The following is a 69,524-nucleotide window of genomic DNA, read 5'->3' as shown; positions in this document are numbered from 1 at the left end:
ACAACAGAAACACTGGATGTGTAAGAGCTCAGTTTTCCACCCCTCACACAAGTAACTTGCTGTACTATTTTCAGCAGCCTCAGCCAGATCGATTAAAATACTGCTCCAAACAACAACAGAATGAAAATCTTCCACCAAATGGGGAAAAGGAAGAAAAGTGGGCCGCAGCCCTTTCTTCAGAGCTTGTGTTGATTTTGCCAAGTCAGATGCAAACAAGGTTTGCCATATTTCTTTCCTAGAAAAATGCAGCTCTTGAATAGAAATCTATCTCTGAGGCTGCTAAGTTGAGTATGATTTTAGAGCTGGGAGGAGCAAAACAGGTTCCAGAGAAGCTGTGGTTGTGTCACCCTTGGAAGTGTTCAGGGCCAGGTTGGATGGGGCTTGGAGCAACCTTGTTAGCGGAAGGTGTCCTGAGCCTGGTGAGTCCCTGAAAAGAAACTTTTGGTTTTCCTGAAATGCTGCCTTTGCAAGGGGAGGTCACAACTACCCCACGTAATTTGAAATGCCCTGAGCAGAACCCAACTGTGCTTTCTCGCAGGTGAGGAGGGATTTTCACTTGTATTTTATGGAGGATTTTGACAGGGCAGAGCAAGAGCAGCTGAATGTGTTTGACAGGCAAAGAGGGCCAGTGTGGCAGCAGCTTAATTCCATGGAGCTTTTCCTTCTGTGATCCTGTACAACCTGAGGCAGCACTCTGGGGCTCTTGAACCTGGCAGCTGGGCAAGTTAATCATTGGAACAAGTGATAAATTAAGCTGCTCCACTCTCTTGAGCATGGGTGTGATGAGCCTTAAGTAAACCTGTGAGCACTTGTCAGGATGGGAGCTTGTTCTTTGCCAGGGAGGAGGGAGAAAATATTGCTTGGAGTAAATAAAGCAACTCTGCTTCCCCTGGAAGAGGAAAAGAAGGAATTAAACATGTGAATGCTGCATGGAGTCATTTGCACAAGGCTATATCTTGTCTGCTATGCAGGAATGTTCTCAATAAACCAGGCTTCTCCTGATCATTATTTTTCTGGGTTTCCACCACACGATACAAGAGACTCTCACCTGAAAAAAACAAAACACGCTGTAGGGAGGCAATATTTCCTTTCTTCAGGCGTTCCCTTTTTTTGTTCTCTCCAGAGCTCTCCCTTCATTTCTGCTGCTGTTTGGAGCACGTGCTTACCTCTTTGCTGATCCCCTGGGCTTCTTTTGGCTCTGGGTGTCATGGACACTATTAATGGTGGGTTCTTTCCCCTTCATCTTCTTCTGTTTCTTCATGTGGTTTACCTTCATTTACCTGTTGGAGTGATGGATTTTTCTCACCCTTTATTACTTGGTGCTTTTTCTTCATTCTCCAAAACCAACTTCTCACTTGCCCTGTGGCTGTTAGGTGCCAGTTATGGGAGCATGAATTCTTTCTCTAGCCCTTGTCTGAGCTTTCTCGGGGAGCTGAGAGCTCTTTGGGGTTCAACTTGACTCACTTCAGCGCCTTCCTTGCTGCTGCCTGTGTCCTTCGACACTTGAAGGGAATAAAATCTCAGTGTGGAGATGACAGCTGTGAAATGATGGCTCTTTTGGAGAAGACAAGAATGCTGTTGTCAGTCTTTTCAAGGATAAACTGAGCACCTGGTTTTGGGGAGAAACAGGCTCAGCTCAGCACAGAGGTGGCTGTTGCAAGTGCCCAGGTTTGGAGGGAAGGCTGCAGCTCCTGGGGGTGTGTTGGTGTGGGGCTATAAGGTTTGTGCTGGGTCCCTGGAGCAGTGGGAACACCCCACTGCGAGAGGCACATCAGGAAATGGGTGCAGAAAGGGCCTGAAGTGTGACCAGCTATAGTGAAGGGTTCCATAGGAAATCATATTTTTACTGAGATTTTGGACAATTTGAGGCTCCTTCTCGTGTCCTTTGCCCGATGAACATTCCCCCTTTGCAAGAGCTTGGGGAATCCTGAGGTCACACAATGAAAATCCCTGATCATGATATCTTTTTTCTATCCTTTGATGTTGTCATCCCAGCAGGAGTCAGAGGAAGAGAATATGTGTGACCTGCCTGGCTTTAACAATGTGCCAGGAACAATGCCATGGAGAAGCTGGTCAGAGGAGCATCTGAGAAGTGTGTGCTACATCAGTGATGTCCTACTACTGATCTTTGCACAGAGATGAAAAAGTATCCGTTTGCATGGCCTGAATGTCTGGCTCTGGACATTCTGCATTACACAAGATGTGCTGAGCTCATCTGGCTCTGAAAGATCATCTCTGCACCTTAGCCAGGAACAGCATCAGAGTTCTGAACAGATGCATCAAAATCAGTCATAACCCAGAGGCAAACCTTGGCAATACACATGTGTGGCAGGTGAGGAGACCAAATGCTTCCATTCTTCTTTTTGGAGAATGAATTCAGCAGTAAAAGAATCCTCTCTCTTGGCATGAAAATACTTTAGTTTCAGCTCTGCCCTGGACTATCAGTGTCAAGGATTTCTCAGGGTGCTTGGGGGTAGGTTCTCCCCCTGGAGCTCTCTGCAGGTTGGTGCTAATGCCAGATGTTCCCTCAGGTTCAGATGTTTTGCTGCCTGAGCAGAGAGTGCAGAACAGGGATTACAAGCACTGGCATTTGCTGTGCTAGAAAGTGCAAGGGACAAATTTGTGCCAATGAACTTCATACCTTGAACTAGGAGGATCAATTCTTGTTGTGCTCAGCAGAGTCTGGGGACAGAGAGGGTTTCCAAAGGAAATCTTGGTCCATGTGGGGCTGAGGCTCCCTCCAGGCTGGCTCCAGCCCCTCAGGGTGCCCAGGAGCAGGGCTTGCCCACAGCCCAGTGCTCCCTCCTTAGCCCTGGGGCTGCCCAGGGAAGAGCCATGGCTGAGGCTCTGCAGGAGCACACAGGCTCAGCCCTGCTCCAACATGGGATGCATGGGCCAGGGCACGCTGGGCTTTGCCCCTACAGCTCCCAAGTGTGTCCAGAGAAACTGCAAGGAGAGGCTCACCTCTGTCAGTGGGACCCCTCTGTGCACAGGGACCCCCACTCCTGGGGAGGCTGTGCCAGGGACCTCCAGCCCTGGCAACCTGGAGCCAGTGGAAAGCACAACTTTGCAAAATGCTGCCTGTGCCTGAAGCAAATGCAAAGAGAACTGGGGTGTGAAAAGTAAAGTTTGTTTATTACAGAAGAACAGTAGCAAAAATACAGAAGATATTTACATTGTAAGAATATGTGTAACAACAACAACAGTCGATAGAACATATATAGAGAAGAACCTATCTAAAAAAAAAAAAAAAAAGAAAGAAAACATATTTTCAGAAGACAAAAAGCCCTAAAACCTATATCCTAAAGACAACAACAAAGCCTAAAACATATGTACAAAAGGGTGGCATCTCTCTCCATGATGTCCACTGTTCCTGGAAGAAAAGCAAGTGCCATGGTCACTCCAGTCAGGCACAGAGGGTTCTTCCATGTGCCCCCAGGCTGGCAGACACTGGCACAGCAGCAGGACTCTGCTACCAGAACTGAGCCTGGCTGGGTCTGGGGTGGAGCTTGTGCGGAGCAAAGCAGGCACAGGACAGGCTGTGGATGGCCACCAGAATCCAGTGTCCTGGGTACAATGTCCTTGAGAAGGGAGCACCCAGCCCAGCCCCAGCCTGGCAGCAGGAGACCCACTCTGCCTGTCCTGCTGCTGGCATTGCTCTTCAGCCCAAGATCACGGCCTCTTCCTCACCTTTTCAATCAATGTCCATGTCCTCAATGGACTCTTCCATATCCACTTCCATCTCCTCTTCCTCATCCACATCCACGTCCATCTCTTCCTCTCCAGAGTCTTCTCCGTCTCTTTCCATCTCCTCATCCATATCAATCTTTGTATCCACCTCCATCTCCTCCTCTTCATCTGGGACAGCCTGCAGAGGTAGCAAAACCTCAGAGTGGGCTCCCTGTCCCACCCGGGCAGGTGGGGGGTGTCCACCTCCATGGCATGGCACCATACCTCCCTCAGGACAAATGGGAGCATCCTGCAGGGCTGGATGATGAAATCCAGGCACTCAGGAGCTGTCAGGAATGATTGGGGTATCGGGGGGATAAGAAGAGTGAAAGGCGAGGGCAGGAGCAAGGTGCAGAGCGTGTCAACACAGCGGCCAAGGGTTGTGTTGTGCCCTTTGCTGGGCGCTGGACGTTCCAGCTGGAGCGTGGGCTGTGACATCACAGTTCCCAGGCTCCATCTGAAGTGGACAGTGGAGACCATGGAATGATGGAGTCCCTGAATAGTTGGGCTTGGAAGGGAGCCTGAAGAAACATCTTGTTCCAAGCTGAGCAATCTTCCCCCAGAGCAGGCTGCTCAGAGCCCTGTTCCCAAGGATGGGGCATGCACAGCCTCTGTGCACAGCCTGGGCCAGTGCCCCACCACCCCCAGTGGAAAAGAGCAGCTTCCTTAGATGCAGCTTCAATCAACCTGCTGCAGTTGAAAGCCATCCCCCCTTGTACTATCAGCACAGGCCCTGCTGAACACTCTGTCCCCTTCTTTCCTGTGGGAGCCTTCCAGTCCTGCACAGCCACAGGGAGGCCTCCCAGTGTCTCCTCTCTCCAGGCTGAGCATCCCCAGCCCCACTTGCCCAGCAGTCAGTCACATCAGGGCCAGTCAAGGCTGAAGGGTAGCAAATAGCATCAGGAACTGAGAGATGCAAGCTTTAGACCCAGGTTTGTCTCTGAATGTACAAAACTAATAACAGTGGATGGGAAGATGGTGGGACACTGGTTCTGTTCTAACTGGTGATTTATTTTTCTTCTTTTCTGTCATGCTGCCCCAGGTTTTTCTGTTTGAAAGGAAGCTTGGCACAATGTCCATTGTCTTCTCCATTTGTGAAACACCAAGCGGAGTCTGGGCAGGCTGATGATGCAGAGCACAACCTGAAAATATACTAGTGATCCTGAGCCTGGGGGATGCAGCTAAACCCAGCCAAAAGGAATTTCTGAAAAGCTGATCCTGGTTTATATTTTCTTGAGTGTGGCTATGCCAACTTCCCCAGTCATTTCTAAAAAAGCAAACAAAAACTCAAGCCAATTCAGACAAAAACCCAAACAAACAAACAAACAAACAAACCCACGCAAACCAATCCAACAACTAGATAAAAAAACCCAAATAAAACCAAAGGGAATGAGGAATTAGTATTAGTGGTGAGAATAGCACAGCAGGCAAATGGCTGCTTCCCACAGGATCACCATCAAAAGCCACATAGAACAGCTGCTCCAAAATATACCCAAGAGGAGAAAAAGAAAAAGTGATGCATGGCAACTTTGGGGGCAGCTCCACATTCAGGTGAAGGATGAGCACGCAGTGGTACAGATCCAGCATTGCCCACCCTCCAGGCTGCTCTTTGCTCCTGATGAAAGACCCTTGCAGGACTGTGGCCCCTCTCAGTGCAGTGTCAGTCACTGCCAGAGCTCTCAGCTGAGCCACTGGCATTTCCAGAGCGACATCCAGGCACAATCCTGCTGCCTGCTGAGCACCTGTGGAAGATCCTCAGCATCTTCATGCCTAGCAGCACAAAACAGCTCAGGATTTCTCTGAACTGCTTTTCAGGAGAGGTTTCCATATCCCTGTGAGATCTGTTCATCCCTCAACACATCTGACTTGGTGTACAACGATGCATTTGGGTTCCTCCCTTCCTCCTGTGTGCCAGTGAGAAACCATCCATGGGAATGGAGGATGTTGTGTGCAGGGCAATGTATTCCTGGCTTGCCATTTTGCTTCACTGTCACTCAGCTGAACATGATCCCTATCTAAGAAGGACTTCGGAGAAATGGGTAGGAATTTTGGCTCTGAGAGGAGCAGAAAGCATATTTTCTAGACCACATTGCCAGCAGATGCCGTTTCCCTGGCAGAACAGTGATTGCCACTCATCTTCCTGGGAAGAATGTCAAGACCCATTCAGAGATCCCAGGTTCAGCTGGCCTTTGGCTTTGTCTACCTCATTTCACACATCCACTTTCAAGGGCCATTAGAAGAGGCACATGTCTGCCTTGCTCCCCAGAAGTGCTGTAGTTATTCCCAGGAAAAAAAAAAAAAAAAAAAAACAACCAAAAACTGGCGGTCCTGTGGTGTGGTAGAAATCCCATCACAACTGTGACTCTGTGAGCAAAGACAGCCGGTGCTTTTTGGGGCTGTAACAGCTGAGAGTGTGGCAGAGCAGGTTTGATATTGTTTTTAGACTCCTGAAAACATTGTTCCCAAAACAATCTTTCTCTCCTGTCTTTTGTCATCAACTGTGGAACAGAGGAAATGGAAGGGATCAGAGGTTTGTTTAAATTTGCGCTTATTTTTAAGTCTTCAAATAGTGTCAGCTCGATGCGTGATACTTTAGAAATTGGATGAGTAGCACCTATTTCATCCCAGCAGAGGGGTGGGATTGAAGACTTCCAACAACAGAAACACTGGATGTGTAAGAGCTCAGTTTTCCACCCCTCACACAAGTAACTTGCTGTACTATTTTCAGCAGCCTCAGCCAGATCGATTAAAATACTGCTCCAAACAACAACAGAATGAAAATGTTCCGCCAAATGGGGAAAAGGAAGAAAAGTGGGCCGCAGCCCTTTCTTCAGAGCTTGTGTTGATTTTGCCAAGTCAGATGCAAACAAGGTTTGCCATATTTCTTTCCTAGAAAAATGCAGCTATTGAATAGAAATCTACCTCTGAGGCTGCTAAGTTGAGTGCGATTTTAGAGCTGGGAGGAGCAAAACAGGTTCCAGAGAAGCTGTGGTTGTGTTACCCTTGGAAGTGTTCAGGGCCAGGTTGGATGGGGCTTGGAGCAACCTTGTTAGCGGAAGGTGTCCTGAGTCTGGTGAGTCCCTGAAAAGAAACTTTTGGTTTTCCTGAAATGCTGCCTTTGTAAGGGGAGGTCACAACTACCCCACGTAATTTGAAATGCCCTGAGCAGAACCCAACTGTTTTTTCTCACAGGTGAGGAGGGATTTTCACTTGTATTTTATGGAGGATTTTGACAGGGCAGAGCAAGAGCAGCTGAATGGGTTTGACAGGCAAAGAGGGCTAGTGTGGCAGCAGCTTAATTCCATGGAGCTTTTCCTTCTGTGATCCCGTACAACCTGAGGCAGCACTCTGGGGCTCTTGAACCTGGCAGCTGGGCAAGTTAATCATTGGAACAAGTGATAAATTAAGCTGCTCCACTCTCTTGAGCATGGGTGTGATGAGCCTTAAGTAAACCTGTGAGCACTTGTCAGGATGGGAGCTTGTTCTTTGCCAGGGAGGAGGGAGAAAATATTGCTTGGAGTAAATAAAGCAACTCTGCTTCCCCTGGAAGAGGAAAAGAAGGAATTAAATATGTGAATGCTGCATGGAGTCATTTGCACAAGGCTATATCTTGTCTGCTATGCAGGAATGTTCTCAATAAACCAGGCTTCTCCTGACCATTATTTTTCTGGGTTTCCACCACATGATACAAGAGACTCTCAATAGACCCCTGTCTCCCCACCCCCAGCGCCGCGTCCTCCCCCAGAGGGTGTTCCATGAGATCGACCCCAGAGCCTGACACGGGGACGGGGGGCCGAGGCCCTGGGGGGTGGGACAGGGGGACAGGGACCCCCCCGGCAGCGTCCCTGTGTCCCCCAGGGCCAGAGCCTGGGCCAGGGCTCCTTCACCCTGTTACAAACGAGAGCACTGGAAAACTCCCAGGAAAGATATCAGCAAAAAACATATTTAATATTAAGTGACAGCACCACAAAAATTCCTCAGCAAGAGTCACACTGCTCATGACTGGACACTGCAGGCACACCGAGGAAACAATCCAACAACAAAACCAAACCAAACCAAACCCAGGCAATCAAACCAGAAATGAGTAACAAATCCAATGGAAAAGGTGGTTTTCAATCCTGTGGAAAAGAACTGTCCCTCTTGGCCAGGTGATCATTGCCAAAATTGAAGTTTCACCTCAAACATTCCCTGTTGTGACAGACTGGAGGAGATTGTTGGCTGGAAACATCTTGTGTGTGGGGGAGGAAGAAGCAGGTCCACCTTGTCCTGCCCTGAAACCCCAGCGCTGCCCTGCCCTGGAACCCCAATCCCCCCAGAGCCTCTATCCCAGCCCAGCAGTGGCTGCCAGTCCCTGGCACAGCACAGGCAATGCTCCACAGCCACCTCTGGAGCCCCCGCCCAGCTCCTGAGTGACCAAATGAGCCCAAGTCTCACCTGGGGGAAGGGCCCAGCAAGACCAAGGGGTATTGAAGGCTGACCACAAGGCAAGCACACATCTTGACCCTGCAGCCTCTTGGAATTTCTGTCTGAATGCTGCTGGAATCCAGGAGTTGGTATCTCTGTGTGTGCTTCTTAAATCTTATTTTTCTCTCTTTCTATGTCTACTTCTATTTCTCTCCTCTGGCGAATTTTGATGAACTTAAAGTTTATCAGGCTTAGAGTTTGTCAAGTGGAATGGCCAAGTTAATGCTTCAGAAATGTTTTTTTGTTGATTGAATGTCATATTAAACCTTTTGCCATAGTTTCTCTGATTTTCTAGAGTTGCCAATAAAAGCTGCTTTGAGCTCCTCAAAATCTCTTGTACTGGTATTTCTCCAGTGCCTCCAACTCAGAGGACACAAACAATTGTAATTCCTTTTAAATGTCTCCTTGAGACAGTTGTTTGGGGGATGGGAGTCAGGGCTTGTCTGTCTTGCTTGGCACAGCCCAGGCAGGGCTTTCCCAGCCACATTCCACTCTCCATTGCCCAGCTGGAGCCACTGGTGCCTCTGAGTTCTGCTGGCCCAGCCCCAGGGACGCTCTCCTTGTCTGCCCATTCCCCCACGGTCTCTGGGCAGGGATGGCCTCAGTGGGGGCTGCTGACATCCTCAGCAACTTGGAGGCTGCTGCTGGATTTCACTGCTCCAGAGGCTTGTTCAGCCTTCAGCTCTTCAGTGCAGGAATTCAGTGTCCCAGGCCTCATTAACATTCAGAACATCTTAACAAGCCAAGCCTTTGGGAATAATTTGATTTTAGCTTTCAAATCTTGTGTGGTGAATTCAACACATTTCATAAGTGTATTCAAAGTGAATGTATAATTGAATGAATATTTACAAAGAGAGTGAGAAAACATTTTTTAGGTCCTAATTTTTTTTTTTCCTGATGATAAATTGATATGTGCAATCTCCAATTGGCACTAAATCCAAGTACCTCCTCATGCAGTTTGAATAGATATGAATAGATATAGCCAACACCCTTCATGGCTGACAATCAATCAGACTCTGTCCCTACCCCACCCCACCATTTCCCCCATCCAAGCCCTGGCACTCAGAGCAGCCTTGTGCAAATCTGAGCTCCCTCCAGCCCAGGCTGCACCTGCAGCTTTCAGCTGCTTGGCTCCAACTCCCACCTGCTTTCCTTGGAGAAGGATCTGCCTGAGACACCGAGGGATGTTCATTTCTTGTCAGCCAACAAAGCCAAGAGAAGGCACAGCTCCATCAAATGCAGAAGTCATTCTTCTCCCTGGCTCTGCCCTGGCCCTGATCCCCACAGCCTGTCCTGTTTCCTTCATCCCTGTCCTGTTTCCTTCATCCCTGCATTGTCAGGCACTTTCTGGGACAAGGGAGCTCTGCTCTGGCTATGGAGGGAGATCCAAGTGCAGCCACAGGAATGGGAACCACAACTCATCAGGTTTGTGCCCTTTGAGAGACCAGGAACTAGTGAGACTCAGAGGCACAGAAGGGTTTCTCTTGATGGCCAATATAAAAAATGTGAACATGATAAAATTTAAGAAATATCAAACCCCTTCCCTCAGCTCATTGAGACATCCCAGCAACATCTGACATGTCCACCATTCACAAGGGATTGCCATACAGGAAGGATTTTAGACAGAGACTTAAGAAGAGGTGATAGAAAAGATAAAACTACAACTAAGGTGCTGACTAGAGAGGTATTTAAACTTCAGAGAAATTGGGCAAGTCCCTGAAGCTTGAAGCATGAAGCCTGGGATGCACATTGGAATGACCTGAGAACAGCTGCAGGAAATAATCTGGGAGCAAGGGGAAGGACATAGATCCAGCTGCCCTAATGAAGAGATGTCCTTAGACAGGGCCATTGGAACAGGAGAGCTGCAAACACCTGAAGGACGGGGTCATGAAATATTAGACTGAATATTGGTAGCTCATATAGAGGGGAAGATCAAAATTTCTTCTCCTGCCATCAGGAGAAGAATCCATGAGATCCAGGAAATTCCTCTTCCTCCCAGGAAAACTTTGCCATTTTTTCAAAACTCCAATGACCCAGATAAAAAAGATTTGCAAGTATATTATGAAAGTAATAGGTATTAAAACCTGTGCCCCTTTCCAGGCAGACATCAGCTGTGTGCCCATGAACAGGCAGTGCCACTTGTGCCCTGAGGTGCCCAGCTGGGATTGGATCTCTCCGAGAGCACCTGAGGGAGAGCAGAGCACCTTGCAAGCTGCAGGTCCCTGACAGCCCCGCGGGGCTTCTGTCCCATCAACATCTGCCCTGCCCCAGTCTGAAACAGGGCCCAGCATGGTGCCGGGATCATCAGAGAGCTGAGGTGTGTGCTGGAATTCCATGCTCTCCCCATCCTGCAGCAGCCCTGCATTTCCCTGCTCCAGCCTTGGTCTCCAGCACAGCCATGGAGGCTCTTTGGGCTCCTGACTGTTCCTGCAGCCCCCCAGGGCAGCTGAGCTCTGCCTGTGGCACAGTCAGCCCTGGCCAGCGCAGGCCATGCTCAGCAATTGCTTGTGTGTACCTGGCCTTGCTGTCAGCCCCGGCAGTGGCTGCGTGGCCCCTTGGTGGCCCTGTGCTGGCCCAGCCATGGTGGCCCAGCCCCTGTGCAGGCCCAGCCCAGGCCAGGAGCATTGCGGCTGGGAACGGCCCCTGTGCCGTGCTGCCCACAGCAGCCTTGGGGCTCTGTGCCCCATGGCCTCCCTGCTGGGCAGCCTCTGCCAGCTCCTGCACAGCCCCTGGCACCTGTGGGCCTGCACAGACAGCCCTGCCCCGGGCTCTGCCGGCCTCTGGGCCAGCAGAGAGGCCGGCCAGGGCTGGCCATGGCCGGGAACAGGCCCTGAGCTCCGCAGGAGGATGGAGCTGCGCCACAGCCAAACTCAGCCCAGGGCAAAGCTGGGCTCAGCAGCCAGGGCTGCCAAGGCCTGGGGACAGAGGCTGGCAGTGACAAATGTCCTGGGCCCCCTCCCTGCTCTGTCCATGCCCCCAAGGGCACAGAGCAGCCTCCTCTCTGGGACACTTGCCTGTTTGCAATGCCTTGCACAGGCGCTGGCCCTGCCCCACAAGGCCTGGCCTGAGTCCTGCCCCTGCACGCTCAGCCAGGCTGAGATGGACACTGATGGTTTCTGGGGCAGGCTCTCTGAGCCCAGCCCAGCTCCCTGCAAGCTCTGCCAGCTGCCCTGAGCTCTGGGCAGCACCAAGGGCCTCTCCCCAGCCCAGCCCAGCCGGCTCTGGCCCCACAGCTCTGCTAGGCCAGGCTGCTCTGGCCACTGGCCCCACGGCCTCAGCCCCTGCCAAGGGCACAGCAGCAGCTGCAGCTCACACAGGACTCTGCCCCAGCCATGGCGGAAGGTGCTGGCACAAGGCCAAAGGAGGCTCCCTGGCTGCCCTGCTCCCCTCTGGCTCAGGTGCTGAGAGCTCTGCAGCCCCTGCTGCCATCCCATGTGCCCAGGGCAGCACAAAAGCCCCGGCCTTGGGGCCCTCAAGAGCTGCTCCTGCTCCAGGCCCAGGGCCCATCCCAAAGCTGGGGCAGCCACAAAGCTGTGCCCATTGCTGTTCATTGCTGCTCTGATGGGGATGGATCCTCAGCCACTTGGAGGTTGATGATGAATTTTCCTACTCCCAAGGCCTCTTCTTTCTTGAGCTCTTCAGTTCAGGAATTCAGTGAGAAAAGCTCATAAACATTTGTTCAACATGCCCAAAGAAGAAAAGCCATTTGGAATAACAGAAGTTTTCAAGTTTTCTCTAATTAATTCGACAGATATCTGAAGTGTATTCAAAGTGTATATACTGTCTTGAAAACAATGCAGACAGAACAGTTTGTTCTGTTTAATGTTTTTTCCTGTTTATAGATTGATATCAGCAATGTCCAGTTGATATTGACCCCCAGCACCTTCTAATGCAGACTGAATAGCTATGAAAATCAAGACCCTTCATGGCTGAGAGTCAATCAGACTGTGTCTCCTGCCCCCTCCCGACCATTTCCCTCATCCAACCCCTGGCACTCCTATGGACCAGCAATGGTGTCACCAGCAGGACCAGGAGAGCAATTCTTCCCCTGTGCTGGGCGCTGGTTGGGCAGCACTTTGGGTGATGTGTCCAGTTCTGGGGCCTCAAATTTAGCAAGAATTGGAGGGGCTGGAGTGTGTCCAGAGAAGGGCAACAAGGCTGGTGAAGGGTCTGGAGCAAAAATCCTGTGAAGAGAGGCTGAGGGAGGTGGGGTTGTTTATCCTGGAGAAGAGGAGGCCCGGGGGAGACAAGGTGGTGTCAGGGCAGAGGTTGAACTTGATGATCTCCAAGGTCTTTTCCAACCTTGCTGATTCTGGGATTCTCTGAAACCACCCTTGCAGCAGTTGCACGATGAGCCCTGGGCCCCCTCTTCAGAAGCTCCAGCAGCCCAGGTGCCTCAGCTTCTCCTCCCAGGCCCAAAGCCCATCCTGTCAGTCCTGCAGAGCCTCTGCAGCTCCTCCTCATTTCCCAGAACAGGGAGCCCCACACGCAGACACAGCAGCCCAGATGTGTCCCCCTGGCCTGGGCTGCCTCTGGCAAGGGAGCAGCACCAGGCACTGCAGGAGCCTGCAGACAATTCCTGCAGCACTTGGAGGATGATCCTGCTCCCCAAGGGACGTTCCCATGGTGCCAAGTCAGGAACTGCAATGGGGAGTGGGGCCAGAGAGGAAAGGGCAAACAGGGATGGGCTTTTTGCAGGGGAGGGAACAGAAGAAATTTGTACAAAAAAAGGGGGAAAAAAAAAACAAAGGTGAAGCCAAGGAAATGCTCAGGGCAGTTCAGGGATGGCTGTCAGGCAGCCCTGGCTCTGAGCAACAGCGTCTGCAGTGGGACAGGAATCTCCCAGCTAATGGGAACAAACTTTCTGGCTGACTGCAGAGGCCAGGACAAAGCTGAGTGGTTTCCCTGCTGTCCCCCAGCCCTTCCTGGCCCCAGGGGCTGATGGCATTTGTGCTCCCTCAGGTTCATGTCCCCACAGCACCAGCATGGGGGTGCTCCTGCCTGCTCTGTGCAATGCAAACAGGGGCTCCTGAGCCAGTGCTGCTGTGGCTGTGCCTGCAAGGATGCGGCACCTCTGTGAGCTGGGGGAGAGGCCAGGGCTGCAGAGGGGGGATGTTGTTGGCAGCTCCATCAGGACGCTCTAGGACGCTGCCCTGGGCTGTGCAGCACCCTGGGGATGGATCAGCCCCTGCTCTGCTGCTCCTTCCTGTCTCCCCCAGGGCCCTTGCAGAGCCCCAGCCATGCTGTTTGCCCCCAGCCTGCCCACGGCCAGCCTGGGGCTGCTCACCCTGGGGCTTTTCTGTGCTGAGCATTGGCCTGGCCGTGTTCTTGAGAGAGCCTGGGCAAGGAGCCTGGAGCCCCCAGGGCCTGGCCTGAGGCGTCAGCGCTGCCCCAGCAGTGCCCATGGCCTGTCCCTGCTGCAGCCCCGGCACTGCCACCCCCAGGACTGTGCCCGGCCCCGAGAGCACTCAGGCCCTGCAGCAACACCAGGGCCACCAGGGCAGCGGGGCAGGGCCACGGCAGCAGCACTGGCAACACCAAGTGCTGCTGCTGCTGCTGCTGGGCACAGCTGCTGTGCCAGCACTGATCTGCCCCAGCTCTGCACACAGACATTGCTGCTGCAGCTCCAGAGGAGGCAAAAAAAGGGCATCTCTGCAGAAAACTCTGCTGGGAGACGCTTGAGTTCCTTTCAAGCCACCAAGAGATCAGCCCATGATTGACAAAGTGTGTGGTCACAGGGAAGGTGGAGAGAAACAAAGTGAGAAATCACACAGAAAATGACATCTCTTTGAGGACAACATGAGAACACTAAACCAAGGAATAAAAGACCCCACAACCAAACCAAGAAGAAGTATCAAAGGTGACTTTTATTACAAGTGGTTTGCAGAAATTGCCCAAGAGTTTCATGTTCCTGAAATCATCTAGTCATCAGCCTCCTCACAGCAGCCTTGAGCTCCTCGTTCCTCAGGCTATAGATGAGGGAGTTCAGGGCTGGAGGCACCACCGAGTACAGAGCTGACAGGGCCAGATCCAGGGATGTGGAGGAGATGGAAGGGGGCTTCACGTGAGCAAATATACCAGTGCTGATGAACAGTGAGACCACAGCCAGGTGAGGGAGGCAGGTGGAAAAGGCTTTGTGCTGTCCCTGCTCAGAGGGGATCCTCAGCACTGCCCTGAAGATCTGCACATATGAGAAAACAATGAACACAAAACAACTAAATAACAGAAAAGCACTACCCATAAGTAGCCCCAGTTCCCTGAGATAGGATTTGGAGCACGACAGCTTGAGGATTGCAGGGATTTCACAGAAGAACTGGCCTAGGGAATTGCCATGGCACAGGGGCAGAGAAAATGTATTGGCCGTGTGCAGCAGTGAATAGAGAAAGGCACTGGCCCAGGCAGCTGCTGCCATGTGGGCACAAGCTCTGCTGCCCAGGAGGGTCCCGTAGTGCAGGGGTTTGCAGATGGACACGTAGCGGTCGTAGCACATGATGGTCAGGAGGGAAAATTCTGCTGAAATGAAAAAGACAAAGAAAAAGAGCTGTGCAGCACATCCTGTGTAGGAGATGTTCCTGGTGTCCCAGAGGGAATTGTGCATGGCTTTGGGGACAGTGGTGCAGATGGAGCCCAGGTTGCTGAGGGCCAGGTTGAGCAGGAAGAAGAACATGGGCGTGTGCAGGTGGTGGCCGCAGGCTACGGCGCTGATGATGAGGCCGTTGGCCAGGAGGGCAGCCAGGGAGATGCCCAGCAAGAGGCAGAAGTGCAGGAGCTGCAGCTGCCGCCTGTCTGCCAATGCCAGCAGCAGGAAGTGGCTGATGGAGCTGCTGTTGGACATTTGCTGGGGCTGCACATGGGGACCTGTTCATGGAGAAAGGACAGTGAAGAGTTACAGGGGATACCTGTAACCAAAATCAATGCTATTTCCCATACACCCTTCCCTGTAACACACACAGACACCCTTTTTTGTTCATGAGTCCTGGGGTTTTCTCTTTAAGCTCTCCCATATCTGTCCTGGTATTCCTGGATATCAAAAACCCTCAGCATTTCTACAGCCTTCTGGGAGGACAGAGAAAGTTTTGTGATGCAAAGTTATGAGTAGAGAGTGAGGGGAGATGGTCTGGCACTTCATTCTCTTTGGAGTTTCTCTGGGCTTTAAAACTTTCTCAGGTGGAGGATGTTCACACTCCCAAGTTTTCCCTAAACATCACCAGGTACTGCTGAGAGCAGATGGATCCACCACAGCCCAGCTCCACATTTGTAGCCAAGGTCTCACTTTACTCATTTCACCAACCCGACAGCATTTTCAGTGCCAGAACACCTCTGCCTTTCCCCATCAATCTTATAACTCACAGAGGCTTGGCTGGGGGACAGGAGGGAGGGGGCTTGTTCAGAGGGAGGGGCTGCACTGGAGGGGATCCTGTGGACATCTCTAAACTCTCCCTGCCACAGCATTGCTGGGTTTTGTTTCCTCTCTATGCCTGATCTTCTCTCTGCTTCCTGGAGATTTTCCTCCTGCAGGAGTTTCCCTGTGCCTGATCTCTCCCTGCCAGCACTCACAGACCCCAAATCTCTGTGCCCTCTCCTTGGCCTGACAGAACTCTGCCTGTTTGGAGAGCACTGGCTGGGGGCAGGTTCTGTTTGCAGCTTGGAGAAAGGACAGCTCAGACTGAGCCTGACGGGTCCAGCAAAAGTGATGCTGCTGCTATCCATGGGCAGAGTGTCTTAAAGCACATTAGGGATCTACTGTGAACTTAGTGATCACTAAAAGTAACAGTTAAGATGTCTCAGGCACTTGTCAAAATTCATAATTAATAATTCATAATCATCCTTTATTGTTCATTCTCCCTCTATGCCATTCTCCAGTAGTAGCAAACTGAATACAAAGTCTTAGGAAATTTCTGCTTTTTTATCAAAATCCTTGACTTGAAAATATTTTATGACTGATCAGAAACCCTCAGCATGTCAGAGCTTCATGAGCATTTCACCTCCCCTGCACCAGAAATACTCAGACTTGTACTCACAGAGTCTGCAGACATTGGGATATTCCAGCTTTAGGAGATGGCTCCAGGAGCTGCAGCTGCATTGTCCTGCAGCCAGAGGTTCCTGTGCCAAGGCTGGCAGTGATTCTGCCCCAGGCACTTCTCAGCTCCTTCCCAGCCCTGACTGATTGAAGCTCTCTGTGCCTCTGGGCTGTGCCCGGGCTGGCTGCAGGCAGTGCCCCAGCCCTGCTGGGCTGGCAGAAGAGCTGCTCATCAAGAGAAATGTGCTTTTGAAGCTCTTCTTGCTTACCAGGAGCTGCCTCTGTGCCAGGAGCCCAGCCCAGCTCAGCAGCACAGACACAGCACAAGGACTTTAATGAGCCTCTGGGGCTTTGTGCTGAGGCCCTGAACATCAGTCCCTGAGAGGCAGCTGAAGAAACCTCTCCAGAACTCCAAGTCACAATCCAACTCCAAAGTTTCTTGGACTTTTAATGGGTCCCACTGAGGGACACGACTGAGAAAGTGTCCCCAGGCCCCAGGCAGAGCAGAGAACTGGAGGCACTGATGACAGGTGGGAACAAAGAGAAGCCAAGTCTTGGTGGCCTGGGGCACAGCAGCAGAGTCTGTGCCAGCAAGGGCTGGGAGGAGACACCCTGTCCTGAGGCCCTGGGGCCTCCTGGCACAGCCCCAGCCAGGCTGGGCACTGTCAGCCCCTTGTCCTGCCCTCAGCATCCCCCCTAGCCCACATCCCAGTGGCCTCAAGGATCTGCTGGAAGGAGTCCCTGGGGAGCCTTGCTCAGCAATGGCCCTGGGGGCTCCTGAATGCTCCCAGGGACTGCAGGTTTTTCAAAGGACTTTGGCTTTTGATTTTGCCTTGGAGTCTCTGAGAGGTTTTTGCAACCATGGCCTCCAATTTTCTGCTGTAATTAGTCCCTGGAGAGGCTTTGTCAGTAACAACACTCAGTGGGGCTCAGTAATTCTTCAGGGTACTTCAGTTATTTTCAGGTACTTGGTTTCCCTTTTGATACAGACTCTGGGAGAGGTTTGTGCAATCATGGCCCCAATTATCTGCTTTAACGAGACCCCTGAGAGCTTTGTACTGGCACTCAGTGGGGCTCATTAATACTTTGAGATACTCAAGGTTTTTAAAATACTTTGAATGTTCCCTTTCACACTGAGTCTTTGAGAAGTTTTTGTGCAATCATGGCCTCCAATTTTCTCCTTCAAGGAGTCCATGAGGAGCCTGTGTTGGGGATAGACCTTAGTGGGACCCATTCATGCCTTGACACACTTTGGGGTTTTCTTCTGACTTTGACTCCTGGACAGGTTTGTACAATCTCCTCTCAGGCCCTGAGGTTCCAGGGCTCAGCTCCAAATGCACCATGGGGCTTATTAGCATCAAGCAAGTCCTGACAAACCATGGCTCTGCCTTGATTTCCTTCTGCTCTAGTGCTGTTCATCAGGAGGTTTTCCTGCTGGAGAAATATTTGAAAGATTTTCTAGTAAATATGTATTCCTATTTTCAAGGATATATTTTATTTTTTTTTTCTTATTACACAAGAGGTGATTGAAGCATTCAGTGACTGATACTGATCCAGGGACTCTCCTAAGGAGGTCTGGCCTGGTCAGAGAAGCTGTGCCTTGAGCTCTGACCCAGTGTCAACAACCTTGCTCCACATTCCCCATCCCCATCCTGTCTCTCCTCACTCACCTGGCATCTGCTTTGCTTGGAGATCTGACTGCACACAGCCAAAGAGGGGTTTTGTCTTTTTAATTCTTTGAAGCAATCTAAAACTCTTGAGTTTCTCTGTTGAAAACATAGACCATCCTCAAGGCTGTGCCAAGCCCAAGGTGTCACCCAGGTGTCACCAAGGCCACTCCCGGCCTGCCCTGGGCCAGCTGTGAGGGTGGATCATCATCCCAACCTGCACTGGGCCATTGCAAAATGAGAAATTCTGCCTAGTTTGATGTTGATTTCTGTTAGGGACCGGATGCCCCCCTACCCCAGAGACAATATTTTCTAAAATGTCCTTGTTGACCACACCGGAAACATATTTTTGGGCCCTGTAATTGTTGCTGGGGCCCCTTAAAGGGGAATGGCATGGCCACTAGGGCCTCTGCAACTCCTTGCCCAATGGCCTGGGTTTGTACGGCCGCTACGTGTTCTGCTGTCCTGAGGCAATTACAGCCTCAGTCATCTGCAGGAGTGTGGGTTCCATCTCTAGTGGAAGGGCACGCAGCCCTTTCTTACATTCCAGGTTGGCATTGGCTACCCCCAATGACTTTAGTAATTCATTTTGAGTCTTTTCATCCTGGACTTGTTTCTCTAGTGCCTGTTTAAGGCAATCAATCAATTTCATGCAGGGCTCTCCGGGTTCTTGTCTTATGTTTACATAGTCCAAACTGGGGGTGCTACCATCTGGTACCTGGATTAAACCTTTCAAAGCCATCTCTTTTCTATCGTCCAATACTTCTCTGGGGATACCTGCTGCTTGATCATCTGGCAGGCTGTGTTGTCCTTCTCCAGCTAGATGGCTAATTGTCAATTGTGCCCTTGCCTCATTATTAGCATAGTCTGCTATTAATTGATTTAGTAAACACTTCCATCCCCCTTTCCCACAGGGTGCATTCTGTAGGTGATAAAAACATGGTCAAAATATATTTTAAATCATAGGGGGTTACATGTGCTGTAAATATGGCCCTCATTAGGCCATTAAAACAAGGTGAGTCCTGCCTCTAGTCTTTAGCTGCCCTACACAGCTCCTTGTTCCCCGTAAACCAATGGCTGATACCTGGGATTCTGCTCCCTTCTTTCATCATGTCCTGGGGCAATGAGGAGTTTCAAGACTATTTGCCAGTCTCCTTCCTTAACTGCTTCCTTCCAGATCCCTTCCCAGGGATCTTCTAGGCTTGCGGGGAGAGGTGGCTCTGGGGAATCCAAACTGTCTTCTGGGGAGGAAGAATAACTTGGAGCAGAAACACTTGGATTAGAAATAGTGTGACAGTTTGGCTCAGTATCCTTGACCATGGGGTTTCTATTGTTGCCGGAGGGTGAGTAAAGGGCGCTGCCATTTTGTCATTTTCTGGAGCTGTGGCCCAGGGTGGAGGTGGAATGAATGACAGTGGAGGCATGACCTGCAGTCACAGGGGTGGAGTCTGGAGGTTGGTTCAGAGTGGAAGAGAAGGTTGTGGGAGCAGGAAGTGGAGGAGCCAAGATGGAGGGAGGATGGTCAGGCTCCCGAGCCACATTCGGGCTCCTTCCATCTTGGGTCTCCAGGGCACAATGCTCCAAGACAGCATGGCCATTGCCATCTTGGACCATCATGGAGAGTCCAAGAAAGGCAGGTTTCAGGGGAGGTCCCGGGTTAGGAGTGACTGATGGATCAAGTTTTTGACACACAGCTTGCTGGCGAAGGGTCTCGAGGATGGTGTAGAAGAAGGGGAGCATGCGGGGTGCAATGGGGTCCCTTTTGATTGAAAGGTTGCACAATTTAAATCCCACAGAGTCACAAAATTCAGGGGTATGGATTTCGTCAGCATAAGTGTCTGGAAAATTTTTAATGATCATTGATTAATGACAATTGATTTTAATTTATTCTTTGAAAATATTTTGTCATGATCAGTGAGAATTAACTTAAAGTGTCCATATAAGCTCCTTTCTACTTTGGACAACTGACCACCTATTTTTCTCCCTTCTCCGCCTTGGGGGGAACAGCCACCGGAACGCCCCAAATCAATTATGTGATGTGGTGCTGTATTTTAAAAACAGGATGGCAAAATGGATAATAAATGTCCTACATGTTCCCAAACCCACCTGCAATCCTCCACAGGAGGAAACCATCATCCTCCCCACCAATGCTGGCTCAGGTCCCTCGAAATGATGGGAAATCCACTGGGCCCGGCACAATCCACAATCCCGGGGAGCACTGGTCTACCTCTCAGCTAACCTCAGCTGACGTAACTGAATGTCAGGGTCCCTGCTCAGGGGCCAGATGTCACAGTGAGGCTGTCTGAGACAAACCTCTCTGGTTCCCTGAGTTAAGAGTGAAGTTGGCGAAAATGAAAAGGAGCGGGTTCAATGGAGTTGCCCAAAAAAAACTTCAATAACGGGGTGAAAAACAAAAAACATGGAGAAGTTGAGCACAGTATGAAGGGCAGGATCCAAAGACCTGAGATAAAGGGGAAGCAACAACATATACACTTGGGGCTAGAGAACTAGAACAATACGCATATAGGGGAAACAAGTAACCAGTAGGGAAGCAGAACTTGGACAACTTAGCATAACAACACTAAAGACTTATGGGAGAACTCCCAAGCTCATCCTAAGTTAAAGAAATGATTCCCAGGGCTTGAACCTCATATAAATTATTCCCAGGGCTTGAACCTCATGCAGGTTCTTTTGGGGTAAAATCTGGCTGACTCTGATTTACAGCCGGGCTAATTCCCACACTGCTGCTTCACACTGGCCCTTTGGGACCATGGGGCCCAACAGAGGCACAGTGATGTCCTTGGTTCCACGAGGCTCCAGAGTGTCACAATGGTCCCTTGGATCCATGGTGCTCTGCAGTGTCACAATGGCCCCTGCATTTCACAAGACCACAAAGCATCACAATGATCCGATGGTTCCTCAAGACCCTACAGTGTCACAACTATCCCCTTGGTTCAGAGTCTGGATGAGATCGATGTCCCGAGACACCTCGGGATGCTCGGAATGCCCGTGTGGGGCCAGGGCCGGGTCAGGCCTTGGTTTGTGGTGGGACAGAGCCCCGCCCCCAGCCCTGGCAGAGCTGTCAATCACACAGCAGGGGCAGTGCTATCCCAGCTGTGATTGGCAGCAGAACACATGTTGATGGGACAGGAGCCCTGCGGGGCTGGCAGGAACCTGCAGCTTGCAAGGTGCTCTGCTCTCCCTCAGGTGCTCTCGGAGAGATCCAATCCCAGCTGGGCACCTCAGGGCACAAGTGGCACTGCCTGTTCATGGGCACACAACTGATGTCTGCCTGGAAAGGGGCACACATTTTAATACCTGTTACCTTCATAATATACCAGAAAATATTTTTTATCTGGATTACTTGAGTACTTTGAAGAAATGGCATAGTTTTCCCATCAGGAACAGGAGTTTCCTGGATCTCATGGATTCTTCTACTGATGGCAGGAGAAAACAATACAGATCTTCCCCTCTACCTTTGCCACCAACATTCAGTCTAGTATTTCACGACCCTCTTCCTTTAGGTGTTTCCAGCTCTTCTGGTTAAATGGCCGTGTCTAAGGACATCTCTTCATTTAGAGCAGCTGGATCTTTGCCCTTCCCCTTGCTCCCAGATTTCCTCCTGCAGCTGTTCTCTGGTCATTCCAATGTGTCTCCCTTGACTGGCTTCATGCTTTGAGCATCAGGGAGTTGCCCAATTTTTCAAAACTTTAAATACCTTCTTAGTCAGCATCTTAGTTTTGTTTTATCTTTTATATCCCCTCTTCCTATGTCTTTGTCTAAAATCCTTCCCGTATGGCAATACCTTGTGGATGGTGGACATGTCAGATGTTCCTGTCACAAGGAGCTCAGGGAAGGGTTTTAATGTTTATTAAATTTATTCAATTTTATCATGTTCACATTTTTTCTGCTGGCCATGAAGAGAAACCTTTCTGTGCCTCTGAGTCTCACCAGTTCCTGGTCCCTCAAAGGACACAAACCTGATGAGTTGTGGTTCCCATTCCAGTGGCTGCACTTGGACCTCTCTCCATAGGCAGAGCAGAGCTCCCTTGTCCCAGAAAGTGCCTGGCAAAGGAGGGATGAAGGAAACAGGACAGGCTGTGGGGATCAGGGGCAGGGCAGAGCCAGGGAGAAGAATGCATATATCAGTTTATTAAGAGGAAAAAAAACCTAAACAGGACCTGAAAAAATGTTTTTTCACTGTTTTTTAAAATAGAATATATTGAGTTTGAATTGGCTTCTGAAACCTGTGTAATTAGCCAGAAATTATTTCAAATCTAAAATCAGATTAGTCCCAGAGGATTAGCTTGTTAAGATGTTCTCAATGTTAATGAGCCCTGGGACACTGAATTCCTGCACTGAAAGGCTGAAGGCTGAACAAGCCTCTGCAGCAGTGAAATCCAGCAGCAGCCTCCAAGTTGCTGAGGATGTCAGCAGCCCCCACTGAGGCCATCCCTGCCCAGAGACCGTGGGGGAATGGGCAGACAAGGAGAGCGCCCCTGGGGCTGGGCCAGCAGAACTCAGAGGCACCAGCGGCTCCAGCTGGGCAATGGAGTGTGGAATGTGGCTGGGAAAGCCCTGCCTGGGCTGTGCCAAGCAGGACAGACAAGCCCTGACTCCCATCCTCCAAACACCTCTCTCAGTGAGACTTTAAAAGGAATTACAATTGTTTGTGTTCCGTGAGTTGGACTCACTGGAGAAATACTGACAAGAGATTCTCAGGAGCTCAAATTAATAAAATAGCTTTTACTGCGCACTTTATAAAATCAGAGAAACTTTAGTAAAAGGTTTATTATCATGTTATAGTTGTTTGGGTTTGTTAATGTAAGATTTTCTAATTTTGAGATTTCTTAGTTAATGTGTTGATGAGTGTGGTGGGTTTTATTGTCGGTTAATTATTTATGGTGGGTTTTTTTTGTGAAATTGGATTAGGAGAAAGGTAAAGAAGGTTTCAAACTTTAAGTGGATATAAAGAAAATTTTATTATAAGTAAATAAAGGAAAAATGTAGTAAGAATTCAAATAAACTCTTTAGAACACTTTTTTGCTTTAGACCTTTTTTTTTACTGACTGTTTAAAAATGAAACTTAAAATTTCTAGTTAGTTTATTCTTTCTAGAATAGTCTTTTTTAGTTTTCTTAGGGAGAGAATTTTTTCTTGTTAAGGTTTGGTGATTTGGTTTACAAGAGGAAAAACTAGATTTTTTTTGGCTCTTAATGTTGTCATGGATAACAGTTGTCTGGGGAACTTTGTTATTGTGAAGTTGGTTTTATTGCTACAAGTTTTTTTTACAGCTTGTTGATGGGCCATGTTGACGTATGGGGTACTGTTTTAAAGATGAGTTCCTTAAAGGTAAAAGTTTTTATTACTTAGTTTTAAAATTACTTATATGTCTGGGAATAGAGATCTTCTCTTGGGGGTACTGGACTACTTTTTTTTCTGTTTAAACTTTTGATGAAATTACAGTTATTTTAACATTTGTTTATTTGAATATGCAGGTTTTTGTTTGATATTAATTTATTTTTTTATAGTTTTATGTGTTATAAAGAAAAAGAGATTTTTCTCCATAGTTTATTAGATTTTTTTTTTTTTTAAGATTAAGGTATTTTTTCTGTTTTTTTTTTTTTTTTTCCTTTTTTTTGGGGGGGGATTTAAATTCTTCTTTACTGACTTTGATGATTTCATGTTTTTTTTTATATGCTTGTATTTTGTTTTGTTTTTTTTTTACTCGAGGGAGGATTGAAGTATTGAAAGGATTAACACCTGACCTGCTGGTAACTTCTGGTGGGAGTTGTGCTTGGGTTGTGTTAGGACTGGTTTTATGGTTGGTTTTTGTGGTTTTTTGTGTTTAATTTTAGTTGTAGGGTTATTTTATATGGGTTCTAGTTTGTAGGTGTTTGGTTTTAGTTGTGTTGGGGGAGGGCACTTGATGGTAATATTTTAACAAATTCAATTGACCTATCTGGTCAAAGCTGAATTGGACAGCCTGCAAGGGTGATGGGTTTTTCTTAATGGTGTAGTATAGTATACTAAAGTGATTGATCAGCCTTCTGGAATAATGGAGTTGTCAATGCTAATTATTAATTACCCAGCAGGAACCCATGCTATGATAAAGCACAGAGCCTTTCCCAGTGTTTTGGGGACAGGTGAGAGGTGACCCTCATGAAACCACTGCCAGCCAGACTTGACCTGGCAATATTCTTACACGAACAATCCCTAAATATAAGGAAATTTGGAGGTGAAATCCCAATTGTGGCCGTATGTTCCTGGAGGAGGAGAAGAGTTCTTTACCACACAGAGCACCAGTGTTTCAGTAGCAGATAAGATGTGACATGCCAAGGTCAGCTTGACCAGTCAGGCAGTCTACAGGACGCCAAACCAGCCAGAGCTGTTCTGTGTCCCCTTGGTTCTATGGGGTCCCATGGTGTCACAATGACACCTTGGTTACACAAGGCCTTGAAGTGTCACAATGGTGCCTTGAATCCATGGGGTTCAGCAGAGTCACACTGGCCCCTTGGTTCAATGAGGTCACACAATGTCAGAATGGACCCCAGGTTCCAGAAGGCCCCACTGTGTCACAATGGTTCCAATGATTCCATGGGACCTTGCAGTGCACAATGGTCTCCATGGTTCCCCAGGCCCTGCAATGTCATGTTACTCCTCTGTTCCATGAGCCCTGCAATGTCACAGTGGACCTTTGGACCCTGAAGGTTTGCTGTGTCACAATGGTCTCCTTTGTCTCCACAACATCACAATGGACCATTGATGACAGGAAGCCCCTCTGTGTCACCCTGGAGCTTTGGTTCCATGCAGCCCTGCAGTGTCACAAAGGCCTCCTGGTTTCACCAGGCCCCACAGTATCACAATGGTCCTCTTGGTTCTGTGGGGACCCCCAGGGTCACAATGGTCTCACTGGTTCCATGAGGCCTCACAGCTTCACAAAGCTTTGCTTTTTCCATGGGCCCTCATAGTGTCACAATGGTCTCCATGATCCCATGAGTACCCTCAATGTCACAGTGGCCCCCTATTTCCATGAGGCTGTGAAGAGTCTTAATGGTCTCTCCATGGTTCCATGAGGCCTTGCAACATCACAATTATCTCCACAATTTTCCATGATGCCCCACAATATCACAATGGTCCCTTGGTCTCACAGGGCCCCACAGTGTCACCATGGTCCCTTGGTCTCAGAGGGCCCCACCGTGTCACCATGGTCCCTTGCTTCCATGGGCCCTGTGCTGCTGCATTCCCCCCTCCCCTTCTCAGGCCGCCCTGCCATCTCAGAAATGCTCCTTGGGCCTCGGCCTTGGCCAACAGCCCCTGGGCTCAGCTCCTCTGCAGCTCAGCACAAACACTGTCTGCTCCAGGCACTGCTGCTGCCCAACCAGCTCCGGGTTGCTGGAGGAGCAGCCCTGGGAACTGGTTCTGTTCCCTCAGTGGCACAACATCCCTGTTCTCACAGTGCCAAAGAAAGCTGTTGATGCCAAGTGCGGCCAGGATGAACCATTGCTGATTGCAGCCCCTCTCTTGGGGCCCTACAAACAGCGCTGCAAAAGGAGCCCCTTGGAGCTCTCCTGGGCCAGCGATTCCCTCTGAGTGGGGCCTCTCCCAGCCGGGAACTCTCCCGTTTGCTGCACTCGGGGATCTCTGAACAACGAGGGAGCCTGGGCCGATCCCCCCACTCCTCCAGGCTCAACCCTTCACCCGCTGGGGAGATGCCAAAGCATCCACAGGGAGCATTTCCTGCCCTCGGGGGAATTTCTCACAGGTGCCTTGCACTGACTCTTTGTGTCTGTGTGCACACAGGAGTGCCTGTGCTGGGGAAATGTGGCAGAAATGCTGCTCTCTGAGGGGTTGGAGTGCCTTGGATAGCTGAGTCAGTCAGGCCTGTAAGTAAGGTTAAGTCACAAGGTCTAAGTGAAGTTAAATGCTGCTAAGAGTTGTTCTTTTGCTAAGTCGTTAAGTTTAATATAAGTTATAAGCTAATTTAAATGTTCTTAAGTGTTATTCCTCTGTTAAATTTCTAAGTCGTAGGTTAGCAGTTAGGTGAAATACTGCTAAGCTCTGCTCTTTTGCTAAATTGTGAATTTCAACGTAGAAGTTACGGTTAAGTCCTGTTAGGTTTGAGCTGTGTTAAGGTTTTAAGCAGTATTCCTTTTATCCTTGCCCTCACTGTCCTATAGTCGCACACACACAGGGACAGTTCTCGGTTCATTTCTGGTTTGATTGCCTGGATTTTGTTTGGGTTTTGTTGTTGCTTTGTTTCCCTAGTGTGCCTGAAGTATCCAGTCAGGAGCAGAGTGACTCTCACCAAGGAACTTTGTGGTGCTGTTGCTTAATATTAAATCTGGTTGTTGCTGATCCCTTGCTGGGGATTTTTTCAGCGCTCTCAAGCCCCCGATCGTAACAGGGTGAAGGAGCCTTGGCCCAGGCTCTGGCCCTGGGGGACACAGGGACACTGCCGGGGGGTCCCTGTCCCCCTGTCCCACCCCCAGGTCCCCGGCCCCCCGTCCCCGTGTCAGGCTCTGGGGTCGATCTCGTGGAACATCCTCTGGGGGAGGCTGCGGCGCCAGGGGTGGGGGGACCCGGGGGGACAGGGGACCCCACTGTGCACGAGCAGCGTTGGACTGCTCTGGGGAACTGTGAGGGGGGCTGGGGCAGAGTGACCTCCCCAGTGACCTCACACAGCCCCTGTGATGTCACACAGCTCCTGTGATGTCACACAGCATCCTGTGATGTCACACAGCCCCTGTGATGACACAACCCTCATTATGATGTCACAGGCCTCATTATGATGTCACAGTTAATATTGTGATATTATACATCCTACCCTGGGATGTCACACAGCCATTCTGTGATGTCACATGCCCTCTGTGATGTCACACAGATACCCTATGATGGCAGAATCCATTCTATGACGTCACAGCCTATGATGTCACAGGCAACTCAGTGATGACACACTACTGCTCTGTGATGTCACAGCCTGTTATGTAATGTCACAAAGCCCCTTCATGATATCACAGGGACAGTGCTAGGATATCACTCTGTGATACCATAAAGCTGCTCTGTGATGTCACATCTGGCTCTATGATGTTACTCAGTCACGCAGTGATGTCACAACCCACTCTCTGATGTCACAGAGCCACCTTCCATGATGGCAGAGGCTACTCCATGGCCTCACACCCTGCTCTATGACATTGCAGACAGCTCTGTGATGTCACAACCCCCTCAGTGATGTCACAAAACCCTCTCTGTGATACCATATTGCCACTCTGTAGTATCACAGCACACACTGTGACCTTACAGCCTGCTCTATGATGCCATACAGCCATGCCATGATGTCACAGCCTGCTCTGTGATGTCATACAGTTGCCTCTATGATGCTGTAACTGCTCAACGACCTCACACAACAAACTCTGTGATGTCACAGCCCAATCTGTGACCTCACACAGCCCACTCTGTGCTGTCACACAGCCCCTTGCTGACATCACAGCTGCTCTGTGCCTCTAGGACACAGCCACAGAGGTGCCGCTGTGACACAGCCCCTCTGGGACATCCCCCAGCCCCGGCCAGTGCTGAGCCCCTGTCAGCTCTGGCTGTGCCCTGCTGCTGTCCCTGAGCTGCCCTGGCAGTGCCCCAGCCCTGCTGGGCTGTGCACAGGAGCTGCTCCTGGCCAGAGCTGTCTCTCTGCAGCGCTGCCCTTGCCAGGAGCTGCCTCTGGGCCAGGAGCCCGGCCCAGCTCAGCAGCACAGACACAGCACCAGGACTTTAATCACCCTCTGGGGATTGGGTGGTTATTGGATCAGACTCAGTCCCTCAGAGTGTGCTCAGAGAACTTCTCAGGAACTCAAAATCAGATTCAAAGTCCAAACTGTATTTAACTTTAAATGGGTCCCACTCAAGGACACAATTCATGTCAAAGCGTCCCCAGGTTCCAGGCAGAGCAGAACACTGCAGGCAGTGATGACAGCTGGGGACAAACAAGGGAAAGGTGTCTCTGGTGCTGAGCAAACCTTGATGTGTTTCAGGAATGCAAAGGGCCAAGGCCTGAGCCCCAGCCCCTGGCCAGGCAGATCCTGTCCCTCCCTCATTGCTCAGGGCTCTTCCCGGGATGGGCTCTGGCATGTGGGGATGTGCAATGCCAAGGGCAGGACCATGGGGCGGCCCCTGCCAGGCTGCTGAGCAGGGACAAGGAGGCAAGGAGGCCCCAGGGCTGCAAGGGTCACTTGTCCCCTCCTGGCTCAGGCCCAGGGCCAGCAGCCATGGCCAAAGTGCTGCCCAAGGTGGCTCTGTCAGGGCCTTGCAGCTGCTGCCCATCCCTGTGCCCTGTGCAGCCCAGGCTGTCCTACGGTGTCCCTGCCCTGCGCCTCTGTCCCTGCAGGCTGTCGTCATCCCCCGGCTGCCCCACCTGGCTGGCCCCTTCCTTTGCTGAGAGCTCTGCCTCTGCCTGCCCACACAAAGCCTTGGGTTGCTCCAGGCTCTGATTGGGGGATATTGTGCACCACAGCCTTGCCTGGGAGGGAAATTCCTTTCTCCTAGTGTCTAGTCTGGACCTCCCCAGCTGCCCTTGGTGCCATTATCTCTTTCTCTGGCTGTTTTATACAATAAAGAAAAACTCCGAGATGTGTGAAACCACCCTTCAATCCCTCCCCAGCTACTCTTATTCTGTCCTCAGTCTCCACACCACTGAGCCCAGAGTCTGCCTCCTCTCACTGCTGGTTATGGGATAAGGCCTCCAAACCATATCTTGAGAGGTTTGTGGGTCCTCTCCAAGGTCTGTGAAAATGAAAACAGTGGTCAAAGTTATTTTCACCAAAATCTTGCAGTGACAGAACAAAGGCCAATATCTTTGAACTGAATGAGGGTGGATTTACATTTGTTAGAAGGAGGAAATGTTTTACAATGATGATAGTGGCACAAAACTCTAACTGTTTTTCCAAAGAAGGGGATCCCCCATCCCAGGAATTGGGAAATCCCCCAATCCTAGGAACCCAAGAGCAGGAGCTTTGTACAGCCGACCCAGCGAAACCCTCTCATCCCCAAGGACAGAATTCCTCTTGTGGGGGTTCTCTGATGTGCTGGGTGCCCTCACAACGCTTCTGGCCAGAATGTCTGCTGAGGGCAGCCAGGCTGCTGCAGGGGCAGTGACCTCACAGCCATCACCATGGCAGCCCTTTCCCCTGGGCCTGGCTCTCCCCTTTCCTCTGCCCCTGCCTTGTCTCTGCTGGCATGAAGAGTTTTGTCACTCATATCTTGTCCCCAAGGTGCTGGGGCCAATGGCTTCCCAGGCAGGCTCCTGGAGCAGAAGTGGCTTTTCAGAGCCCAGGCAGAAATGAACCCTGAGGCAGCAGCTCTGCAGTGCTGGCCACCAGGCCAGGCTGCCAAGGGAGGCTTCTGGCCATGCCCTGCAAGCAGCTGCTGCTGCCAAGGTGCCTTTGGTGCCTCAGGCTCTGCCTGGCACAGCTCCCAGCACGGCACTCTGCCCTTGTGCCCGAGCCCTTCCCTGTGCTGGGGCTGGCCTGGGGCTTTTCCTGCAGCAGGACCTGCCCTGCTCCTGGCACAGGAAAGGCAGTTCCTGCTGGAGCAGGAGGCTCTGCCTGCAATGGGCTCCAACAACTCCAGCAAGGCCCTGTTGACTGCAAAATTGCTTCCTACAGCACTATATTCTAATCATTGTTATAATTCCGGTACTATGGTGAAATAACTGTGGTTAAGATCTTTCTGACTAGTCATGATCACAATCCATCAGGGCTGTATTTACGTAAATTTATCTGTCATTCCATCATTAATCCTGTGGGACAAATTGCATTAAAATTCCATTCCACCTGTCCAATCTTTACACCTTTGAAAAAGTCTGGGGCTGGGATGGGATCCAACCACTCCCAGTCTCCTGTATTAAAAGGAATTTTAGAAGTCTAGGTGCCCTGCAGGGGTTTGAGGATCCATGGTGGCTGTTGGGGGTCATTTCTCCAACTCATGTCTCAACAGAAATTTCTCCAATAAAGAAATAAAGCTTTTGCCTGAAGCTCCCACTGTGCCCATGACTTGAGCCCCTGTGAGTGTCTGGGACATCCCGGCTCTTTGGCAGCCTGGGGACTCCTGGCATGTCACTGTGGAGCCCCCGTGAGTGCCTGTGACAGATTGGTGCCTTTGCAGCCCAAGGGGCCCTGGGATGTCACCATGGAATGGCCGTGACTGCCTCTGAGCACAGGGCTCTTGACCATCCCCAGAAACCCCTGGGAGGTGTCCATGGAGCCCCTGTCTCTGCCTGTGACCTTCCAGCTCTTGAACAGCCTGGAGACTCTTGGAATGTCCCCATGGAACCCTTCTGAGGGCCTGTGACAAATCTGATCCTTAGTGGGCAACCATCACCAGCCCCCTGTTGCTATGGTCAGTTTTCATGGCAACCATCACCAGGCCCCTGTTCCCCCAGATCCACAGAATTGGCTGAGTTGGGAGGGACCCATCAGGATCCTGGAGTCCAACTGCTGGCCCTGCACAGGACACCCCAACAATGCCAGCCTGGGCCTGGCAGCGCTGCCCAAACGCTGCTGGAGCTCAGAGAGCCCTGGAGCTGGGACCCTTCCCTGGGGAGCCTGGGCAGTGCCCCAGCAGCCTCTGGGGAAAAACCTTTTCCTGAGATCCAACCTGAGCCTGCCCCGACTCAGCTGCAGCCATTCCCTCCAGTCCTGTCCCTGGGCACCAGAGGGAAGAGGTTCCCACAGCCCCAGCCAGGGACCCGCTCCCAAGGCTGTTGCCATGGCCACCAGGGCTGGGACCAGCTGGGATGCTCGATTTCCACAGACTGGGTTTAGGAATGGGATTCCCCAGTTCTGTGCTCTTGCTAAAACCGCTCGTTCCCTTTCCCACCACCCATGGAGAGCAGAAAAGGCAAAGATCCTGGGCGGAGCTAAGAACAGTTTACTGCGAACAGCGGCAAGATAAGGAACAAACAGGAACAGCAACAATAGTGATAGCTGGAATTAACCTACATATTTTGTTATGTAAAATTAAATTAAAATTAAATACGTCAAGTAGGGAGTGTTTCCAGAGTCAAAATTGCCAATGACCCTGAGCTTGCATGGCCTCTTTGTGGGCAGCTGGATCCCGCACCAGAGGCTGGAAGAGATTAAATGGTTCAACCATTCACATACCTGGGAGAAGCTGAAGGACAAACTTCACAGGAACCCTCTTGTTGCCTATGACAAAGTGGTCAAAGCGTTTCAGCCGCAGGGAGCAGCTCAGGTGTTCCAAGATGTGCCACAGCCACTGCAGGAAATCCCAGCTGTGCCACCATGACAGGGGTATGGTGTGGAGGAGGTGCATCCCAACCCTCTTCTAGCCAGGGCTGGAAAAGCCTGTGCCTGTCACAGTTTTGGGACAGACAGGCAACTTGACACTCCATGCAGCAACAGCCAATGTTTATTGAAGGGCAGCCCCTTTTGTAGGGGATTCAAATTTCCCACTCATGCAGAAGTGACGACAAAGGTTTCAACTCCGCCGAGCCCACTGGTTGCATGCCTGGCTCAAAGGAATTGGCTGGGGTCCCCTTGTTTGAGCCTGAATTCAGCCAATCACTTTCATTCTTATGGACTTGTTTACTTCAATGAGCTAATGAGCTAGCTGGTCGAGTGAGTGTCTGTCAAGACCAAATTGTTTGTGCAGCTGTAGACCAGCTATAGCTGTCACAGTTCCCCCTTTCAGTTTTATTAGAGATACAAAGTGTTCTCTGTCATCCTTCTTCAAGGACCCTTTGCAGATAGAATGACAGCGTAGAAAGATGACACATATGATTGTCCCAAACTCAACCAGCCTGACCTCTCTCAGCCAGTGACGCATTCCACTTATCATTGAAGATGATTCATTCATTCCCGGAAGCTATCAGGCAGGATCACCAGCATTTCAGGCTTTCTAATTGGTATGCCACAGGCTTATTACTGAGAAGTTACAAACTGATAACTCTACAAACAGGAAACATTTTAACTTTCAGAACTGTGGGAAAATTCAAATAATCTTGCTTAGACTGCAACCCCTGGTGCGAGGACACGAGGCTTGACTCCATTTTGATCAGAAGGCTGATTTATTATGATATATGTTATACTAAAATACTACATTACAACTATACTAAAAGAACAGAGAGAAAGAGATCAGAAGGCTACAAAGACAAGAATAGAACAGCAATCAATAACAAAAATCCTGTGACTACTCACAGCCTTGGCACAGGTGGCTGTGATTGGTCACTGATTGAAAACAATCCACATGGACCAATGGAAGATTCACCTGTGGCACTCCACAGCAGCAGATAGTTATTGTTTACATTTCTTTCCTGAGGCTCTCAGCTCCTCAGGACAGGAAAAATCCTAGCAGAGGCTTTTTCACTAAAAATCCTGGCAACATCTCACCCTTTTAAATTTATTAAATTAAATAGAAAAAGAAATGTTTGCAATCTCTTCTACTAGGGCTTTGCAGAAGAGAGAACAAGAACCTCTTGAGGTTCATCTGTTGCCAATCAAAATCTCAATCATCTGCTGATGTGGAATGGTCAGGGAAACTCTTCACCTGTAGAACATTCAGGGAAATTCTTCACTTATCAAACATCAAATTCTATCATATCACTAAAACAATCCTAAATATAAGAAAATGCAAAAAACTCATGCAAAGAAAGTTCATTGTTTCAAGTCCAAGCAGCTGAATTTCAGGACAGAGTCCATGGACTGAAGATGCTCTTCTTTGACATCTCTGGAAGTCCCCTTTGGTCCTGAAACAGGCTTGCAGAATCCTGAAACAAAGAACTGCTAAAGAAAACAAGAATTATGAAAAATCCATTGACAGTCATGAAACAATTCAGAGAAAATTTCTGGAATGCCCTGGCCACAGCCCTTCATTGAACCACTTGGGCTGAGGCTAATTTTTGGCTTTTCAATGCTTTTGAGCTGCTAGCTCTTTCCACTTTTCTTTATAAACTTTTTTTTTTTTTTTCAAAAGAAGAAGAACAGCAGCAGAGGGTCTCCAGGACCCTTTGGTGGCCCTGGTCCTGGTGGATGGACCAGAGAACCCAGACCTAGCTCACAGAATGGTGGCCCAGGTCCCTGTGGGGAAAGCAAAGTCCCCAAACCCAACACTGGACAGGGCAGTGGCCCCGGCCCAGGGAAATGAGCCAAACGGCCCAGAACCAGCCTGTGAGGTGGGCTCTGTGTGCTCAGAACCTGGCAGGACCATGCTGCCAGCATCTTGAGAGCAGAAATGACCCAATGCTTCCTCCCCCCAGCAGCACCGGTGCATACCGGTAGCTCGGGAAGAGAAGCATTGTCAGGAATTGTCATCCCAGATCTGAGGATTTCTCGTCCCCAGAGCAAGCGAGCAATGCTTGCTTTGCTCTGTTTCTCTTGCTCCTGCAATGAAAATGCCACTGCTCCTGCATTCTGCCCCTCGGCACCACCCCCATCCCCACTGGGCTGGGGACCAGAGGCAGATGCCACAGGAGCCAACTCCCCCACGCCGCTGGGGCGCTCGGGGGAAGGCAGGCACCCCAACCCCCAGGGAGAAGCCCCCGACCACACACAAAGTGACCCAGAAACCACACTGATTTTGAACACAGCCAGCCGAACTGCTCCTGCAGTCAGCTGGCGGGCCACGCCTCCTCCACGGAAGGACAGGCTCTTTGCAGGGTCTGATGCGAATGACGGAGCTTCGGAAACCGGCGGGACAACTGGGGTGGGTGGTGCGGGCAGCACGGGCGCTGGTGTCGGCTCTTGAGGTGATCCCGTGGGCTCAGCACCATTCTCGACACGTTCTTGCACCGCAATTGGGTCGGCAGGGAGCAGCGGGACAGGCGGGGGCGGCGGGCTCGGAGCGGGGTCGGCCCGCGCAGGCGCCGCCTGCACCGTTGCGAATTCAGGTGCCGGCTGGGATGCAGAGAAAGAAGGCACGGAGGCAGCTCCTGCAGCTCCCGGGAGCAGCAGCACAGCCGGGGAATCACTCTTGTTGATCGCGCTGCCTGGCAACACGGGCGGATCGGCGGGAGGCGGTTCCGGGTGCCGCGGCGCAGGCGCAGTCATCAGAGCCGGCGGAGCTGGCCCGGGCGGCTGCGGGGCCGCGGGCGGAGCCGGCTGAGGCGGAGCCGTGGGGTCCGGCACCTCCCGCGGGGCTGGCTGAGGCGGAGCCGCGGGGTCCGGCGCCTCCCGCGGGGCTGGCTGAGGCGGAGCCGCGGGGTCCGGCGCCTCCCGCGGGGCTGGCTGAGGCGGAGCCGGATCTGCTCCCTCCCGGGGTGGGGGAAGCGGAGAATTTCGCGGCGAAGCGGGCGGGGCCGGCCCGGAGAGCGGCGGGCTCGGTTTTTCATCCCCCCCAAGAGAAGGAGCGGGGGGGGAAGGTAGATCTGTTTGCTCCAAGGGAGCGGAGAAAAACTTTTGCTCAGCTGTGGGCAGTGCGGGGGGAATGCAAACTCGCGGTTCGTCTTCTTTGAGAGGCTTCTCTCATGCCGAAGCTGGCGGGGACAGAACGCGACTGCGCTCCCGAGCCATGATGTCCCCTGCAGCCCGTCCCCATTTCAAGATAACGCCATAAATCAGTACGTGCACTGCATGCATCATTGGGGATGAAACACGCTGGACTATTGTCCACCTAAAAAGAGCGTCCATGAACTCCCAAAAACCTAAATCAAGGGAGTCTATGACATTTGTAATAAATCTATGAAATTTTGCCCATCTGAAGAACTCATAACACCGTCTCTCCAACACACATTGAGGAATTCTGTCCCTGCGTCCCCATCTGCACCAGTGTTTAATAACTTTCTCCTCTGACGTAGTAAACGGAACCTGAGCTTCCGAAGGTACATTTTTCCAACTTTCCTCCCACCTTTTGCGAATGGCAGGATCTTCAGGAAGGGAAAAAATAACAGTACCTTTAGACAGTGTCCTTGTGGATCCAGCTGTGCAGCTCTGCTGCTCTGCGGTCTCTGGACACAATCTCCAGGAAAGTCCAACAGGTTCTCCTGTTTGCCTTGGCTGTGAACTCTGCCCATCTTCAGGGTCTCGTTTCTTCAGCTCCAGGCTAGATTCCATGGTCACTCTTGGGGTGACCATCAGTTTCACACGTCCAGGGGTCACCAGTTCTTGCTTAGACTGAGATCCCTGGTGCGAGGACAGGAGGCTTGACTCCATTTTGATCAGAAGGCTGATTTATTATGTTATATATTATACTAAAATACTACATTACAACTATACTAAAAGAACAGAGAGAAGAAGATCAGAAGGCTACAAAGACAAGAATAGAATAGGAATCAATAACAAAAACCTGTGACTGCTCACAGCCTTGGCACAGGTGGCTGTGATTGGTCACTGATTGAAAACAATCTACATGAACTAATGGAAGATGCACCCGTGGCATTCCACAGCAGCAGATAGCCATTGTTTACATTTCTTTCCTGAGGCCCTCAGCTCTTCAGGACAGGAAAAATCCTAGCAGAGGCTTTTTCCCTAAATTATCATGGCAACAAGACAGATATTGTGGATCTCTACAGAAGCCAGTGTTGTGCTTGGGGGCAGCCAGGCAGCACTTTGGGGCATTCCTTTTGCCTTTGAGGGCAGCTGGGAGTGGGTGGGCTTTGCCTGAGCTTCCCTGTGCAGTGAAGACAAGAGCAGGGATTGTTTTGCAAGCAGCAGAAGGCTGCAACCCAGCCAATGACTCCGTGAAGGTGTGTGTGCTAGTCTGGCCAAACTGATGAGAACACTTGGCTTCCTGGATTCCCTTTAGACTCCTGACCTGTCATTGGAGACAAAATTTTGTCATTGGAGACAAAATACTTCCCAGAACTTGATTGTCTGTGGGGCTGGTTTAATGCTGGTGTTGTTTTTATAACTGTTAGTACTTCTACTGCTCCTTCTTCAGTTTGGGCTTGATAAGAATTCTACATTTTGGTTAGCCTGACCTTCTGGATGAGAACATCAGTTGATAGCACAAATAAGAGAGGAAGAGGTCTTTTCAATGTGCCCTAAAAGCTAAAATTCTTAGAACAATCCCGAGGTATCAGAGAAGAAGAGTTGTTTTCAAAGTGCCCCAAAAGATGAAAACCACCACACTTTTTTTGACAATCCCTGTTTGATATTTTAGTTGTATGCCTAGGAAGATGCATCAAAGAGACACATCCATGTGGCATTTCCAGATAGAACTGCCCTGCAGGCAATTCTCAGGAGGAAGCCTGCAGCCCCTCTGCTGCATGTTCCTCCAGTACCAGGCACTTTGTCACTGCTAATGCCCAGCTGATAAACACTCTTGGAATACTAAGCATTGGCCTCAATCCCTGCACAGATTCCTGCACTCGAGGAAAGCACACCAAGGCCTTGGTGACTCTGCAGTACAGCTGAGTTGCTTCTTACAACTAGTAAGGGCTGCCAGTGCAGTGCTGTCAGAGACTAACGGGTCAGGCACAGAGCAGAGCCCAGTTTACTCAGTGTCTGCCATCAGCTGTTGGGACAAAAGGTGGATTGATTGACTCCTCCGTGGGTCTGAAGAGAAAGACAACCATGTTCTGTCTTGAGTGGGGTCAACAGCTTGTAACAGAGCTGGGTGTGCCTCTGGCTTCTTGACAGTGGCTGTCAGTGGCCGTTCGTGCGCTTTGCCAAGCTTTTTGTCATACCTGCCCTGCCACTGACAGCTGCTGTGCCTGCAGGGGCTGGAGACTTCCTCAGCTGTGGGGTTACAGCTGCCGCCCCGTTGCTGCAGCTTTGCCTGGGCTGGTGAGAGGATCAGCATCTCCTTTGTGCAGGTGTCTGTGTCACGGCAGCGCCTGAGGAGCGGCGCTGTCCTTGTGACCCGTCTGGGCTGTGCCCTTTGGGAAGATGGGGCACGTGGGTGCTGTTCAAGGGGCTGAGTCCAGTGCCAGTGGCTGCTGCAGCCCGGGCTGAAGACCAGCACTTGTAGTTCTTCACTGAATGAGGAACAGGCAAAGTGGTCTTCAGAACTTAGCCTGCTCCTAAATGAAAAGGGTTCTAATTCTTAGAGCCATTGTTCTTGGATGTAGCATGAGCTGCTGTTCTCTGAAAATGTCAAGGCATTCTTTAGGCAAACTGCTGAGAGGAAGGGAACATCCCCTCCTCTCCTGGAATTCACTTTGCAATATTCTTTCTGGTCTGCAAAAAGCAGATGTTGATAAAAATTCATCCCAGATCCCAGGGTGCATTGAATCTTTGGAAGTATGTAATCTTGTGCTGAATCTCCCAAGAGAGTGTTTCTTCCCAAGAAAATGAAGGCTGCTGATTTTTCAGCCCTCCTTCCCATTTGTAGATGACAGCCGCTTGCCTTGGTGCCTGTTCTCTTCTGGTCTCTGTCTGCTCTGATGGTTTTTCCATGGGCTTAGTTTCCCCTCAAGGCAACCCTGCAAAGGAGTGTGGGAGAATCAGACTCTGTGCAGAGCTGCCTGTCTTGCTGGGGCTGCTGTTGTTGTTGTTCTTGTTGATGTTATCGTTAGCCAAAAGACCACAAATTGCTCAGAGCCCCAGAGAGTGGAGCTGGGTTTCAGATCTCCTGCAAGCTCAATCTCTCTGTTTTGAACTTTGCTTCTTGCATTTTGTTTCTTTCAGGGTGTGTGGTGAGTGTGGAAGATCCAGAAAAGAAGTACACTGGATGGGAACATCTTGGCAGTGGGTGAGTGCAGCCACGGGCCACAGAACCACGGGCCAGGAATTTTGGTGGTGCAATAGCATGTGGGAAGTCAGGCAAGCTGCAAGCATCTTGAGAGCCTGGCTCCAGATTGTCCCTGTCTCACTACTGAGGCAGTACAAGGCATCATCAAAGATAACTGGATGCTGACAATGTCTTGGCTGCCTCAAGGAGCAGGACCTGGAAGCCCTCCTGTCCCTCCAAGATGGGGCACCAGTTTGCCTGTTTTCCCAGGAGACATGGTTTTGTATGATTCAAAGTAATATGGCCACACTCATGAAGGAAGGAAAAGCTGAGAGAGCAGGTTTTGTGTGTTGTTTCCCACCAGACAGCTGTCAGATAACAGCTCTCAGTAGCATTCCTTAGTAGTATTTTTCTGGAAACAATATTCAGTGGTCAGGAAAATAAGAAAGGCTGTATGGCATTGCCTGAGTTTGGCAGGTAGGATGAAAAGAGAGCAGTGAGAAGGCCCAGCAGCACTGTGTGTTTCATTGCCTGGAAAGGCACGTCACAGGCACAGACACAAGAAGGAAAAGGCAAAGAAAACCCCCCAACATGCATAAGCTAGTGTGTCCATTGGAGATTTCTAGCAGCCCTTTTTCTTCCTGTGGGAGCCAGCTTTTCTCTTGGACACTCTGCATGGCAGAGGGCTGCTGGGCTGCTGTGCCTTGGCTGAAGAGTAGACAAAGCCCAGTGTTTTAGAGACACTGCAGGCAGCAGAGAGCTCCTGCCTGGGGTGCCTTTTGCTCCTCAGCACTGAACAACTTCTCTGCTCTTGCCACTGTTCTGATTCTAGGGGCTTTGGAGCTGTTTATAAGGCCTTCGACACTGCCACAGGACAAGCGGTGAGTGCCCATGCAGATCTTGCAGTTCTTGAGTGCTTTCCCCTGTGATGTGATCTGTGGCCAGAGCTTTGGCCTGCCTGTCTTTGCTGCAGAGGCTGTTCTGCAGAAGCAGTCTGTCTAGAGGCAGGCTGCAAAATGCATTTGGGACAGACTTTGTCCTTCCTACCTACCTGAATGAATGCAAGGATGGCCGTGGTGTCTTTCAGAGGACACGCTAGCTTGGACTTACTGGATAAATATGCATAGATTAGCTGATGGCAAGGGCCATCATTCCAGCCCAATTCCTCTTAAGCCCAGGATCAGACACAGATATTTTGTTTTCTATCACGTGATTCAGTTGGAAAATACAATGCAAGCCCTTCAGAAAGAGAGATCTTGTCTGGAGCACAGTTTTGCCTTTCAGTCCTAGGGAACCTAGTTCACATACACACACACCTACACACACACACAGAGAGAGAGACACGTGCACAGATGAATGAGAAGAAGTTGATGAAGAGCCTTAAATAATACAACCTTGTGTTGATCCTGTGTTCCACTAGAGAGATGCTCTCTGTTCTGACCAGGCATGGTGGTGTCTTGGAGAGTCTTGCTGCTCTTTGGGGCTAGAAGTTCCAAGTCCTGAATTCTTCTTTTTGACTCTCAGGAAATACATTCCATCTTCCTTAATAGTAAGGAATTAAAGAAGGTAGTTCCTTATCCAGCTGCAGAGCTGTGCTCAGGAACTGCACTTGGAGGGAGGTTTCGGAGGCGTCCGAAAGCCCTGAGCCCTGTACTTAGAACCTGGGGCACATCCATAGTGTACCACAGAAAGGGGTATTCATTTTTAAACCCATTCAATAATTTCAAGTCTAAAGATTGTTCTTCAAAGTTGCAAAAGCCAAACTGAAGAAGTGAGGATGTGCTGGGATTGTAACTTTACCTTGAGTCGCTTTGCAGTTCTTTTTTGACAGCATTTTCCCCATCATGTTTGTATGTGTTTACTCTGGCACACAATTGAATTGGCAGCCATCTCTTCACAGGAGAAAAATTACTTTTGGCTTCCAAAGCGTGTGTAAATGATAATAGTAGTGCTAAACAAAGTCTGTTTGAGAAGCCTGCGAGTGCAGAGGGTGGTGTTAGCGCTTTGTGGTTGATGGTTTAGAGTCCCTTTTTTCCGAGGTGACAAGGCATCCAGGCCCATGAGTGCCAGAGAAAGAGGCTCTGGTCATGTCTGTCCCTAAGAGCTTTTGATGTCATTGTAGGTGGCTGTAAAGGAACTTTATCTCCAGCACCAGGGCTGTGAGGGAATATTAAAAGAAATCCTGCTCATGAGAGAAAATAAGAACGCCAATATTGTCAGCTACTTAGAAAGGTAAGTAGTTCTGGTGATTTTCTGGGAACGTTCATTTCCATACTTGCAAGGCAAAGATTTAAAAGCTCTTTAGCCACTGGCAGAAAATGGATCTTTCAATGAACATCAATCCACTCCTGCACCAGGCATGGGAGGAGTTTGCATTCTGTCCCCATGAATGCTTCCTGACATAAACAGCTTGAAGATTGATCTCAGAAACGTGGCTCTCTTACTAAGCCAGCAGCCTGTATGTTCACTTGCTGCATGTGGTTTTGCTGGTTTGGGGCGTGATTTTTTCTAAGTGTTGGAGGAGAAAACATGCCAGAGATTATGTACCTTGTGCTGTTCCCACTATTTTCCATAGCCTTGCATGCCAAAAGACTAGGCTAGGAGACACATAATTTGCCAGGTCTGAAATTGTTTTCCTGTTTGTGACTGTCCTTTCTGCAAGGTTTTCCAAAGGGTGTTGGCAGTGCTGCACACCCACTTGCCTTTAGTAAAAGCTGTGAAAACTGTGTCTCCTTGCTCCTGAAAGGAATGCGGCAATTTGTGTCTGAAGATGATGAAGCAGCTGCTGGGATGTGTCCACTTCCAGATTTATCTTTTTCCTCACTAAACCTCCTTTTTCCCCTGCTTGCCACCTAAGCCGTCTCCTTTTCCATGGATGTGCCTTCCTCCTTTAGGTGGCACAGATGGCAGGCACTGGCTAGCCTAGGTGGAGTGTGTCTTCATTTGATTCCGTCTTCATTTACCAGTGACCTGGAAACAAAACTCAGCTGTAGTCTTTTCTTCCCCACAGCAATTTAGCTGTGCACATTCAGCTCCATGCTCTTGCTTTCCTCTTGCAGCTACCTTGTGGATGAGGCTGTCCTGCTGGTGTTGGAATATATGGATGGAGGCTCCTTAGCTGATGTGGTCACCGTGAGAAGGATGGCTGTAGGACACATAGCAACAGTGTGTCGGGAGGTAAGGGGTCCTGCTTGTGCTTGGGATGGCTTGGACAAGGCTAGTCCTTTGAAAGCACTGCAAAGTGAGTGATTCCATGTTCAGAGCTTTCTTTCTGTGTTGCTCTTCTGCTTCAGAGAAGAAAGAGCATCTGGACTGAACTGCCTGCCAGTGTCCCTGCCCTTCCTGTACTCTGTTCTTCACTCTTATCCACCATCATTGAACTCTCTGTCTCTTTTTCCTTTTTATTTTCTGTTCTGCACTTTGCCTCCCCAAGCCTTTGCCCAGAGCCTTTCTGCACTGCCTTCTTTGCCTGTAAGTGCAAAGGTGCTGCTGTGAGAGTTTTAAACCAGAGGCCAAGCCAAAGAGAGACTCATCTGCCACAGGTCTCCACTCCAAAGGATGGCATGGCACCCAGCATGGTGCTTGCTGCTGAAAACTGACAAAGGAGCTACTTCCAAGTCTGCTGTCGAGGCAGCCGTAGAACCCTTGTCCTCCAGTCTCCCGCCCGACAGTGATCTCCTTGGTATCCAAGGCAGGGACGTTTTCCTCTTTTGGCAAACCCTTGTTTGTCGTCCGGACGGGGAGAGCGCATCCGCTGCAGCAGCGCTCATTCTGACTGGCTTTGCAGGGGACAGTCTCGAGCAACGACTGACTGATGTTTCCCCCTCCAAAGCGAATATGCCTTCCCTTGGAAAGATCCTGCTCTCCTAGTGCTGCAGCAGCAAGCTCTTCCTCCTGCCAGCACTCACTGCTCCTTGGAGATCTGTGAATCTTCAGGAGCAGCCTCCTTTTGCATGTGATGAAATCAGATCAGGCTAACTTTTGGCCTCCTGTTTCTTTTTCCCCTGGCAGTGCCTGCAAGGCCTGGCTTTCCTTCATGCCAAGCAGGTGATCCACAGAGACATCAAAAGTGACAACATCCTTCTGGGCCGGGACGGCTCCGTCAAGCTGGGTGGGTATTCCTGCTCAGGCGCAGCGCTGCGGGGAGGCGGTGTGGGGCTGCTTTGGAGAGGTGCCGGGTGCCAGCAGTGGCTGCTGAGAGTGCAGGGAGCGCTGTGCAAGCCCAGGCCACAGCTGGAAGGTGCTGAGTGGTCTAGAGAGCAACCAGGTATCCAGAGTAACTTTGGTTTGTGGGTGTTCCTTCCAAAGGGAGAGAGTTACAGTGTAAACGTTCAGGGCAATGAGGAAAAGCCAAGGTTTTGTAGGAGTCATGGGCGGGTTGTCACCTGCACAATTGCCCATGTCCTTGGCTGCAGCCCTGAGGAAGGAGAGCCCAGCTGCTTTTCCAGATTGATTCAGCACTGCATTCTGGGACTGAGAGTGAGGAACCCTTTTCCTTGGTTTCCTACTTGAAGCAGTGTTTGTTTTCCTCCTCAGCTGATTTTGGCCTCTGTGCTGTGCTCAGCCCTGAGCACAGGAAACGGAGGTCGATGGTCGGGACCACTTACTGGATGGCACCCGAGGTCGTGAGAAGAGAGCCTTACGGCCCCAAAGTGGACACCTGGTCCCTTGGCATTGTGGGAATAGAAATGGCCACAGGAGAGGCTCCTTATATGCAGGAGACCAGTGACAAGGTAAGGTGCAAATGTGCTCAGATAGCCGTGTCCTTCTGCTCCGAGTCCATTAGAGAAAATCCCATTCCCACAGCTTGAAGTGCTTCCAGCAAGGGCCACTTCTCAAAAGGTCCCTGGGGCTCACATCAGCTGTCAAGGCAAGACCTGGTGCAGCTTGGAATAGCTGGGGCTGCACTGGAACCTTTTTTCCTTTGGGAGAGAAGGCTCATCTCTAAGTATCTGGTAGGCAAGAAATTGCCACTGCAGACTGGAGCTTCAAAGATGGGGTCTAGGTGAGCCCTGAAGGATATGGAAGAATCACATAGAGTCTCATGTTTCCTTTTGCTTCAGGCCAGCTACCTGATAGGCAAGCAAGGGGTTCCAAATCTGCACCAGCTCAGGCTACCCCCTGGCTTGTGTGAATTTCTGGGCTGCTGCCTGCAGATGGATGTGGACAGGCGAGGCTCTGCCAAGGAACTTCTGCAGGTACAAGGCAAAGCGGCTGCAGGCCAAACAGCTGTTCCCTGCCAGGGTTTGCTCCTCGGCCAAACTCCAGGGAATCAGATGGGCCCCCCACAGAGTAATCTCTGCTTTGGGTGCTTTTCAAATGAAAGCCAAGTAGGCTCTTGATTGCTGAGGTTAGAAGGGCCCAGTGAAGGTCATCTAGCCCAGAACTCCAGCCACTGGCAAGGACATCTTCAAGTAGATCAGGTTGCTCAGAGTCCCATCCAACCGGAGCTTGAATGTTGCTGGGCTTGGGGCTCCTCCCAGCTCTCTGGGCAGCCTGTGCCAGTGTTGCAGCACTCTCCTCACAAACAGTTTCTTCCTCAGAGCCAATCTGAATTGAGTGTCTTTTAGCTTAAAGCCATTCCCCCTTGTCCTCTTGCAATTGGCCCTGCTAAAAGATATGTCCCCAGCTTTCTTAGGAGCCCCTACAACTATTGAAAAGTCTCCTTGGGGCTTGCTCTTCTCCAGGCTAAACAAGCACAAGTCTCTCAGCCCTTCCTCAGAGGAGAGCTCGCACCTTCTGGTCATTTCTGTGTCCCTCTTTTGCTCTCAGGTGCTGTATTCAGGTTTGCCTGGTAGCAAAGGAACTGAAGTATTGCAATGCTGGGGACGGGGGCTTGAGGAACACAATGAAAGCAGTCCCTGCCAAGCGGTTTTAGATTGGTCTGTGGGAAGGTGGGGGCTGGGGTGGAGCTCACTCTGAGCATCCGAGGGCAGCCAGCTTGTCCCTCCTGGCCCACCCTTGGAGGTTTCTGCCAGCCAAACAGGCACAGCTGTGCAGGATTTGTGCCAGCCCCATGTGCTGCCTTGCCCCATCAAGTAGATGAGAATGGCTGTGGCTTTGCTGCCAGGTTTGGTGGCAGACAAGGAGCTGGTGACCGGGCCACTTCCTTGGCTGTGCCTGCTGTGAAGGAAGATGCCAGCCAGCACAGGAGGGAGTGGGGTGTGCTGAGGCAGACACTGCTCTTCCTGCAAGCCAGAGCTGAGCACATCTGCACCCTGCTGCTTGTGTCCTTGCTCCTGGCTTGCTGCTGAAAACCTGCATGTCCAGCTTTCCTGAGATCAACACGTGGGATCAACATTTTTCAGAGCTCTTGGGAGTCTCTTGAGGAGTGCCTTTTGCCATATATCTCTCTTGGACACTCAAAGAGCCCATGTCTGTAGAAAAAAGGAGCTTAAATAAGTCTGCTGACTTTCCTGAAAGGAATAAATCCTTAGGACAGCAAGCAGCAATCCCACAGTTATAGGAGGACAAAAATCCCAGCAAGTGACGACACCATGAGGAATGGACTAGTGCAGTTCTGGGCTGTGTTTGCCTGTGACAGCAGCATGCTGGACATGAAGGCAGATGTGCTGCTGGTGCCCTCAGCCCCATGTCTGTGTATTTCTGGGTGCTGGAGGAATCCAGCTCGACCCTGTTAGGAAATCAGTTTGGAAAAGAATGGTTCCTTTTTCCTTTGTCTCTTTTAATTTGGTTTGTTTTGTTTCTTTTTCCCTTTGGGCAGCATCCATTTCTGCAATCAGCAGAGCCTCTCTTAAGCCTCTTCTGACAGCCTGATTGCTGCCATCCCTGCAGCAAGGGAATGCAGGAAGCAAAGGAAATGAGAAGGACCACGTCAGCACTGGAGAACAGAGCCTCTGAGAGCACGTAGGAATCCAGAGAAGAGAGGGGCTAGGAAAGAGGGAGCCATCAGAGCAGGAAAGGAAGGTGCCATCTCCTTTTCTCCCACCTGCTGAATTTCTGCTTAGGACAGCATTTCTGGAGGGCACAGAGTCACTACTGATGTGCATTTTTCTGGTGGGGGGTGGTGTGAGGCAAGAAGCTTCCACTGATTATTTGGGGAGCTTGTCTGGGACTACATTGAAAGTGTCTTCCTCCCCTCACCAGGAGCTGGAAGGGCAGCGTTTGGAGGCACAGTAGCTGCTGGCACCATGGGCAAACTTCCTGGCAGAGGTAGAGAAGGAGCAGGAGAAAAGGCTGCTTGAGATGAAGCAGGAAGTTGCCACCATGCAAGTGACCAAGAAGAGGTACGAAGCTGAGGCAGTCAAAAGGCAAAGGGTGTGAAAAGAGAGCTTGTGTGTTGTTTTGGACTGCTCTGCACTCCTTATGGGCACTGTTTCTCTGGGCTCTGTCAGTCTGGGTGGCTTTGTCTCCCTGCTGGCCCTTGGTAAACAGTGCTGGAGAGACCTTTGTGCCGTGAGGGAAAGGAGCGGTCAGGTGAGAGACTACCAGAATGCAGGTTTGAGGAAGGCAGGAATGGCACTGCAGGCCCAAAGATAATGGGAAAGGCAGAGCTGTGTCTCAGAAGGAGGGAGGTCCCCCAGAATGCTCCCTGCAGAGCCAGGCTGGAGCTGTGGGAGCAGGCTGGCTGTCAGGCTGCTGAGGAGGTGCCTGAAGCTGCTGAGTACGTCCTGAGTGTTCTCTGTCTGATGGACCAGTGCATGGTGTGTGTGCCTCAGCATGGCCTGGAGCACATGTTCCTCCTGCCTTTGGTGTCAGACAGACATTGTGGATCTCTACAGAAGCCACTGTTGTGCTCAGGGGCAGCCAGGCAGCACTTTGGGGCATTCCTTTTGCCTTTGAGGGCAGCTGGGAGTGGGTGGGCTTTGCCTGAGCTTCCCTGTGCAGTGAAGACAAAAGCAGGGATTGTTTTGCAAGCAGCAGAAGGCTGCAACCCAGCCAATGCCTCCGTGAAGGTGTGTGTGTTAGTCTGGCCAAACTGATGAGAACACTTGGCTTCCTAGATTCCCTTTAGACTCTGACTTGTCACCAGCCATTGAAGACAAAATACTTCCAAGAAATTGATTGGCTGTGTGGCTGGTTTAATGCTGGTGTTGTTTTTATGACTATTAGTACATCTATTACTCCTTCTACAGTTTGGGTTTGATAAGAACTCTACATTTTGGTTAGCCTGACCTCCTGGAGGAGCATATCAGTTGACAGCACAAATAAGAGAGGAAGAGTTGTTTTCAAAGTGCCCCAAAAGAAGAAAACGACCACACTTTTTTTTTTTTTTTTAAATCCCTGTTGGATATTTTAGTTGTAGATGCATCAAAGAGACACATCCATATGGCATTTCCAGATAGAACTGCCCTGCAGGCAATTCTCAGGAGGAAGCCTGCAGCCCCTCTGCTGCATGTTCCTCCAGTACCAGGCACTTTGTCACTGCTAATGCCCAGTTGGTAAACACTCTTGGAATACTAAGCATTGGCCTTAATCCCTGCACAGATTCCTGCACTCGAGGAAAGCACACCAAGGCCTTGGTGACTCTGCAGTACAGCTGAGTTGCTTCAAATAGTAGGAGCTGCAGAGAGGCAGAGAGGACTTTTATAAGGTCACTTCCAGTGAGGTTTATTTGAGCGCCCCAAAGGGGAACCAGAGACAAATATGAGCCATGTCCTCTGCACAAGGTTTAAGCGGGGGTGGGTACAGGGTCCGTAGCAAGGGGCAGGGCAAAGGGAATTGGCTCTCAGGGAAGAAGGGGCCATCCACCTCTTCCTGACCCCCTCTCTTTACATATTGTGACTAAACCACTAAATGTGTTTTTTTCAATGGAAGTCTTGCTGGATATGAATGGAGATACTTGGTTGTTTCCAATTGGTGAAACATTAATATGGCTTAAAACTCATGCGGCAAGGGAATAATTCAGCTCTGTGCAAAAAGACATTGTTCAGCTCTAATTGCGTGCTCACACCCAATTCAGGAACAATCATATTTCTCTAGTGTGCATGCAGCAACCATAATGAAGATTTGTTTTCTGAAATGTCTGCCCATAGGTAGCCAAGTGGAATCCAAAGGAGAATTCCTTCAGTCTGAAGGAACATCTATTTCAAACCCTTCAGACTGATTGGCCTGGCTACACTGACACAGACAGACAGAATTTGAAGTTAATATTCAGTCGTTCAGAGAACGGGAAAAAAAAAGCCCTGGAAATGAAGCCTAGATTCTTAGAATATGCTGAGGTAGCAGGGACCTGCCAGGATCCTGGTCCTGCACAGACACCACGAGAATCACACCCTGTGCCCAAAGAGTTGTCCAAACGCTTTTTGAGCTCTTTCTGCAGTGACCACTGGCTTGGGGAGCCTGTTGCAATGCTCGAGCACCCTCTGGGCCATGAATGTTTTCATGATATCCTGATTAAGCTCCCTCAATTCAGCTTCATGCTGTTTCCTTGAGTCCTGACACTCAAGGTCTGTTTTCCTTGCATGGAAAGAACTATGACAGTTGATATTCAGGCTTTTTAACATGAACTATTGGATCATCCATACAGAAAATCAGCTCCATCTCAGAACCCCACCAACACCAGTCAAGTGACATCTCTGGGACCTTCTGAGAGAGACGCTCCAGCAAGACCTGCTCAGGTATTTTGTGCATTTTTAACCTTCTGGACTGTATGGTAAATTTTAGCAGACTTGCTGGTGGTGTAAAAGCTGTGATGTCAATGTGCAGGACCTTCCCTTTTCGGGAAGTTTTGATGGAGCTCCTGAATGGGAATGTCTTTCTCTCAAAGCATTTTAGCTCCAGACTTGAAGTAGGACTTGCTAAGTGCTAGGATGAGAAAGGAGGGATGAGATAGAGCCTGTATTTACCTGCAGTTTACTTGCTAGTTTGAATGCTCTTTTTAGTTAAGAAAGATGTGTTTTCAACCTTGGCCAGTTCAGAAATGCTGCCTTTTCAGAATGGGAGCAAAAGCTGACCCTGCTCCTAGGTTGATGAACAAATTATGTTGTCATTGTTGCAGAAACGGCCTCTGGCTTCTGAATTTACCAGTCCTGTGATGAGGAAGAAGAGGACAATTGGTCACTGGCCCAGTCATGTCCAGGCAGCAGCTGGTGGCCACTTTTCTTCCTTCTTTCTGCCTTCCACATCCCTTTGCTTTTTGGACATGCTTCCAAGTTTTGGCTCCATTTCCCCCTGCACTCATGTGGTGCAAAAACGAGAGAAATTTCAGAGTTCCATCATCCCAGCACCTGCCAGAGTGCAGAGGAGATCCCCAATTCAAACAGGAAGAAAAATGAATTGGGAAGACTGAAGCAGTTGCATCCCTTGGATTTCGATGAAGGTATTAATGTGCTGGTTTCCCTGACTCCTGTTTTCATAACTGTGGTGTAAAGATTTGGTTATTAAGGTGCAATTAAGGTGCAAGCGCACCTCTTTCCACAGTCAAGAGTAAAAATGTTATTGAACAGGAAATGCAAAGTAGGGAGATAGAAAGAAATAAGAGAAGAGAGGCAGGGTGAGGGGAAGAGAGAGACATTCAGTAGGAAGATATCATCCCCACATGGGCCCTCTGTCATCCAGCTGGTCCTTCCTCACCCTTGGTCTTCTCGGTGGTGGGGGTTCCCAAGTCTCTCTGGGGGTACCACCTTTATACTGACCAAGATTGGGGGATCCACAGGGTGGTCACAGCTGTCCCCACGTCTTGGGCTAGAAGCCATGGAAGCAGTGATTCTCCTTACCCACACTCTCTACAGTGGAGTTTCTGTCTGGTGTCCTAATTCCAAACCTTCATCTCTGCTAGGCCAAGGCTTAGTGCTTTTCTTCCTGCCATCTGTGCTTCTCTCATATTCCTCTTCTGGTGGTTCATTATATGGAAACATCCTTCTTTGACAGTGTTTGGAAATAGTTAATTGTGCTCTTGCACCTTGTGACAAGGGAGCTTTGAAAGCTGGCTCTGGATACACAAAGGCACTGCTCTACATCACTGCTCTACCATTACCCCTGCTGTATGGTCATGAAAAATCAAGAATTTTTTTTTTTTTCCTGCCATTAGATTAGATTGTATCTCTTGCTTTAAAAGACAACAACAGCAAAGCCCAGAACCTGTGCTGCTGGAACCTTGTCTAAAATGACATTAAGTTTTAGAAATTCTCCCTCTAAGTAGTGCAAAAACCAGTTGAGGACAAAGAAATGTGAAATTGCTTGCTGTTGGGAGAAGCTGATTAAAATGAAGAACCAGGCATTATAAAACCACAGGGAATGGGTTATTTCTTTCCATTTGATTTCTAGTAAACTGACCGTTGACTGAGACACCGCTTTTTCCATCAGCAGATTTCCAAGACTGCATGCTGAATGCACAAACCTGTCACACATTGATTTCAGACTAGTTTACTGAAACAGTCAAATCTCTGTGATTGCATGGTTTTTCACTGAACTCAGCCTTTTCATGGAAACTCCAAAGGCTCAAAACCTGGGGTGTGGTTTCCTGGAGATCTGGATTTGAATGGGGCTGTGAGTTCCTCTCCATCCCAGCTGCAGAATTTCCTTCTTCAAAAGCTGTGGAAGTAGTACAGACTGAAAACAGTGTTGAAAAGCTAAACATAAAGGCATAAAGAACACTTGATTTCTGATGACAGGGACACAGGCAGTAGGGCAGAGTTCAGTTGCTTTGTTAAATCTGTGGCTTGTCTCTTTTGGAGGTTGACCTTGCAGATTCCAAGTTGGGTTTGGCGTGGAGGCAGGTTTAGAGTGTGCAGATGCCTCTTGCAAGTGCTGGTGTGCTTGTAGAGACAGGTGCTTTGAGATGGTCTTCCCACATTTCTTCTGGACATGCACACGGCACCTGCAAACCTTGGGAGCCTTTGGAAGGATTTCTGCTTGAATCCATAAACACATGAGCAGCTTTTATCAGGAGGCAGTAACAAAATTCTGCCCAGATGGTGAAGGAAAAATCTGTTCTGTGTTTCAAATTGGGGCTCAGGCTGAAGCTTTTGTGTGGACTGAGCCATGAGAGCAACTGCACTTTTGGAAATTAAATGCTCACAGCAAAGGCAAGTTGTATTGAACATGCTCTGACTATTGGTATTTCTGTCCAGCTTTATTACTATATTTACACTTCTTTTTATACTTCTGCTATACCATGTAATAGTTTGAACACTGAAATCAACAAAAGCAAATGGAATATCACATGACAGCTCTTTCCTCAAAAATTAAAGCTCAGGTGGCCTAAAGATTGGCAAGAATGGCTGAGTTTGAACAAGATTACTTTGTGTAAATAAGGGCAATGGAAGCTCACAAGGAACATAAAGGATCCTGTGGGTCTTTGATGCTTGGCACAAAACCTCAAGTGGAAAGCAGAGATTACCAAGATCCTGAGTGTTCCTTCCTGTTTCTGCTGACTTTTCCTTATGGCAGCTCTTTTTATTATCATCGTAGCTCTTCAACATTTCTTTGGAAAGAGGGCTTTGAGGTTATGTGTGCAATGCTTCCCAAATGCCTTTGGAAAGAGCCAAAGGGCAATTCACAAGTGCAGAGCTGTTTCCAACCCCATCCTGCCATGTTAATCTGTTTTGGCTGCAGGTCATTGGAGCCTTAGTGCCAGTAAGCCAAATAGAATGGAACTGGCTTTCCTGCTGACAAGAGTGCAGGCACTCCTCCAAACTTTGGGCCCTGGAACTGGCAGGGAATTGGGGATAAAACATGGTGTGAGAAGAACTCAGCTTCCTTCTTCATTTCTTGTTAGAACCTCAATGTTGGTCTCTCTCAAGCTGTTGTCTTTTGTGAAGCTGCATCTGTTGCTGCAATAATTGAATGGCTCTGCAGATGACACCTCATGCTTTATATATGACAAATTATATAGCTGGGGCTAACATTGTGGGAATGCACAACCTGTAGGATAAAGTGGCCATTCCCTCTTTCTAAACCCCAGGACAGGCTACTATGGAGAGGGTTGTGTGTGCCCCATTAATAAATGTTACTGCTTCTTCTGAATAATTTATTGTGAAAAGAAAGCACTGAAGGACTTTTCTCAAGAATGTCCAATGGGGATCCTTTGGCCTTTTAACGATCTCCTGACGAAGAGTGTCAAAATTCTGCTTTTCTGCAGGAACAAGAAAAGATCCTTCCATTGCCTCCACATGCTCTGCAACAAGCAACCAAGCAGACTACTTGAGGTGAGCCAAATAGCAATTCACTCTTGCCACTCTCAGTGGGGTGCAGTGTCCATCTCTTTGCTGTGCTGAAAGGATGAGTTTGAGCAGGTTTTGTTGGGCCTCCAAGGCTCGGAGCAGAGATGAACACCGAGGTGGGTTAGGCCCAGACGGGCCCTCCCTTCCTGCAGTGCAGCTGCACAGGCTCAGCTGCAGCAGTGCTGCTGCATCCCCTCATGGCATTTGCAGGAGAGGAGGGAGAAGTGTGTGTGTGGTATAAAGCCCTGGAAACTGCTCGCAGCTTGTGTCAGGGTAGTGGTGTTGGCAGGGGCAGCCAGGCCTCCTGCAGCTCTGGGGCTCTGGGGCAGCTGCGGCCTTTGGAGCAGGCGCGGCAGGGCCCCGGCTCACATTGCTCCGGGACCGCCCAAAATGGGGAAAGGCATCTGTGGTTTTCTTTTCAAAATTATCCTGCTAGTCAGGTGTATCAGGCCTGGCATGCATCCTTGGCACAAGTTGTTGTCTGTCCTACTACTGAATTTCAACTTGTTAGCAATTTACTGCTTGTCAAAATTAATCTCAGGGTGGTTTGAAGGAATTGATTCCAACGTGGAGGGAGTTTTTATCATCCAATAAGAACCAGACCTTAAGGCCCAGAGGAGCAGAAGCATTGGTGTGAGAGTGTTGGCAAGTGACATCTATTATTCTCATTGCCACTTCATCTTGGATTTGTATCATGAGCTTGATAAACCTCACACCTGCTGATTTGAGGGAGAAGGAAATGAAGAAGGTTTGACTCCCATCAGTGGCTTTGAGCATTAATGAGTTTTTCCCTCCTTAGGAGCTGATGTGCTTTGGGTATTCTTCTTGTAGTTTCTGACTTGTCTAGAGTTTGCTTTTGTGGCTTTGTTTCCTTTTGTGTATTAGAAATGCCTCAGTTCCCAGGTCAGTGATGTAACTTGCTCTCCACTAGAAGAATCAAATATTATCATTGACTCTGCTTTACCATTAGCAGAAAAGAATGTAGCTCAAAAATTCACTCATCTCCATAAATACATTCCTTTACAAAAATATTTTGCAGATGAATTTTTGCAGTCATATGTAACTCAATTAAGTTTTTCCTACAGAGGAAGAGATTATAATTTAGTTATGTCTTCTCTTCCTGAAGCTGCTGTGTTTGTTTTTCCTTTGACATTTGAAATGAGGGCACATAATTTCTAAATGTGCTCCACCTGCTCATGAAGGAAACCTCTACAATGTCAGCGATTTTGAACTAGAAATGGGCCACATAGAAATGTGGCAGATTCCCAGAGTTACCTGACTACATTCTCTTGATGCACATGAGCTTGAAAGCAAAAACTGTCAGGCCCAGAGCCACTGACTCAAAGCTTGGGTGTCTGTGTTTGAGATTTCACTGTGCTTGGTGTCAAATTATATGTGTGTTTTATGGATTAGAAACACACTCAAATGTTCTCTTAGAGTTCACTCAGAGAAAAATGGTCTCATTTTTTCCTTTAGAAAATACAGAGCAATTGTCTCCTTGGAGCAACGCCAGCACTACAAGGACGACTTCAATGCAGAATATGAGGAATATTGGAATTTATATTTTAAGATTGACAAGATCATCAAGAAATTCAGACAATTTCAGGAGCAATGGAAGTCTCTGACTCCAGGCTCCAAAGCTTATCAGGTAAAGAAGAATAAAACCACAAAGACTGTGCTTCATCACAGCAGTGTTTTGGATTCCCTGGAGCTGCTCAGTGAGACAGAGGGAAACTGTGGAACTGGCAAATATGCTCAGACACTGCTTGGGCTGAGTCTGATTTTTGCAAGACCCTGCCCAAAAGCCCCTGTTTGAGCTGTCTATGAAGAAACAGTTGTCTATGAGAGATGTCCCAAGCAGAGTCTTAGAGCATGGACTCCTTCTGTTGCCTATTGAAAGGCTTAATTACAGATCTTGGGTGATGCTGGGAGATGGAGATTTATTTTGCAGAGCTCCCAGAAGAGTGGTGGCTCACAGAGAAGAAAATCTCTATAGAGTCAGACTGAATGTACTTTTAGTGTTTTACCAAAGCGTGCATTTTATGGTGCCAGTGAAACATTCTTCATGATTTGTTATTTTGTTTCTTTGTTTTTCCTGCAGATGCTGCATTATCGAATCCTAGCAGTTATCAGCAGTTACAACAGGTACGTGTGACACCAGACCTGCAGGGCCATGGCAACTGCTAAGTTTGCCTCAAGGCATTTTTAAAGCAAAGGACATCAGATTCTAAGCTCTGCAGAAGTGTTTGCGTGCCCTGATTTTCTTTTGCTTTCTCCTTCACAGGGTAGCCCCAGCTACTCTGAAATGAAGAGTGGGTGCCAGTACCTCCACAAGAAGCTGGCCCATATTCAGAGCTGCATTTCTGAATTTGACCAGCAGTGAGTGGAGTACTGGCACCAGACATCAGCTTCAGCATGGAAGATCTCTGAAATCAGGATTTTTCATTTCAACTAGAAGATTAGATTTTTTAGGATTCTTTAAATTAGTACAGAAGAGTAGGTTATCTTAGCACTGAGCAGTAGGTGATTTCTTATAAATGTAGGATTAGTTCAAAGAAGTTTAGTAAGTTTAAGTCAAAGTTGAAAGATGATAGTATTGAAATTTAACAATAAAGAAATCTCACTATTGGTAATTCCTTCTCTCCTTGTTGATTGTATCATTTGCATTGGGTTTCTTCTGGTCACTTGTTTTCTTCAAGTCCTAAGTTTGTCCACTGAAATAAATTGATCAGTAGAGGGTGGAAGCCCACTACCTCTACTATGAAGTTGAGCTCATTTTAAGAAAAGATGGTAGTGGATGGAAATTCTTTATGATAAGTGTAGGGGTGGTTTTTGACCTTTCTTGTTAAATTCAAACTCTTTGCCAAAGTTGTCAAAGGCTTAGAAGTTGGACAAACCTGTCCCCAAATGACCTTGTTTTGGAGGGTTGCAGAGGAGTGCACATGGGCTGCTCTAAGCTGTCAGCTGAAGCAGCTCTCAGGACTGCTTGGAGATCATGGCCTCCCCTTGTCAGTGAGCCAGGAAAGATCCAGATCTCTGTAAGAGTTTTCTAAAACACTTGGAGTAATGTTGGAGGCAAGGTACTTCAATGGATTTTAAATGGAAATTCAGTTCAAGTGTCCCTATGGAAATGCTGTCAATTTCTTAGCATTTTTAAGACTAATCTGTCTCAAGCAGCCTTTCTAGAGAGACACAGATCTTGATTCCAGCACAAACCTATGGGGACTTTGATGTTTGAGACTTTTCCTAAGTTTCCTCCATGTATTCATTCAGCTGACATGGTAGAGCTGTTGCCAGCAAGGCTGTAAGCGTCTTTAGGGAAAGGATATGAAATTGATTGAGGGAGGATAATATTTGGGAACACTCAAAGGTGGCTATGAATGCCCCTTTCTTCCTTGCAGAGCATTCCACAAATTCCTCCATTGTCTCCAAGCCAATGATGTTGAGTCCCTGTACCTGAGAGCCCTTGGGGTGTTTTGTGATTGAACACCTGAGCCATTGTTGCCCTTCTGCTCTCCTTCAAGCCAAGTTCAAGAAAATGTCACCTCCTAAACCCTGAGACTTGGGTCCATTTTTGCCTTGCTCAGGGGTGCTCCTCCAGCTCTGCAGTGCAGCAGCCCCAGGGACGCTGCCGTGGGGGGCATGGGGTGAATTGTGCTGGGCTGCCTCCCCTGGGCTTGCTGGCTGCTGCTGCTTGACAGAGCGTGCCAGAGTGCTGCTGCCCAGGCTGGGCTGAGACGGAGGACTTTTCATGGTTACCCCTTCATGATATATCTTTCCCTTGATGGGATTTCTTCTAACTCACTCTAGACTGCATTAGAAAGTTTTATTTCCATGCTTAACAAATTGAGGCTTCAAATTCTCATCTATATTTTCCCCTCCAGTCCCTTATGTGTTGGGGCTGGCTTCCCTTGGGGACAGGTGTATCAATGTACTGATCCCATCCCCTTTTATTGCTGCAGGAGTGCTTAGGAACACTTCAAATGGTCCTTTCCACTTTTCTTTAGGTGGCTTGTTGCTGTGCTTTCTGACATAAGACACAGTCCCCAGGCTGATGAGGATGTACCTGAGTATCCAAAGTCACCAGGGTTGGTCACAGCAGAGACTTGTGGAAAAATGAGAGCACTTTCCAAGAAGATGATAAGGGACTGAAATTATCATTTCCTATCATATGATTTTCTCTAGAAAGCATTGGAACTTTATAGTGCCTTCCATAGAGCATTTCCTATGGGCTCACTTTTTCTTTAGAAGCCACTGGAATTCTGCACCTCAAGAGAGCAAGGGGAAGCACTGGTGGCCACTTCAGTGAGTTTTCCTGGCCACTTTTATTCATTTCTGGTTTTAGACTCTGATTTGTTCTCTCAGTCTTGCTGCTGGGAATGACCTCCATGGGCTGAGTAGGTCCCATTTAACTGGGAGTGTTTTAGATAACTTTTGTACAGTTTCAGCTCTGAAATGAGAATCTCTATGGATGACATTCCAAAAGGAATAAATGAATCCTAATCTTAGTAGTTTTTCTTTTATTACTATTTGAGGTAATTCTTTGAGTTGGTTTGTTTTTTGGTTTTTTGATTTTTATTTTTTTTACCTTTTTGTTTTGTTTTGGTTTTTTGGGTTTTTGTTTGTTTGTTTGTTTGTTTGGGTTTTTTGCTATTGTTGCTATTGTTGATTTTGGGTGGTGGTTTTGTTTTGGGTATTTTGTTTGTTTGTTTGTTTGTTTGTTTTTTTGTTTGGTTTGGTTTTGTATTTGAAAGTTTGTGGGGTTTTTTTGTTTTTCTGTTGGGGTTTTTTTGTGGCAAGGAAAAGCCTCTGGCCATACAGAAAATGGGTCCACAAACTGTAGAAGGGTTCCTGGCTGAACAAGGCCATGGCATTCTCCTGTGAGAATTGGAAAATCTGGTCTGCAGTTTACACAGTTACTCTGAAGACCATGTACTGTCCCCAGAACGAGACAGACCATGTACTGTCCTCCAACAGATACATCAAGGAAGAAGGAGCATTGTGCCCAGATGAAACCAAATGCCAAGCACACACAAGTGGGAACTGCTAATTTGGCACACCTTAGCTAAAGATGCTTATGGTGTGACAGCCAATCAGTAATTAACATGCATGTGTGAATGCAGCTACTGAACCAAGGAGCATTAAGCATTAATGGCGTGAGACAGTGTCTAGAGAAGGATAAATGTGCCAAAGTTGCTTAAAAAAGGGGAGCAGCATGCAGCCACAAGGGCTGTGAGTGTCGTTCCTCGGCCGACTCTCCGTGGGACCCTCTTCCCTTTGGTGCCTGTGAACAGGGACTCTCTTTGCTGAAATGCAGTTCGCTGAAATGCAGTTCCCCTAAACGCGGAAGACTCCGAGCATCAGGTTCCCAGGCATAGCAGGAATCTATGGATGCACTAATGGAGCACTAACATTCTCACCCTGCTCTACTTACTTTACATTTGAATACAGGCTGGTAGAAGGAGAGATCTGGCTTTGATTTCTCCCCAAGTTACCTGTTGCACTTTCAGGTTAGGAGTACATGTAAAATGCAGCTAATCACTCTCTCTGTCCATGAATATTCCACTAGTGGACTGACGTACAGAAACATCCTTTTTCTCTTTGTACCTTCCTAAGTGGTGCCATAATGAACAGAAGATTTGCAGAAATCACACAGAAAATCACCAAAACTGCTGAAATTAACACTCAATTCCATGAGAAAAGCTTCTGAGAAAATGCTTGACAGGATCACTGAACAAACTCAAGCTTGGAAGAGAAATATTCATTTTAGCACTGATCAAGGGGAAAGAAAAAGAAATGCTGTAAAAATTCCAAGTGGAAGATAAGGAGAAAGACAGGAAGCTGAGGAAGAGCAAGGCCCTGTCAGATGAGCTATGGAAGGTAACTTTGTGCCCCAGCGCTGTCAGAGGACGTTCCCTGTCATTGGTGCAAGCAGCTGGAGACAGAAATACTGCTTGATTTGGGGGCCACAGTCTAGGTAAGTGCAGAGGTGGTTCAATAACGTGACATGAGGGAGTTCCCCCAGGGCAACTGGGATGCCTGAAAGAAGTGAACAGCTCACCACAGCCTGGCCCGCTCAGCTGCTTTTCCTTCTGACCCTCCTGGGGAGGCTCTGACATTTCCTCTTCCCTGGTGGAAGTGCAGCTGCTGCCAAGGGAAACGTCCCCATGCTGACTCAGTGTTCCCTTTGCTTCCCACATGTCCCATCTGCTGTCCCTGTCCAGGAGAGCTGCTCTGCACGGGAGGAGGAGACCGAGGGAGAGCCTGGGAACATGGGGGGCTGCAATCCCTGCTGATCTGGTTCTGTTTATGGATGGGTAGAGTTAGACTTGGATAGTTACAAGTGTAGGGATATTTACATACGTTGACTGATATTTGTGTAGGTATCTGTGTATGTATATTGTTATATTGATGCATGGATATTGATGGGTTTACACCTGTAGTTATATTTACATACTTGTACATTTGTGTAGCTGTGTAGTTCTATTGCTGGGGTTGTATGGATTTTTTTATTGATCCATTGATATTTGTATATTTATAGATATGTTTGTTATGTGTGTATTATAAGTCATATATGGAATTAAATACGTAATACATATTTACATCTATATATTCTTATGGATATATATGTATTTACTTCTACTTAAATATATATGGAGTTGCATAGTTCTAAAATTGTATTTATTTCGTTCTGGATCTGAGATTCTTTAGAGAGGGATATTGATATTCCTGTATTTGTACATGGGCTGTACAGTTGTAGTAATATGTAAAAAATTTAATTGTTAAACTTCAATTCATATTTGTGTATAGTGAGTTGTAGAGTTGCAATAAACTAATTTTTTAAACTGAAGTTGATATTTGTATATATTTACAAAGCACAATTATCTCAAAAAGAATTAGATTTAAACTTAAATTGATATTTGCATGTTTATACATTGGCAGCACAAGTGTAGCAATTTAAAATAAATTTCATTTTTAAACTAAAGGGTTTTTTGCATATTTGTACATTACTAGTGCAGGTGTAGCTATGTGCAATAAATGCAATGATTCAATTGAAGGAACTGTAGATTTGTGCTACCCAAAGCCAGGAGCAGATGGAAATGCTGCAGGACTTGGGCCATGGAAATCCCCGGCCATGCCCAGCACAGGCCCCACCTGCACTCAGGCTGGGCAAGGGCAGCGCAGATTTGGGATGGCAGCAGAGCCACACGTTGGCTCAGAACTCGCTGCCAAGGTCTGCTGAGAAAACTCCGGGGCTACACTGAGAGCAGAACTCCAAGCAGGAGACACCTGGGGAGGACAAATCCACCCCCCATCCCACGGGCAGCTCTTCAGGACGAGCTCCAAGTGTCCCCCTGAAGCTCATCCCAGAGCCCAGAAGCCAACAGGGATCCTGAGCCAGCTCCGCTGCCTTTGGCAGCACTTGGGCAAATGAGCTGCAGCAAGGGGGAGGCAGCAGTGACTGTGACTGCTGCAGGCTGGGGATGAAGGAAGGGCCATGGACACAAGTGCTGAGATGCTCCAAAATCCAGAAAGAGGCTGGAGAACCGGGAAGGAACAAGTTCTGACAAGCACTGAAATGATGGAAACCCTTTGTGTGAAGTTCCCTGAAGGAACTACCAGGGATATGGTAGTACCAGAATACACAAATGCAGTAACACCAGGAGATGGTCTGTATGACCCACAGGCAATGGCTGAGAAAAAGACCAAGTCTATATTTTATATTTTCTGTTTATTATAGTATCTATATTAAAATATATAGTATGTAGTCTACAGATGACAAATTACATATATAATAAATTCATATGTGTTTTGTGATACATTTTGGTATATTTTGATAAATGTTTTTATTTTGTACAGATTTGATATATTCCTCCAGCCTGGAGAGTGAAGATGTACAGCAGTCCAAAACCTTCTGCCCACACAGCAGTCAGCCCCGGCTGTGTGCATGCACACCCACCCACTGTCCTTGCTCTCCTCAGCACCTCGGGGCTGCTGTTTGCACAGAATTGGGATGAATTTAACTCAACAGAGCCACGAGTGGGATGTCCACCTTGTCATGAACACTCATGTGGCAAGGAACAACAGAGCTCTCAAATCACATCATCACAGGTCCTTTCATTCCTGCTGGGCACTGAGAAACTCTTAAAAGCACAAAGACACAGAGAAGACGTGGAAAAAATTGGCATCATGCTACTGCTGGTATCCTCATGGAGGAAAATCTGCTGGGTTTCTTAAGGTCAAAGCTTTCCAAAAACTAGGAAAACTGCTCAGCACCATGAGCCCAATTGTGAGAGGTTTCCTTGACTTGGCAAAGCTGGGATGTTAACAGTGGACTCTGTCCTTGGCTCAAATCACCTGCCCTCACCTGCAGACAAAAGCACAACCACCAGCAGTAGCTACATCAGTCCATTTTCTCAAAAAGCTGTGTTAAATACGGGAGACAAAAGGAAAACATATCAGACACTATGGATTAATGACAGAACCCTGTGAAACAGTTGCAAAGCAAAGGGCAGCAGCTTCTCTCTGGGACACTCCCTGTGCTCCAGGGCAGCCGGGCTGTCCAGCTGCCCAGGACCCGGCGCTGCGCAGGCTCTGCAGAGCTGCACAGCCGGGAGGCAGCTTTGGGCACCTCAGCCCCTGGCCAGGAGTGGCTTCGTGCTCTGGAGGGCTCCCTGTGGGCAAATGCAGGCTGCTGGCCTTCTGCTCTTGGCCCTAGCCTGGCCTTGCAGGGCTAATCCTCTTCCCTGTCTCAAATGTGCTAAAGACAGACTTGTTTGTTTCCAGCTCTGCACAGCAATGATTTGCACCACAAAATACTGAAGGACTGAAGCCTGAACTTCAGACCCTGCCTGAAGCCTCAACAACAGGACCTGAGCCAAAGCTGCCCTCTAGGTGACCCTTCCAACCAAATGTTCTGTGTATCTGCTCCTTAACCAAGTATTGCTATCAAAAGGATCAATGCATCCATTCACTGGGGAAACACGTCTGCACCTTTCTGCATTAGGAAAATGGACAAGGCCACACCTGGCCCTGGCTCCTCCTTGAGCCCTGGGCAGGCTCGGGGAGAAAACCAAGAGGAGAATGAAATCAGCTGTCCCCCAGCAGAAGCTCTGTCACGTTGCCTGTCCAGCACTGTCAAAGCCGGGCTGCTCTCACAGCGCACTCGGAAGCCTCGTGGCCGCCAAAGGTGGAGGCTCTGCAGGATTTCCCAGTTCCCGGCCGTGGCTCTCCAGGGCTTGGCTGGGACAGCTTCCCCCAGCTGATGTGCCGCTCTGGATGAAGGGGAAAGCATTGGGGTATCTGCTGATGTATCTTTCTTAACCACTAGAGGCAACCTTTTGTAATAATGCTGGGGTGCATTGCTTGGCTTCTCCTTTTCTGACTCTTTCTTGCACTTTTGCATTGCAGTAAATGACACTATTCCTCCAGCTGGTGTCTGTGTCTGCATCTCCGACCCTCCCCACTATCAAAACAAACACACAGCCACTTTAGCACCAGACCTGCCTCTCTGCCAGCCCTTCTCTTGGAAAAATCCCTGATGGCCATCTCTGCAAAGGAAATTCTCACTTGGCAACTTCCTTTTCTGCAGGCAGCTGAGAAAAGGAGCCACTCCCAGCTCTGGACACCTCTGGAAACCAGCTGCTTTCAGCAGTCACAGCCCTGAAATATCAACCTCCTTCCTTAACCTGCCACTGGGAGCTCCCACCAAGAGGCCTTTTGTCCAAGGATGCCCACAGAATAGCTCGAGGAGGGAGCAGTTTGGAACACAACTCCTCCAGAGTTTAAACCTGCCTTTATCTAATGAGCACACACCGACCTGTCCCAAAGGGAAAGCAGGCAGGAAAGAGAAGCTGCTCTCCCACAACAGCAAACTCTCTGCTTTCTTCTGTTCCAGCTGGAGAGTGGAAAACATGGGCTACACCTCAGTGTGGGAAGGAACCTGGGAATTGGCCTCATCTGGGAGCCTAGCAGAGAGAAGTTTCCTAAAGACATGGAAAAGATTCTCTGGAAGCAAAAGATTATGGCAATAATTCTGCAAGGAAAAAAACCCAAAAAACCAAACCAAATCAAAACAAAAAAACCACCAAACAAACAACAACAACAACAACAACAAAACCCTAAAAAGAACACCAAACAAAAACAGAGTAATTGAAGCATTTCAAGAAGTTCCCAGAGTTAAATTTGTGCCCCAACATGACAGCCTCAAAGTCTCTGTGGCGAGTCAGGAAGCTCAGGAATGAATCTGCAGGGCTTGGATAAACATCATTGGTGTGCGTCCCCCAGAGCACAAGCAGCTCCTCAACAAGACTTCAAGGCTGAGGGACAAAGCTTCCCCCTTCAGCCCTCCACTGTGGAGGATTTTGTGAACAGCTGGCTAGCTGACAAAGGTCACACTGATATAATACCGTTAGTTAAGGATGAAGGAGATGGGTATAGGAGCCAGCAGTCAGTGTCCAAACCTGGCAAGGGCACTGTGCCCTTGGTGCAACATCAGGATGGGGGAGAGGATGGTTAGTTAGAAATATGAAGAAAAGATGAGAACAGCTGCAACATAGTAGCCACAAGAATGCTAAGGTAGGCGTAGTTAGCTGATAAGTAACTAACCAATAATGAGCTCGCCTTTTGCAATATGTATTGGCCTCATTAGCACCAATATAAATGTATGTGCCTATCAATAAAGTTTTGAGATTTGCTGATCACTCATATTGAGTGCCGCATTTCTTCCACCGATTACCACAAATGGTGACCCCGGACGTGAAACCGGTAATGGCAACCACGGTGGATCGGTGAACGAGTTCAGGTCCTATAGCAGCAAGGACGGCGAATAAGCACCGCTGAAAAAGCGAAAGGTGCCGTGCCCTGGGCGACCTTATAGAAGAGCCCGGCCAATACGTGCTGCCGAGACCTTGAAGGGCTGCAAAAACGTTGATGTTCTCAAAAATGGAAATGGAAATGGAAGCAGAATATGATTTATTTACTTGCTTTTTAAAAAAGCATCAGGTTAAGGACATAGATTTGCAGAACGAGCTCCCACAGTTGTTAGCTTACGGGTATGCACAAGGAGTTTCTCAAAATCCTTATACAGTACATGAATTAACAGAGTGGCGTAAGTTCGGGACCAGGAGTGCGACAGGGGCCGTGGGAGAGCCCGGGGCAGACGCGGCGGCGAGAACGCGTGTGGCAGTGGTGGCATGCTCGGTGCCGGCGGCGGTTACGCGCACCGCGGGTCCAGTGACGCGCACGGTGACAAAAACTCGCACGGCAGCTGTCCGTGGAGAAAGAGCACAGATCGCGAGGGAAGTGCCAGCCAGGGCCGGGCCAGCCAAGGCGAGACGCAGGGGCCGAATACGCGGCAGCGACAAGCGCAGTGCCAGTGATAGTGGCGGCGGATGCGCACCAGTAACGTGAAACCCGAAAGCTGGAGCTGGGAGGGCTTTTTCACTTTTTGCAAGTGCACAAGAGCACCAGCGGTGTGGGACATTCTCCTGCTGGCTGCGGGTGCTGGCGCAGAGCCAGGAGGAACCAGCCCGAGTGGAGATCCAGGCGGAGCGGAGCCCAAACGAGACCGGGGCTGCGCGGGTCCGGGCGAGGGCGTTCCTTTCCGCACCCCCGAGGTGGCGCAGGCTGAGGCTGTGCTGGAGCAGGTGGAGACGGGGTGGGAGCTGACATTCCTCAAGGCACCGCCCGGTCACAGCTGCCAGGCAACCACAGCAGCCAGCCCATCGCAGCAATTCAAACAAGTGTCTGAGAAAAACAGGTCAGGAATTTTCTTCAAGATCAGGATGGAAAACTTCTGAAAATTCACACAGTGCTTTATCCAGCTTTTTATTAAAAAAAAAAAAAAGGGCAACTCCACAGAAAATGCAGCAGATGTTATACGGGGCACTTCACCCAACTGTTCCACAGGCTTTACAGTTAGTTTACCATTTTGTTTTTTTTTTTTTTTTTGTAAATGTGTTTGCTTTTTTAAAAGTGGTAGAGTATTTGGGTTTGATGGCTTAAAGTTTGATGACTTCATTGCCTTTCCCTTACCTGAGGCAGGAACAACCTTTTAAGGGAACAGAATCTAAATAAACTTCCTAGTTTCTGTTTGGACTACATGTGAGAAGATTTAAACTGTAATATTTCTGTATACTATGGTCTTTATGGTCTTTGCTCTCTTCTATTCATTAAGAGATGGCATTAGATAAATGGATGCAAATGTGCGAATTGTTTTTGTACTGTCCTTATTTTAAGTGAAATTATTTGTGTTTGAAATTATCTGTCATCTTTCTCAGTTTTGTTTTAAAATATCTCTGCGAACTGTCCAGCTTTACCAGCCTGTTATCCTTCAGTTAATGATTGTTGTCAATCAGTAAGAAATCTCAGTGTAACAAAATGCCACCTGGATTCATCAAAAAACCAAAAAAAACCAACAAAAAAACAACAAAACAAAATTTAAAAAAAAAAAGGGGGAACTGCTTTTATTATAAAAAATTATTCCCTGGGAAACAAAATGTCGTGTAAAGATGAAAGTATTAGTAAAGATTTAATTACTCAAGGTGTCTTGGAAGACAAAGCATTTGGGAAAGGTGAATCAGATCCTGTTGTGGGGTCATCAGTCGATTCCCCAATGATTCAAAGTTTTAAGAATTATTTATATTAAGTTTATAACCTTTGTTATTTTCGGTTTTTGTAAGTAATGCTGATAGATAGTGATTGTTGTTAATACTAGATGAATACTTTGGGAAGGTTGTCTTAACCCCTTCAAGCACTTCTTGTTAGGGAGTTTTCAGATTTTTGTGATGAGAGTTGTTGTTGGTGTGTTGTTGTGGTGTTTGCAGCCGGCTTTCATGTGTTTTTCTATTTTTTTTGTGTGATCACCTGCAAGACACGTGTCTCTTCAAGATCCTGTCTTTTTATTTCCTAACTATTTAGATGTTTCTGAGGGTTTTTATCCAAATTGCCAGTTTTGTGGTTCTTTTATTATTATTACAGAAATACTCCAGCAGAGAATTCAAGAAGTGTGCTGCGTTTAGAAAATCTCTGTCTTGACAGAAACTTCAGAAGGATTCAATTATTTGCTGGTTTGATTGGTTTGTAACCCTAAGGTTTCTTGTTTATAACAGCTGTTTTTAAAAGTCCTGTTTAAAAAATGTGTTAAGTGATACTCACCAATTAGAGTTCGGGCTCTGGCCAAGTTCTAACTCTATTTGGATAGAGTGACTGACAATCGACCCAGATGTTTTCTGCATCAAATAGTATCCAAGTCCTTTTGACTTGGCGATTTGACCATCTATGATGGCTGAGCCATTTTCAGAGGTGATTTGGAGAACCATGAATCCGGACATGATTTCTCCAATTCTCTGTCATTTTAAGGTTTATCAGCTGTCGCAGACTCTGGGATAAGAGTTCAGTGTTGTAGTGTTTGGTAATTTTCTGATCTTGTATGTGTTGTTGATGGTGTGTATTATCTGAATTTATTCCTAATTACTCTTATCTTAACATTTCTCTGTGTAACATTGCAAAATGAAACCAGGACCCATTCTTCACCTCTAGGATTTTGAGAAAATTCTTCAGTCCTGCGGGGACGTGGGATTTGTTTGTGTTTTAACAGGTGCAAAGTCCAGATGGATTTCAATGAAGAATGTGAAACTCTATCAAGAGCAAGAGAAATGTTGACCATTCAACAAGCAAAGAAGACAGACAGATATTGGACTGTGTGACACAGGGCAGTGTCCGGAGACGAGACCTTAACCTCCATATACAGCTGACAGTTTGGTGTGGAACTAAATACTTACTAGGTGCACTTACTCAGCAAAACAGAAAAACGGGGGAGGCGTGGGCCTTGGAATGGATATCTCTTCCACTTCAACAGCATAAAACCCTCTTTCAAAAAATCGAAATTTTGGCTGATTTCATCAAGAAGGGTTGTGAACGGACACTACAGATCATGGGAAAGGAGCCTGCTCAGATACGGGTACCAATGAAGAAAGATACATTGACCTGGTACCTGATAAACAGTATGGAATTACAAGAGGCACTGTTAGGAGCCGGAAGTGTGATCGCCACTGATGATATCCCCAATATACCGTTGAATTGGGTAGGGCAATGGGGTTGGACTCAATGCCCAAAAAGGTCACAGAAACCCCTGTCAGGATGCCATAACAGCCTACACAGATGCAGGAAGAAAATCCAGAATTGCTGCAGTGACCTGGCAGGAAAAGGGACAATGGCACCATCAGATTCTCCAGGCCTCCGAATTGGATACTTTACAAACCATGGAGTTATTGGCTGTTGTTTGGGCCATGATGCATTTTTCTGGGCCCCTCAATATAGTGACAGATTCTTTGTACGTTGCTGGAGTATGCGAGCGAATAGAAGATGCCTCTATAAAAGAGGTTCAAAACAGGAGGTTACATGAGCTGTTTATACAGTTACAGAGGGCAATTAAACTGAGGAAGTATCCTTTCTCTGTCATTCATATCAGAAGTCATAAGTGGGATATTGGTCTAGGAAAGGGTAATGCCTGAGCAGATAAGCTAGTCTCAATCACACATGTGACTCCAATTCCCAGGCAGACTATGGCCAGAGGGGCACACTCCATGTTTCACCAAAATGCAAAAGGCCTCCATAGAGAATTTCAGATATCTATGGAAGAGGCATGGGCAATAGTCAAAGCCTGTCCCATATGTAGTCATCATAACGGGGGCTGCGGGTTAGGTCTAGGGGTTAACCCCAGAGGGCTGAATACAAATGAGACCTGGCAAATGGATGTCACACATGTTGCTGAGTTTGGAAGGATAAAGTATGTGCATGTTACTGTAGACACCTGTAGTCATTTTATATGGGCCACAGCACAAACTGGTGAGAAAGCAGGGCACGTGGAGAGGCATCTTAGTAGCTGCTTTGCAGTAATGGGAGTGCCACGGCGTATTAAGACAGACAATGGGCCTGCCTACTGCAGCAAAAGAATAAAGCAGTTCATGCAAATGTGGGGGATAGAACACGTGACAGGCATCCCTAATTCCCCGACAGGACAAGTGATCGTAGAAAGAGCTAATGGTACCCTGAAAAGATATCTAGGTAAATACAAAGATATTAGAGAGCCGCAAGAAAGGTTGCTAAAGTGTCTATTTGTCTTAAAGCACCTGTGTGTTTTTGGGGAAAGCAAAGTTCCTGCTGTAATTCATCATTATGTAACAGAGAAAGATAGTGTGAGGCAGGATGTATGGGTAAAATACAGAGATCCCAAGACAGGACAATGGCAAGGTCCTGCTAAGGTATTATACTGGTGCCGTGGATATCTTTGTGTTTCTACCCCTACAGGATCCTTGTGGGTAGCTGCTAAATGGACCCCAGCAGCCGTGTTAGATGGAACCAGACCCCAGACAACTGAGCGAAGAGGACCGTCGGTGATTGGAGGCAAAGCTGCTGATCACCATTCGACCGATACTTCTCAAGCTGAAAGGACACTGTAGCTTTGCCATTGACCGAGCGATTGATCGGTGTCAATCTCTAGACAATATACTAAGCCTGCTTCCATCGCTTCATACATTTTATCGTAGAAGGCCTAAGAGATTAGCTTGCATTAAGTGTCAAAATACTCAGTGTGCTGCATGGATATTGCCTTTTTGCGGGGCTTGTCAGCAAACTAAGTGGGTGCTTCAGTCCCAGTTACCTGAGCTGTGGTGCAGAAGCTGTACATTTTATTGGCAGTGGGATTCCTGGCAAGCAGAACTCCAGGCCTTTACAGGGTTACCTGGCCACCAAGGGTTACAGCTGTATGAGTCCCCAGAACAGAAAATTCTCACATGGTTTAGGTGGGAAACACAGCACTTTGCCAAACACACTTTACAGCAATCTCAATTGTGTATCTTACTGTCTAAGTGTGGTTGGGGTATTCCCCTCTCCCAGTTAGATGTAGTAAATCCGATTCTGGGGGATCAAGATCCCAACCAAGCGTAGGACGATTGTTTAAGGGCTCTAAAAAGATTAAGTCTGGGAAGCTCGAGAAAGAAAAAGGGGAAAGGAAAGAAGAGACTTTCTTAACAGTTTGTGAGCAACCTGTTAATTTCCCAAATGTCTGGATGGTTCAAAACAGCGCCCAGGAAAATCAGGGTGATGTGGCAGACTTATGTTGCTGTTTTACTCATATTTACCCTCTTAATAGACAGCCCAGACATTGCCAAAGGAGTGAGAACCCATCAAGCATGGGCCCCACCTCAGCCCAAGACTAATATTTGGATCACCATGGCAAATTTAACTAACCAGGAGGCTATTTGCTTGTCATTATCTTCTCCCAGCAATCCATTTACCGCCTGTTTGATTGGACTACCGGCAGATCCCTGGCCATGCCCATCAAAAATACCCACCTGCAAAACCAATGACGCCAGGGTCAGTGTAGATAACTGGGACCAATGGATTTCTCATTTTCTTATAGCACCGCAGGAACCCCAAGATTTGGAACTGTTAGGCTCAGTGATAGTGGATGCATGCCTTAGGTTTAAGCATAAAAGTCAGCTGCCAGCCAAGAACTATTCTACTATTGTAACTTCTAGCATGGCCATTTACCGTAATGCAACAACTTGGTGCAATTATACCACAAAGAGGGTGTCAATCTCATCAAATGACCCTATTCAATTACCAGCAGGTTACTTTTTAATATGTGGTGACCGTGCTTGGCCCAGCGTCCCATCGATGCTGAACGGGGGGCCATGTACAATTGCACGGTTGTCTCTACTCACACCCAATACATCCATGATCCTGAATATGAGCCACCGCTATCATAGAATTAAAAGAATGGCCCCTGTATTTACTGCTGACTGCAAAGATGATGTAAAACTTTGGTCCCCAGGGGCCATAATGGCAGCATCCTTTTTGGCTCCAGGGGTATCAGCAGCAGGTGCCCATGCCATTTTAAACAAGCTACGATGCTGGCTTGCTAAACAAACTAATGCCACTTCTTTGGCACTTTCTAGCTTTTTGCTTGATGTTGAGTCTATTCTCCATGCAACGCTTCAGAATAGAGCTGCAATTGACTTCCTTTTACTGGCACAAGGCCATGGTTGTGAGGAATTTGAGGGCATGCATTGCATGAACTTCTCTGATCATTCCCAGTCCATCCACTCCCAGCTCTCTGAGTTGCGAAGGATAATTGGAAACTTACAGGTAGAATCGGGCTCCGGTATTGATGAATGGCTCAAATCTTTAGGCTTGGGATCATGGTTGCGCTCTATTCTTAGAGTCATCATTATAGTAGGCATTATAGCTTTGTTAGTAGTGTTAGTTTTGCCTTGTTTTTGCATGTGCTTACAGAACATGGTTCAAAGAATGATACTTGCTGCATCTAATCAGACTATGCTTGTGCAACAGAAAAACAGGGCAAGTGTGGAGGATTTTGTGAACAGCTGGCTAGCTGACAAAGGTCACACTGATATAATACCGTTAGTTAAGCAAGAAGGAGACGAGGATAGGAGTCAGCAGTCAGTTTCCAAACCTGGCAAGGGCACTGTGTCCTTGGTGCAACATCAGGATGGGGGAGAGGATGGTTAGTTAGAAATATGAAGAAAAGATGTGGACAGCTGCAACACAGTAGTCACAAGAATGCTAAGGTAGGCACAGTTAGCTGATAAGTAACTAACCAATAATGAGCTCACCTTTTGCAATATGTATTAGCCTCATTAACACCAATATAAATGTATGTGCCTATGAATAAAGTTTTGAGATTTGCTGATCACTCATACTGAGTGCCGCATTTCTTCCACCGATTACCACAAGCTGGCAGATAGGGAAGCAAAAGAAGCAGTGAAAAATGAGGTAATAACTGAGGCAGCCCTGGTTCCAGATGGGCAAATTTCCCTCAAAATACAACAAATTAGACAAAAAAATTGATCTATGAGCAGAAAGGAGCCTATAACCAAAAGGGATAGGCCATCACAGAGGGAAAATTAGTTATACCTTCTGACTTATTATGATCTCCAATAAGGGAGAAACATCAGAAAACACATAGGGAAATTGACGCCCTACATATCTAAATGAAAGGATCTTTGACAGAAATTTACGAGCCGCTATCACCCAAGTGACTCCACAACGTGACCTTTGCCTCCAGACCAATCCCAGGAATATTCCCAAACCAAAACATGGCCAGATTGGAAAAGACCATGGACCTGGGCAGCAATGGCAAATCGATTTCACAGAATTGCCAAGAAAAGGGGGGTGTAAGTTTTTACTAGTACTAACAGATACCTTTTCAGGGTGGCCAGAAGCAATCCCCACCAGGACTTGTAAAGCTCCGGAGGTAACTGAGGCATTGGTACAGGAAATCATACCATGCTTTGGAGTCCTGGTCACAATCTCCTCGGACAGAGGACCACATTTCATCACAAAATTAGTGCAACAAGTTAGCCAGTACTTGGGCATAGACTAGGAACTTCACACCCCATATAACCCACCATCAAGTGGTCAGATAGAGAAAATGAATCATTTGATCGAAAAACAAGTTACACAACTGGGACAAGAGGCTAATTTGCCATGGCATCAATCCCTCCCATTAGCGCTGCTGCAGATTTGGACCAAACCCAGGACTAAGAAAGAGCTAAGTCCCTTTGAATTGCTTTATGGGAGACCATAAACGGTGCAGAAGAGAACTTCTGCCCAGGACGTATCGTTATGTGATCGCTCTGACCAAACAGCTTAGAGCAATTGAAAAATATGTGGCTGGAACTCGGGGTACAGGGCTCGATGCACCAGTACATGATGTGCAGCCTGGAGACTATGTATATGTTAAGTCTCTTACAGAGAAGGCCCTGCAACCACAATGGGAGGGACCATACCAAGTGCTCCTTACTACCTTCACTGCAATCAAGACTAAGGAACAAAGTGCTTGGATCCACCACAGCCGTGTTAAGAAAGCTCC

General features: G+C 48.4%; 2 protein-coding genes and 3 long non-coding RNA genes across 8 annotated transcripts in view; 3 read left to right on the top strand and 2 right to left on the bottom strand.

The window, feature by feature from the left end:
- LOC135298387 (uncharacterized) overlaps positions 1 to 4,130 on the bottom strand; it is a 7,753-nt gene extending 3,623 nt beyond the window's left edge. The window contains exons 1-2 of the long non-coding RNA XR_010360358.1: positions 3,955 to 4,130; positions 3,691 to 3,868 (exon numbers count right to left, since the gene is read on the bottom strand). This is a non-coding gene — a long non-coding RNA (uncharacterized LOC135298387). The remainder of the gene's footprint in view (positions 1 to 3,690; positions 3,869 to 3,954) is intronic.
- Positions 4,131 to 4,144: 14 nt separating this feature from the next.
- LOC135298402 (uncharacterized) lies at positions 4,145 to 7,391 on the top strand. The gene is made up of 2 exons (XR_010360381.1): positions 4,145 to 4,661; positions 4,772 to 7,391. It is a non-coding gene; the product is annotated as an uncharacterized LOC135298402 (long non-coding RNA).
- A 6,691-nt stretch (positions 7,392 to 14,082) lies between these two features.
- Positions 14,083 to 16,038, bottom strand: LOC135298379 (olfactory receptor 14J1-like). Its single transcript, XM_064415950.1, has one exon. The coding sequence runs from the start codon at positions 15,026 to 15,028 to the stop codon at positions 14,111 to 14,113; it is 918 nt and encodes a 305-aa protein (XP_064272020.1). The 5' UTR covers positions 15,029 to 16,038; the 3' UTR covers positions 14,083 to 14,110.
- A 21,244-nt stretch (positions 16,039 to 37,282) lies between these two features.
- LOC135298380 (serine/threonine-protein kinase PAK 3-like) lies at positions 37,283 to 50,608 on the top strand. Of its 4 annotated transcripts, XM_064415955.1 has the most exons (12): positions 37,287 to 37,517; positions 38,329 to 38,377; positions 39,619 to 39,728; positions 40,556 to 40,673; positions 41,508 to 41,607; positions 42,033 to 42,229; positions 42,560 to 42,694; positions 44,221 to 44,423; positions 44,604 to 44,743; positions 46,987 to 47,077; positions 47,458 to 47,778; positions 50,542 to 50,608. In XM_064415955.1, exons 3-8 carry the CDS (start codon positions 39,685 to 39,687, stop codon positions 44,263 to 44,265), a joined length of 639 nt encoding a protein of 212 aa, XP_064272025.1. In that variant the 5' UTR covers positions 37,287 to 37,517; positions 38,329 to 38,377; positions 39,619 to 39,684; the 3' UTR covers positions 44,266 to 44,423; positions 44,604 to 44,743; positions 46,987 to 47,077; positions 47,458 to 47,778; positions 50,542 to 50,608. The 4 variants fall into 4 exon arrangements, with proteins under 4 accessions (XP_064272024.1, XP_064272022.1, XP_064272023.1 ...); XM_064415952.1 differs by lacking the exon at positions 38,329 to 38,377 and having other exon boundaries at positions 37,286 to 37,517; XM_064415954.1 differs by lacking the exons at positions 38,329 to 38,377; positions 42,560 to 42,694 and having other exon boundaries at positions 37,283 to 37,517.
- A 357-nt stretch (positions 50,609 to 50,965) lies between these two features.
- On the top strand, positions 50,966 to 53,256 carry LOC135298398 (uncharacterized). The gene is made up of 4 exons (XR_010360376.1): positions 50,966 to 51,371; positions 52,100 to 52,271; positions 52,725 to 52,768; positions 52,908 to 53,256. It is a non-coding gene; the product is annotated as an uncharacterized LOC135298398 (long non-coding RNA).
- Positions 53,257 to 69,524: the final 16,268 nt, after the last annotated feature.

Source organism: Passer domesticus, chromosome 4 (genome assembly GCF_036417665.1).
Source record: "Passer domesticus isolate bPasDom1 chromosome 4, bPasDom1.hap1, whole genome shotgun sequence".
In the NCBI taxonomy this organism is placed as follows: domain Eukaryota; kingdom Metazoa; phylum Chordata; class Aves; order Passeriformes; family Passeridae; genus Passer; species Passer domesticus.
Note: the sequence above shows the minus strand (reverse complement) of the source record. Positions and strands in the feature narration are given on the sequence as shown.

Coding starts and splice junctions, on each gene's coding strand:
- LOC135298379 (XM_064415950.1), bottom strand. CDS start 15,028: ATGTCCAACAGCAGCTCCATCAGCCACTTCCTGCTGCTGGCATTGGCA.
- LOC135298380 (XM_064415953.1), top strand. CDS start 37,329: ATGTTATCGTTAGCCAAAAGACCACAAATTGCTCAGAGCCCCAGAGAG. Junction 37,518..39,618: donor TGGGAACATCTTGGCAGTGG/GTGAGTGCAGCC, acceptor ATGTCATTGTAG/GTGGCTGTAAAGGAACTTTA. Junction 42,230..42,559: donor TGCAGGAGACCAGTGACAAG/GTAAGGTGCAAA, acceptor CTTTTGCTTCAG/GCCAGCTACCTGATAGGCAA.